The sequence below is a fragment of the Artibeus jamaicensis genome, unplaced genomic scaffold (genome assembly GCF_021234435.1).
Source record: "Artibeus jamaicensis isolate MK-2021 breed Jamaican fruit bat unplaced genomic scaffold, CSHL_Jam_final scaffold_369, whole genome shotgun sequence".
Lineage (NCBI taxonomy): Eukaryota > Metazoa > Chordata > Mammalia > Chiroptera > Phyllostomidae > Artibeus > Artibeus jamaicensis.
The window spans coordinates 14579829-14651917 of NW_026522042.1; the positions used below are offsets into that span (position 1 = coordinate 14579829).

The 72089-nt window shown below is 38.4% G+C and overlaps 1 long non-coding RNA gene across 2 annotated transcripts; it reads right to left on the reverse strand.

The window, feature by feature from the left end:
• Positions 1 to 14538: 14538 nt before the first annotated feature.
• On the reverse strand, positions 14539 to 41444 carry LOC119037000 (uncharacterized). 2 transcript variants are annotated; one of them, XR_005080131.2, is made up of 4 exons: positions 41298 to 41444; positions 40273 to 40343; positions 16419 to 16706; positions 14539 to 15470 (listed from the first exon to the last, which is right to left on the reverse strand). It is a non-coding gene; the product is annotated as an uncharacterized LOC119037000 (long non-coding RNA). The 2 variants fall into 2 exon arrangements; XR_005080132.2 differs by having other exon boundaries at positions 16419 to 16725.
• Between the last annotated feature and the right edge of the window lie 30645 nt (positions 41445 to 72089).

The window sequence follows — 72089 nt, forward strand, 5'->3', positions numbered from 1 at the left end:
GTAGCACCTGCCAGAATTCAGGCTAACAGCAAAAGCTTTTTAGGGTTGAAGAAAATAGCAACCCTTCATATGCTCTAAACATTACATAAGTCCAGTAGTACTCACAAAAGAAATGTATCAGAATCTTCAAGGGCCACAGTTGCATTTTTTTCCTTCTCTTTGGGGTAGCTAGCATTTCTATTACTTCACATATAGAAAGGGTTCAACAGATGTTTTTGGAATGTGTGCATATTAATTATATCGTTAACAGTCAATAGCAGATGATATTTTAAATGACCATTCCACTGGATTAGCTGCCACTCTTCACTCCTCCTTAAAGCAAACTGAATTTTTTCTCAAAGCACTCTGCCTGCTGAAGCAGATTGGTCTTTGGTCCACCTGCTCACATGCGATCCTTACCAAACGTTTGTTGGGCTACATCCTAAACCCCTTCATGTCATTTCAATGGGCTATGGTGGTCATGAAAATTAATTACATTGTATTAATAAAATATGACTATAAAATGCAAGAGAGATGATTTCTTTGAAAACCATGTCCAATGTCTTCGAAAAAGACTCAGTAGATGTGAGTTGATCAAAATTACTTTGGATGTCTCTTTCACATCCAAAGAGATGTAAAAAAGACATATGTGAAATAAATAGTAAAATCTAAATTTACTTTGAAGTCTGTACTTTATTGTGTTTTTATGTTCTTATTCTACTTTAAAGAAGACTAGAAATTATAGACTTCTATGATTTGTTATAGATGACTTGATTGACATAAGACAACAGGGAACCCCAATCACTAGTATTATACACACTAGAAATGGTCTTGGCCTTATGTCAAAATAGTAGCAAATATATACACTTATTCATTCTTAGATTAAATAGCTGGAAATATGCATCATTTTAAAAATCCTCGCTTTTGCCAATTTTATTTTTGAACAACCTATCAGTGGTCAGTTTCAGTGCTGTTTTTCTTGAGGGCTGCCTATATTAAGGAAGTCTGTGTTAGCAGTTCAACAGAGGCATGCACCTGCTTTAATAACTGCCCGAGCACACCGCTGGGTTTCGCCTGTACCATCCCGGCCTTGGATAGAGACATTAACTTTCATGTAAGGCCATTTCAATGCATGGGTACATCTTTCTTCAGATAATAAACCATTCCTATCAAAGAAAGGAAGCATTAGGAAGGCGTTTTGAGGATATCTCAGAGTATCATTAAGCAGCAGTAATTTGAACACATAGTCATCACCCAGGCTCATGCCATTGTTTGGTAATGTTATACATTGATGAACAGGTACATCTCATTGAACACTAGAATATTATTCATCTTGTTTCTGAGAAGCTTCAGAACCAGACATAAGTATTTTTGTGGGACTGAGTTGGCTTTTAAATGGAAGGTCGCTTGCCAAGAAAATGACTCCTTGGACTTGTAGGACTGACCTCTGCAGTATGACCTTATGGAAAGTTCTTCTCACAGGTGTGGCAGATAGACCCCAGGGTAGCACAGGTGGACATGCAATCCCCTCCCCTTCAGTGTGTGCAGGACCTGTGACTTGCTTCTGACCAAGAGAATATGGCAAAGATGAGGGGATATCATTCTTATAATTAGGTTCTCTTTCTCTCTTTCCCTTTCTCCTCCCCTCCATCCACACACACAAATAAATAGCTCTGGCTTGTTAGCATGCACTAGAGAGACTCCTTTGATGAGCTTCAAGAAACAAGGAACTGCCAATAGAAAAGGTCTGCCATAGACTGTGTCCTCCCCAAATCCGTATAGTGAGATCCAAATTCCCAAGGTGATTATATTAGGAGATGGGGCCTTTGGTAGGTGATCAGATGGCATTATGCCTTTCGAGAAGAGACCCCAGAGAAATACCTGGCCCCTCATACAATGTGAGGACCCAGGGGAAAGCCGATGGCCATCTGTGAAGCAGGAAGCAGGCTCTCACCAGACACGAAATCTGCTGGTGCTTTATCCTGGACTTCCCAGCCTCTCAAACTGTGGGAAATACATTTCTGTTGTTTTTAAGCAACTCAGGTTAAAGCATTTTTTTTATAGCATCCCGACCAGACTGAAAGGGGCCGTGCAGCAGGAAAATGTGGATGGTTTCTAAAAGCAGAAGGCCTCCAACCTATTCTTGAAAAGAACTGAATTTTGTCAAGAACCATATGAGCTTGGAAGAGACCCTGAGTTCTAGATGAGAGCGCAGCCTGGGGGACACATTGATTGCAGTCTTGTGAGACCCTAGGAAGAGGAATCTGCTCTGTGGGTGGGCGTCTGTGAGTCCTGCACAGACACCTGATGCACAGAATGTCTGAGGCACTGTCTGTTGTTTTAAGTGCCTGAGTTGGTGGTAATTTGTTACACAGCAATAGAAAAGTACCGTAACAGGATCAGTGAGCCTATTTGGGGGGTTTATTTCTTTTTCTTTTTATAGAGTGACCCAAGATGAATGGATGAAAATTATGTTAGTGTGTAAATTAAAAAAACTCCCCAGGTTCTATTTCCAAAATACCTATTAATGTTAATTTTTTATCCCAATTTATGTTTATCTATATTTCTCAATATAAAAATATTCTCAATGTCTTCTATTCTTTAGTTGTCTGGTGGGTTTATTTCCCTCTCATTTTTTCAACATTGATTTATATATATTTTATTTTTTAAGAATTAAAAAGGAAATCAAATACATTTTAGACATATAAAAAGGTATGTCATCATTTTAGACAAACGAAAAGGTATGGGATTCAGAGGAAAAACTTACTTGTAGATGTTTTAGAAAAACAGGATATATCAGTATCACAAGTGACCACATCCTGTTGGTTTTTTTGGAAATGCAATATATCCAGCATCCTACTCCTCACTTTACTTTCTCCTCCCTTATCTTTTGTTCCTTTCATTTTTCTCCTTGTTCAAAGTCTAGCACATTCCATTTCACCATCCAGCATTAGTTTGAAGATCCAGCCTGTATATGTGATATGGAAGGTATTTTCTTATAGAACAAGGTGAAAGTTCTTCTTGATGGCTCATACCAACATATGTGTTGGTCTTTTATTCATGAATTTGCAGAACCTTTGGAGATGACCACTTTTACTTAAGGATTCTATTGATTACAATGTAATAGTCAATCTGGTATCTGTCTGTACAATTTCCACTGATCTTGTGAAAATCTTCAGAGGGAATACATAGGTGACGTCTTGCTGCCCAGAGTGCTCTCCAAATATACAACCTGAGTTTGTGGCATTATTTTATGCTAGTACTCTTGCTCTGGAAAAACAATACAATACTGATTATTAATCAGATTCTGAATGAAGCCCATTCTTATGTATGTGGATTTGCCCACATGGCCTCCTTTAGTTAATGAGAATGTAAAAGATGGACTCTGGGTCTTGAGCTGAAAGGTTTTCAGTTTCTGGCTGCCTCAGAAAGAGCCAAAGAGAGCTCTTATGTCATTGCCATGCCAACGAAAAGTAAAATGTTTTTTACTTAATGATGAGAAATAATCCCCAACTCTACCCACCTGGAGGGAGTGAAAAATGGCTCATCCACTTTCAATCAAGTTTTTTGCATGCCAATAATGAAAGCAGATCTTTTAAACAACATCAGTAACAGGAAAGGGGGAGAGACGTTCTGGTTTCTGTGTTGAGAACCCAGGGAAAATTATCTCTTGGAACAAACAAAGAAAGTGAATGAAGAGATTTGAAGCAAGATACAGTGGAAGATTCTCCTCTCTGTGTAAATAAAGAGTGTGTGTCATAGAAAGGCACAATAATCAACTAATTAACCTGTAGTTACTGTTATTTATTTGGGAGAGCAATTTTGCCACCCCAAGAATTATGAAGAGATCAAAGAATAATATATATTAGCTCTTGAAAGGTTTAAAAGTTCACATCACCTAAGTGGTTGACAGATGGCGGTGTAGCTGGAGCTGAAGAACTGGCGTGCAGGAAGAGGCTGTCCGTCAAGCAGGTGTCATCTTCGCAAAAGCCTGGGACACATCTTTTTTGTTACTGAAGAGCATTGTCATGTTGGCAGTTTCAGGGACAGGCCTGAAATAAAAAACAGTCATGCAAGTAGAAGTATCTCATTCCCCAGATCTGCTTAATGCTTTTCCTCCTGGGGCTGAAGGCCTTCTAGGTGATTTCTGGTCATTAGAAGCAATTAAAAATTAGGAACAGAAAATTGATCTTTACCAGTCTCCAAATGCATCCACGTTAGGTGGCACATGGGTGTTAAACTTGTTAATAATTTAAAACTTGGCATGGACATGTTTCCTTGAAACTTAACAGTTTGGAGAAAAAAGAATATATCCAGGTTGCCCCAGAGGAGAAAACAAATTACCTTTTGCTTTTCTGACATCTTATTCTCCTTCGCTGCACCTGGCCAATCTCCACCTGGCAGTGCGCTCCATCACCCAGATGGAGAGGGAGCTCAGGGGGCCCCTCCCAACACTGGTGAGGTGCAGCCTCACCGCTGGTCTGATAGAATGTGCTCGATAGTGGAACAGTCTACATTATATGCATCTGTCTTTCAGGGACCAGTAAGCTGCATATATTCTTGTTTTGCACCATAAAGTAAAGAAATATTTTCCTGACTGTTTCCACATTAACTTACCCATAATATTATCAGTAGATTGCTTTTATCATTTTGTCTAGTCTCATGAATATTACTTTAAGTGCTGTAGCTTGCCTAATATAGCATTTAAGTAGGATTTTCTATCTGCTAATACATGTGGATCAGAAATAACACTTCTTTTAATGATATGGATGTTTATTTTACTTCCAAGACGTTTGGTGTCTTAAAATCAAGATAATATGAGAGGGGAAGTAATATGATGGATGCTGCTATGTGTGTATACCACATAAGAAATTAGTTGGCTTATTTATGTGCATAACATTTTTTGTGCTTGATTATTAAAGCTTATTTAGAACTGTTGACTCAAATTCATCAAGAGGAGGAATAGAGTATTTGAAACTGAAAATATCTCTATTTCTAGCTCTGCCTACTGACCAGATAGCTGAATAATGGAAAATCTGAAGTGATCCAGTTACCGTCCAGAAGTCTCTAGAGAATAACCATAAAAGTTTTTATTTGCATGACAGTCCCTGTGCCCTTTAAGAAGGAAGGATCACAAAGTAAGGAGTCTATTTCTATTTGAATAATTTCAATACATTAGCAGAGCTAATTTTCTGTAATGTCCCTAAGACTGTAAGCAGAAACTTTATACTCCCCAGTCTCCTGTGATCAAAAACTTCCAAATCAGACTTGCAAATCACCTTCTCATCACATCGCTGGAGCTGCCAGATAAGAAAGTCTTGTAAGAAAAAGGAACAACCAGAGTGCATTCATTAGTGTCATTGTACTCTAATTGAAGAAGTGACTTCTTAAGATGGAAAATCAGTAAACTCGTGACGGGGCTCCATACATGTAGCTCCTGGCTGAAAGGTGGAATAGTACTTAAACAGTTGAGGATACCTGTGACCGAAAATACTATATCACATGGAATCTACTCTTTGAAGTTCAAGGTGGCGATAGCACTTGAGTTATACTGTATTACTCATCGCTTTCAAAGTTATCAGAAAGAGCTTCCCCAAAGGGCATTTTCTTTTATTCAATGTACTGTCTTGCAGGTAACATCCTTGGTTGTGAAGACATGAGGAGTCAATAATATGTCTTTATGCACCTTAAATACACAGGCCAAATCCATACCCAAATCCATACCCAGCTCTGCAAAAACAGCTCTTCTGGCACCAGGCTTGTTCCTGTGCTGGCAGTTATATTCCCTGACCTCTGCAGGAGGATAGATGTGCTAATTCCGGAACCCCATAAAGATCAAAATAAGCAACACTTGCCTCAAGCTAGGGGTGCATTTTGGAGGGAATGAAGGCAGATCCTAAAGGCATTTATTTATCAGACGTGTAAACTGTTTTATTACATAGTTTAAAATTGGAAAGTTAGACCATTCTATTCTCTAATATTTATATATTTTTGAGCTCCAATTTTCTATCTGGGAAGTGGGATTATAATTTTTACTCCGCACTAGTGTCATAAGGATAGAACAGGATGACATATGCAAACACTTTGTAAACTACATGAAGTGCAGAATAAGTGGAAGTTATTTTTGTAAGAAATTCTTGTTCATATCTCCTGCTGCTTAGTAATGAAGTGAGTTATCTTGCTAGCTACTGAGCTCCCTATATCTGGGTAAATTAAAGCAGAAATTGTCAGAGACATAACAGAATGACAGATAGAGTGGAAGGGACGACTGGCAAGATGATTACACTCTATCTACCAACTATAGGCCTCTGTGACCTTTTGATTTAATTTCCAATCACATTTTAATGTAGACTGTTTGGAGGGAGTGGTGATGGGCCTCCCAAATATGCATATCAAGGAGTATCTATCAAAACTATGTTTTAAACATTGTACAAATGTGGTAAAGATATTTGACTTGTGTACAATTAAGAGATGATCTGTGACAGGTAACTCATTTCAGCTCACATTTAGGCAATACATCTGTGTCTTTTGGAATTTGTTATCATTCAGAGAGACCTAAGGACCTCAACAAATCAATCTGCAACCTTGAAGGCAAAATGAAGTCTATTACCTCATTTTACTGTGTTATTTTCTTCATAAAAAATGGATTCATTAAATACCCTAAAAAGACACAAGTGGATATTAAGTGTTTAGGCTAGAATAACTGCCGAAAGCACTGACCCTAATTTTCCCATTGGTTTAATAAACATTTCCTAGGGCTTGGATGTAAGGACAATTCAGTGTAAGGTCCCTTTGCCCAGTTTTTCTTCTATAATTGGTAATGTCCACTAGATAACGACCTGCTGGCCTAACCCAGCTTACTATGCAGAATAATCAAAGTAGGTGAGCGCCAGCCTTGAGGATAATTGTAGTCCCTTGTTCTCCATTTAATGTACTGTATGTGTGTCCCAGGGACTCCCTGCAAAATTGTGCTTGGGGGCTTTAAGACCCAAATCAAAATGATTCATAAAATGCATACGTTATAAATCTAGCTGTGGAAGATTGATGTTAAGGCCCCTTAAATGCTTGCTAAGTCCATTCACGAGCAGGGATGGTACAGTTATCTTCTTTTTAGTAGCCTGATGTTTTATTGCTCTTTAAAGAAATCATTAAAGATATTTGAAGTTGTCAGAATCAGAGAGCTCAAGTTTTGGAGGAGTTCCAGGAAAAAAAATGCCTTATACAGAAATACTCCCAAGATGATTTAAGATATAGCAAAAGTCTATCGAGTGAGGTAGACTAATTCGGGGCTTAAAAATCACAAATACAGTTACATGGGTTTAACTCATTCATTCATGTATATATTTACTATGTCTTAGAAGAGTCAAGGACAATTCTAGGTGCTGAGTTCTTAAGAAGGAATAAGCCACATATAGTACTTTCTTTCATGAAGCTTATGGTACAGTCTGTTCCTATCTTGTGCAAAAAGATGATGATATATTATCTCATGTCATTGGTAGCACATTCACATATTGCCACTTTGATGGTTATTAGCACCGTTAAAATGCACCTCCTAAAATGGAAAGTGGCATCTTGTTGGACAAATGTCACTAAAGTTAGGAGCAAACACTGGTAGTGAGAGAACTGCAAAATGATAATGTTGATCTACTGAGAGAATTTGAGGACTTCACACACACCCTCATATGCAGTAGGTCAGAGTTTTGCATAAAGGGACACCTTACAATGACTGTCAGTGTATGTGCTTACTCACAACAAACCACATTTCATCCCGACTCAGTAGAGCAATAGATTGTCAGAATAATGGGGAAGCCAGGCCTGAAGGAAAGCAGGGGGTGTTGGTGTTGGCACCTCTCCATTTTCACTTTCACATCCCGATCCCATCCTATTGCTGCCTGTCCCTTAAGGCTCCTTGGGAAAACCAAATGGATAATTGGTGGCTTTTAGGCTTGTCAGGAAAAGGTCTTTCCTCACTTATAAATTATATTGCTTAAATGCTTAAATCTCACTAGTAAACCACCATACAAATGACCAAATACTATTAGCATGTTGCATGAATGTATACTGTTGAGTTATTCTAATGAAAAGACATCAAGCTAGATTTTGAAGGAAAAGAAAACCGACATGCACTAGATAGTTCATTACTTTTGAGATTCCTGTACTTCACATCTTGAGATAAGAGCAACTATCAAGTTAAATGCTGATAAAAAAAAAAACAACGAAGTAGCATGTGATGGCTTTAAATGTTTTTTCCCAGGATAGTTGCTGATAAATTGCCAAATGAATCGCCCAGCCTTTGGCCTACTTTCTTGGGCACAGGAAGATAAATTTTATCATCCTTGTTGCTCAGGAGGGCTCCTTGCCATCAGTTAGAAACTTTTTCTATACCTGTTAAGAATTTGATTTCCAGCAAACACAACCCAGGAAAAGAAGCACATGTTAATTATTTTTTCCATTTCCCCTTTATGCTGCACCTCTTTACAAAGCAAACATGCCTCTTTGGTGAAAAGCTCCTTCCCATCGTTTGACAGTTCATCACCCATCTCTGAGTGCCTCTCTCCTTTTTGCTTTTAAGCTCAATGTTCAGACATTTATCTCCACAGAGGTGAACAGAAAGAACATCTTTAAATATGGCATCGATATGTCCTGACCCAGCTGAAAGCCCCTTAAGTCAGTTTTCCTCAATTCTGTTACTGCACATTAGCTCTGAACAAGATTATCTACCAGCCTGCCAGTCAAGATGTTCACGGGAAATGGAAAAAAGGGGAGCAAAAAGCCTTTTTTACTCATCTCTCTGCCACAGGACCACGGGGATGAAAATGTGTTATGACCTCACTTTATTCATATGGCCACAAATTGCAGCTACTGCTGTATATGCTGCAGGGAAAAAATTGATCAAAAACAAACACACACACCCCTTCTTCATAATATACCTGAATTTCCAAAAAGCTAGACATAAATGTAATCTTTATTTATCTGCATACGTAATTCATAGGGTATTTTTAATCAATTGTTTATATAAAGAAGAAATTTAGCAGTTGAGCTCCAAAGAAGTGACACTTCAGGTTGGATTGGTTTGGAGTTAATGAGATAATTAACACTATTTCAATGTGATTAATTTATAGCTGTATATTAAGTGCTCGATTAGTTTAAGAAATTTACGCTCCCCAAGTGCTGGCTGAAGAAGGTGAATGACTCAGCAGTGGTAAAGCTTGATCGAAATTGAAGTCTTCCAAGTCATCGGAGTCTGCTAGCGGCCTACCTTCACCTTCCCACACTGACCCGGGGGGTGACCTCTAGAGGAGCTAGATAGGCAAGTCTGGAAGATCAGGGGCTTTCTTGTGTAGTGACTGGACTGGGGAGCCACACAGTAGGCTCCACAGAGACTGAAAAAGAGCCTTTCCCAGTACGAGTGATGAGCCCCCTCTAAACACACAAAAAGGCAAGATGTTTAGCAGCTTTAGAGTTACAGGTTATGGGGATATAATATCATTGCTGTTTCTAAAGCTTTTTAGGTTGCTCTTCTATAACAACAACAACAACAACAAAAACCAATGCCCCTTTCACAATCATAGGACACTCCATCTTTCCTCAATGTATCTGACAATTCTGTTTTACTTTTTGCTGAGTAGAGCTTCTGACCAGGTAACTCTGCTCTTTCTTTATATTTTGTTTATTTTTAGCATTCAAATACTGTTTTAAGCTTTTCCAATGACCTCTCCCTCAAAAATGTACAAGTCTGACATTTTTTAGAATACAATCTCCTGGCAAACAAGGACATATTTTGAATTGAACTGTGTACAGTACCTGTAAGAAACTGGGAAAGGGATGGGAGTTTGCCATCTCTGCAAGCTTTCCCAGTTCCCTGTGCGCCTGACAGTTCCACGGATGCTGCCAGAAGGCAGGAGACTCTGGGGCCATAGATGATGGGCTTCATTAGTAAGAGCAATATTAGCACCTAGAATATTGGATTTTCTGGAACCTTCCCCAAGCCCCAGTTGCCACCAGGAAAAAATAAAAAGGGCCAGGTGACACCTGCACTAATAATAAGCTGCTCTACAGGAGAGGGACCCTAAGTTTATGGAGCCTAAGTCTTTTATAGTGGGCGTGAAGTATGCCTGCCTTTTGTTCCAGAAGGAGACATTGTTTTCATCTTCTAAGACTTTTATTTCACCAAAATTGTTGAAAAGATGATCTGGAATAGTGGCAGTAAGTGCTCTGCTCTCAAAATGTGCAAAGATGTCAGAGAGCTTGGGACAATTGTCTCTCAATAGTATCCACCAGAAAAATACCTCATGGAGGAATGGAATCCATTCTTTATAAAGAAGCAAAGATTGAGGCGAATTGATCTGTCTTAATGCGACCAAATGGGAAGATTTCATCTATACTCCTTGGCGCTCTTATCAGGTAAAACAAGGATAAATGAGTGGAAAGTAACAGAAGTCAGATATTAAATCATTTATTTTGAATTAATATATTATCATTCTGAAAATTCAATTAATATGGAAGTGAAAGTTTTCTCTCATCACACTTCCCTAGGGCTAACTACTGTTAATATTTTGATTAAAGCAAAGAGCTCCTAATGATTAAAGTCATCCAATGATGTAATCAATTTTTCTGGGAAGTATTTTCCTACCACAGACAAGCTGAACCAGAACTTGTCAAGGTTATTATAGTGGACACGACGCCCCCTCAGCCCCTTCCAACACAAACTCCACAACTCTGGTAAATTTAAGGTTTCCTGCCATTACTCAGTTTATGAATTACTTCCATTGTTATTTTAAGGAAAAGTTAATAGGAGTGTGGTGCATACCAGCATAGCTATATGCAACAATCATTATTTCTAGAAGTGCTGAACCATCTGGACAACAGAAAGATCTCCAGTGGAAAGATTTCAATATCCTATGCTCATTAACTCTCTTATGTCAGGGTAGAGACCACTTGGCTAATGGTAAAGGGAAATTATAACTCTTCCTTCGTTTGTTCTATCATGTAGAGGGAATACGACAATTCCACTTTCGTTAATGTTCCGCATTTGACAAAGATTGGTGGCTAGTGTCACAAAACAGAGGACATTACCATATTCTTTTCTCTGAAAGGAGATTGTATATTGATTCTTTTTATATGGCATTTTTCCCAGGAAGGAGAATGGAAGATTTTGAATATAAGCTGTGGTTGCTTATGAGTGTAAGGAATGCCAGATAAGTGAAATAGAAATGAATTTGTAAAATACCAGTTTTCCAAAATTAGTTAAAGCTACAGAGTTTTCTGGCAAAGTTAAAATGCTAGCTAATTACGAATTGCTGAATGTGAAAAGGGGACCCATCTTATTTTGAAAAATACTGTATTCCCCCAAGGCTTAGAATCACTGTGGACAGGTGAGGATGTAAGGGACGGTCTAGGCAGCTGACTAAGACTGCAGGTGAGTGGAGGAGGTGTCGACAGTGCTTGGAAATGAGTTTGATGCATGGAAACCACACAATTTGTGTTCGTTCAGTGTTGTTGGAGTGAGCGGCACCAGGGTAGTGGTTCTTCTGTCTGACTTCTGGGGCAGAGCAATGAATGCAACACAAGTAAAAGTGTTTCACGAACACTACGAAGATGGTCGAGGATCTGTCGAAAGTGATTCACGTTCTGGAAGGACTGCAACAAGCAGAACATCTGAGAATGTTGAACATGTGCAGGCTGCAATCAGCAAAGATCGGAGAACTGTGTGAGGTCCCAAGGTGTCTATTTTGAAGGGGACTGAGGTGTCATCATCTTATGTACAATGTTTCTTGTATCTTCCTCCATAAATGTCTCTATTTTTCATATTACATGGCTGAACACCTTCACACACACATAGACATAAACACACACATAGACACACATGTATGCACACTTATCACATACATGTATGTATGTATATTGATATGTAATTATATATGTATATACTCCATATACAGGGTCTGGCACAAATAATTTCCCTTTTCATTACAAAATCATAAGCATGTAATTCTGTAAAATAACAATATCATGCTGAAGCTCCCCATATGACAATTTAGGTGAAATGTTCAAATTGCTGTCCATTTTGTGTGAGACATTCACATACGCCACCAACCACACTCAACCCTTACTTCTGCTGGACCCTGTATATAATTTTACATTTCTCCCCACTATTTTTTTATATCCTGAAGCTAAAAAGCACTTGTCTCCAGTAGATGCACTTAGGATGCACCCATGAGCTCGTGTTAGCATGTCGTCTGGAAAGGCAGATGCAGACCCTGGGCACATGTAGCCCTCTAGGTCTGCCCTGGAGTTCCTTCAGCTCCCGGCCCCGCGCTGCCACACAAGTCGGTGTGTGTTTTCTTTGCTGCTTTCACAGTGGAGTTAAACTCGCACTGTGCTGACATTGGTGCCGGGTATCCTGGTGGTGAACTCTATATTCTTCAACTTTCCCATGATATAACCAAGGAAGCAAAACTTAAAAAAAATTAAATTAAGGCTTGATGATTTAACTGAAGTAATTTATTCAAAGGGGAGTGGTTTTGACAACACAAAAGTTAAATAGGATTTAGGGAAATTACATTTATCCTAAAAGTCCCATGTTCATCTGAATCTTTTTTTTTTTTTTTTTAGTGTAAATTCTGGTTAATATCCTGAAATCCCTATGAAATAGTGTTCAAGTTTAATTTGGAGCATGAATGTGCTAAGCTCAGCTTTTTAAAAGGTGTTATGGGTGATTTCTTCAAGTTTCTCTTATTCATGTGAAAAACAAAACAAAACATGTATATAGTCCTATTCAGAATGTGTGCACGTCATTTTCTATAACCCAGCTGAGACGGAGCACACCGGTCTGGGATGTTTACCTCTCAGCAGCTTGACACGCCAGTGCGGTGAGTCAAAGACAGCTGCTATAAAACTGCGCCCCGGCCTTTTTCAGCCGATTTTGGTCTCAGAAGGAATCGATCTGTCGACACAGAGCTAACGGCAGTGGTCCCGGTTGTCTCGGTTCCCTCACCATCCCCACAGAGGTTTGGCCAGCCTCTCTTTCCATCTCCCGGGCTGACGCTTTCATCCAGCTTCCTGTGTTTTACATTCGCACGGACACGTCCCATGATGTCAGAGATTTAGAGCCTGCAGTGTCTCGCCACGTGTGCCGACGGGTTAATAGCGTTCTGTAATATTTATTGAGCACCCATAATGTGCTAAGTGCTGTAATGCCGCCTGTGTGATGGGGTCCAGCTGTGAGCACAGTGCAGTGTGGCAAGCTGATAGACTGGGTTTTTTTCTAGCTTTAATTTCTCAGGTTGAGATGGGAATATTGACCCATTTTTCCCCTTCTCTGTGAGGAGCATTTAAACTTCATTCTATATTGTGTTCCCTGCATCCCTACTGATGATCTGAAAATAATATCGCTTGGTGCTTGAAGCTAGAAATCCTTATTTGTTCTGATATTATATAATTTATGTTTGCAATTTCAGGCAGGTACAAATTTCTCAGAGTGTATGGTGTTTCTTGTAAGAACACCGAACAAATTTGTTTCAGCTTCTTTAAAACTAAAACTTAACTAAAAAGACTACATTCAGCTCAATAATCACAGGCAGTAATGACACCTCTAGATAGGTAATGCGGGCATGTAATACCCTCATAGCTCTGATTTAACTTTATTTACAGATTAAAATTGAATTGCACTTGATTTATTGATATAATAGACAGAAAGTGATTATTAAGCAACCATCACTGATGGAGGAAAAACCAATCAAATTATGCTTCGAGGTTTGCTTTAACTTAACCTAACTCATCACCTTATACAACTCACTAAAGTCATACGCTCTCACTATAGTCAATGAGCCACAGCTCTCACTAAACTTGTATCTGCTCCTTGAAAGGCATCCAGGAGTTACACTAATTCACAACTGCAAATTATTATGAAAGGAAATGGCAATGCACTGGAGATTTAGCTTCTGCATTTCCTCACCATGCTTGCAGCCATGGTGATATTATTCTTTAACGTTTGTTGTCAGTCCATGAGGAATTCATGCTGTCCATGAAATGGGGTCAGCCTGTACTGGAAAGATGTGAGGAGTAGACACTGGTGTGCCTTCAATAGTGACAAGCTGGAGAAGGTGTCACCTTGAAGGGAGAACCAGGGTCAGTCTGTATTTCAGAAAGCAATGAAACGCCCTGACTAAAAGCAGGCACCAGTGTTCCCTTTGGTCTTAGACATTTGTAACACTCCTCCTTGGAAGCGAAAGGTATGGGTGAGGAGGAAGAGAATTCCATGGAACCGACCAGTAACCTCATACCAGAGGCAGAGCAGGGCACCCCAAGGGCTGTGGTCCAAACAGGAGTGGCCCAATGTGAATTTCGCTCCACTGTGATCGCTGAAAGCTGGAAAATAAAGTCTAAAAAAGCTCATTGCCATCCTGTTTGAGATGGTGGCTAGCGTCATAGGGAACCTACAACTGGAAGGATAGATATATTTTCAAAGCTATCTCTTACAGCTGACACTAGTTCCAAATAATACTGAATGTGAACTACAATTCAAAAGTAAAATTTAAAAAATTTAAAAAGCTATCTTTCTATAAAATTTTATATGACATTAAAAGATCTTTACAGATATTCTCATCTATGTTGCTATTTCCTGTGTTTTTGATGGAAAACATTACTACTGTCAGTAAGTACTGTTTTAATTATACCTGAGCCCCAAATAGGTTTGGAAAAAGGGCATAATTATCAGAAATCCAAGGCCATGTAATGGCACACTCAAGTTTTTTTATTACATTGTTCATTTTTACCTATGGTGTTATACATTGTTAAATCTCAAGACATTTATTTATGTTAGAAAATGGAACTCCTTTGAATTGTTCTCAACATCACATCCTCCAAATCTGGTAGACGTGCTCATTGACCTCAAAGAATCTCTCCTGCAGACTTAAGTGCCAAAGGAATGGAGACAAATAAAAGCAGTACTTGCTGTAATTATGTACAGGTATACATTCTTCTTACTGTGCCGTATAATATTGCTGATCTTATATGCTGATCTTGATTTTTTCTGAATGAATGTATTTTATACTCATATATAAACTTGATTCATCCTCTGCCATGTTATACATATTTACTTTCCATCTTATCCAAATACACAAAATTTAAAGAAAGGGCAAGAAATTACATGATTCAGATATTATTTTCAAGAACCTGTGAGTTGGAAGTGGGAAGTGCTGAGAAACACTAGTTTTGTTGCCAGCAGAAACCAGGCTCTTCCATGGGATTATGAAGAAAACACTTCAAGGACCCACTCATGGAAAGTTGTTGCTTGGAAATATGATTTATCCAGGTAGAAATCTATCCCTGGGTTACTGGGTTCCCATTTCCTTTTGTTCTGCTGCTATGAAAAAAGTCCAACCTTGTCTTCAGCACGACCAACACAAAGTCCTTTGGAGCCCACACAGCCTGCAGTCAGGCCCAGCGGTTGCTACACCCACGTGGTTATCTGCTCCTCGTGTGGGTTCCTGGTGGGCGGGGAGAAAGAGGGAGAGAGAAAGAGTGAGCGCTTCTTTTTTTCCTTTTAGGATTATATTAGCCTGGGTTTGGGATGGACCAGGTGCTTTTTCAAAATAGCCGATTAACTTCCCAAGCTTTCATGGGCTTTTGATGGGTTCGCTCCCTAGTTAGACTGATGGGCCTCCATGGTCAAGCGGCGCCCCCTGCGCCCCCCAATAATCTGGTACCGGGGGAGAAGGGAGGAGTGTTCATCCCCTTTGTGTAGCAGTGCTATGATCCCCTGGGGTGCCGACCTGTAGCTTCTCAGTGAAGCAAATAGCCTCATGCTCCCCAGTTTATTAAGCTCCATGTCTAACTCCCTTTGCTTCCTTTATTAATGATAACTAGTTAATTACCTACAGTAACAGTTTGGCTTATTTACAGCAGAATGGTATTCATACAGGGGGAGACATAACATTTTTCTTAATCAGCTTGGGCTGCTTAACAAAATATCAGATTAGGTTGCTGAAACATTTATTTCTTATCGTCCACAGTCTGGGAGATCCGCGATTACGGAGCCAGCACGGTTGAGTTCCTGGTGAGAATCCTTTTCCTGACTGGCAGATGGTCACCTTCCTCTGCATCCCCACATGGGGGGTGGGGAGAGTGAGCTCTGGTCACTTCCTCTTCTTATAAGGGCAAAACTCCCAACCAGGGGATCCCCTCCTCATGACCTCTTTAAACACGACTCCCAAAGGCCCCTCCAAATGCTATCACACTGGAGCTTGGGGTTCAACATTCAGTCCCTACCAAAATTTATTAGAGAAGAAAGTGCTGTTTTCAAAGTAAGCATCCTCATTAAAAACACGGGGCGTGTAGGTGGAGCGCGCGTCCACACCCAGCACGTGGCCGAGGCAGAGTTGTTCTCGTTCCTAACCCCTTCATCCTTTTCACCGCAGCGCACTTCCCGCTGTTACCTGCGGTTTGCTCCGGGAGGGACATTCCCTCCCATGATATCCTATAGGTTTCCTTCATTTTAATGCTCTTCCTGTCACCGCAGATCTCTTTACATTCTTTTTCCTGGAAAATTGGCTCCATCTAACATTTTAGTGTCTGTCCTTAACTGCCTTCCCAGCGATGTCTCATTGCACATTTCCTTACGGCCCCTCCAGGACCTGGAACCCTCCGTGTGTTGTCGTGGTTCTCACTGTGCCTCGGTCACTAATACCTGGAGCACAACACTTGGAGCATTTCATCTTGGGAATCTAGAAAACACAAGAAGGACTGCGGGGCATGAGATATTCATGCCTAATTTGCATTAAAATGGTATGGTTTTACTTTGAGACCCTATGCAACAATTTGTTTAGTTAGAGGTGGCTACATTCATAGCTTGCAGAACATTTCACTGAAACATCTTATGAACTCAGACAAATATTCTCATTCACAGTGAGAATGTGGTAGTTGGGTTATTTTAAGAGAGAGGTGAAGGGCTAGTTTCAATGCCATTATCCAGGCACACTTGCTAAGATTTTAGCTCGGGGGGAGAGGCTTTCACAGATTGCTCTGCCTCCAGGGGCCCAGGGAGCATTTGGAACAGGTCTTTAGTGGGATACACCATGCAGGCTTTGTAGGTGCACACAGCAAATACTCATATGAAAAAACACTTGCTTAATATATCCGGTGACTGGGTTGTGAGCACCAGCATAAAGCACCTCAGCCTTTTGTGAGAAACTAATTTCATTCCAGTACTGTTTTATTTGGCTCCTGATATAATTCATTCCTTGTGATAAGTCCTAGAGATAGAATGACGGCTATGAGGCAGTTCTTGCCCTCAAAGAGCTTGCTTATGGAAGATAGAGTACAGTGAGATAAGTATCAGCTAATTAATATGTGTGTGGGAATGGACATTTCTGCTGCACTGTGAAGGGCAGGTGAGCTGTGTCAGAGGGACAGGTGGGAGGAAAGGGCCTCCCTGAACAGTGGGGCATGATGACCAGCATGACCCCATGGCAGCATGAGACAGCATGAGATTTTAACGAACTATAGAAATGATCTCTGAAAGTATAGTCTTGAGAGAGCATGAGATTTCAGACTCACACGTCCAGGGTGCCAGGGGGAAGTCAGGGCTGGAAGTACCGACTGTGGAGTTGTTGGCTGTTTGGTAGTTGTTGAAACCAGGGGAAGTCTTCACTGAAGGAAAGAATTCAGAGAAAATGAGAAAACCCACCAATAACTACGGATAGTTGGAGAAAGAGAAGACAGTGAATGGGACTAACGAAGAGACGTCAGAGAAGTTTGGAGAAAAGCCAGAGTAGAGACGCTGAAGCCAGATGCTGAGTAGAGAGGCTTCCGAAAGCACTTGAAGCAAAAAGTGGTTGATACGTGTATTTTGTGGAAATAGAACTTAAACAGTATCTCAAAGCCTTGGCTCTCCAGCACAGGTTTTATTTATTTGTTATGGTTTTAAGATGTTCTAAAACGTCACTAAAAGTGTAGATGGTCTCGTAAGAGATTTTGTCCTGTGCGGAAATGCCGAGTGTCAAATCAGCTTTCCTCCAAAATGTTCAAGCCATGGAATAATTATAACTTTATAGGGATGTTGAGCTTTGAACTTCTTTCCTGTAGGCCTCCCGTTAACCTTGACCACATTGAGAAGTGTATGAATCAGTTTTGGCACCCTTCCTTCTTCCCCAGCCAGATTCTAGAAAAGTTGTTCAGTCTGCTGGCACTTAAAAGAGGAAGTGCTAATAACTCACAACCAAAGTGAAATTGCTCAGAAGGAATCTTCCAGTCCCGCTTTTGAGTTGGATGGGGGTTGTTGCCTACAGCTCAGGAATTGCAGGGAGCTGCCTTCTCACCATTAGGTGAGCCTTATTGCATGTCTGGAGGGGCCGGGTTCTGGCCCTGCTCTGTTCAATACCCTCACAGCAATTTGGATGGAGTCCCAGGGAGTATGCCAGTGGAGAGAAGCCCCGGAGGGCAGATGCTGGTTCTGGAAAAGGTAGCACTTACTCACGGTCACAGTTGTGCAAAAGTAGTTTGGACCTGTCAATACAGAGAGCTTTTTATTCCTGGAGGTGTGGAGTGCTATAAAATCCTGGATGTTGTATGAGCCCTGGCTGGTGTAGCTCAGTGGATTAAGTGTGGGCCTGTAAACCAAAGGGTCGCCAGTTTGATTTACAGTCAGGGCATGTGCTGGGGTTGTGAGCCTCTTCCTCCCTTTCTCCTTCTCTTCCCCCTCCCTAAAAATAAATAAACAAACAAACAAATAAATAAATAAACTTAAAAAAGAGAAAGAATAGCCATGAGATGAAAAGTACAGTATAGGAAATGGAGTGGCCAAAGAACTTACATTCATGATCCACGGCTGTGAACAATGATGCAGGGATGGACTTAGGGAATGGGGGCCTGTGGGGTGGAGGGGAGCAAGAGTGGGAAAAATTGCAAGCAAAAGGGAGAAAAATAGTATAATAAATAAAAAATAATTTAAAAAAAGAAAAAAATTTCTGAATGTTTTAGGGTCATTTTCTGCCCACGGTGGGGATTGAATTAGGTGACCAGTTCCTTTCTTTTCCAATTCTAACGTTTTCTATTCTAGTGTGGAAGCAAAGGGACCACATATTAACCTGACAAGCTCAGGGGAGGCCTGCGTGGTGACCTTCCAAATTCAAAGACTTAAAGTAACCACACAGGATAGTCTGAAATAAAACTGTTTCACTAAAAGCTGTTCATGGTGGGCGGTTTTGTCTCAAGGCAGTATTTTTCCCTAACAAAGGTCAATCTTCACCTAAGCTGAACCTGTGAGTGGTCTTTTTGCATCTAGGATATCACACCATAAACACGCCTTTGCAATAACAAAGTAACTTTCCTTTCTCCAGACCTCTCAATGCACAGTCACCCTCCAGCGCAGAGGCCACAAATCCCGATTGTTACTATTATCCTGTTAATTGTTGGCTGTTAGCTGTCCCGCACCCACTGGTGTAAAAATATGTGTCTATCATTAACTTTTTATCTAATCTTAGACTCGTCCCATTTTGCCTTCTCCCTCCACCCTAATTTGTTGTTACCAGTGGATTTCAGTAACCACCTTATGCCTCTTCTTTCAATTGTGATGTAGAAAAAAAGGTGCTAAACTGCCATTCTTGGGAGCATTTCTCAATCTGTTTGAGATTTTGCTTCTGGGCAATTGTCGTCTGTTGGGCTCAAATAAACTCAGAAAAATTCTCTACCGTTTTGAATGTTTCTGACGTTGATACTAAGGATATTCGCTACATCTGTGCAGCGTGGGTGTGCTCTCCTAATAAGAGTGGAATATGAAACTTGCTGTGAGGATGCCGTTCCCTTTGGCCTCTTCTCCCTAAATGAGCCTTACTCTACGGAGCAATGAAACCACAGGGCACACCCTTGGAGAGCTGTGGGAAAGACTCTCTGGCATATTCAGCCCTTCCTTCATTTATTGAGTATTATTTGTAGCAGATTGCATCTCTGTTGTTCAGTCTCTATCATTGAAGGGACAAAATCCTCGTTATTAAGCTCTGTAAAGCAGTAAATGTTAAGTGAATTATATATGCTGAGAGCTGCAACTGTGCCCTAGGAGGGATTCTTCTTAAGGTCAGGGACACATGCTCGTTTTATCTAACTGCCTCCCGGAATGTGCAACCAGGGCACTGCTACTATTACGGAGCATCAGATCATAACCTGCGTGCTCCCCATATGGCTTTGAACGGTCTGCATTAGGGCCACTAATTTGCTTCGCTCCACACCAATTAGTCAAACCAGCTAGGAATCTAAATACAGGCTTGCTCCTTTTGCTAAAAATCTCTACTTCCTGACAATCCTCATGCTTCTCACTCGATACGTTTAGGAAAATATGCTCATGCCAAGCTTCTGCAGAAGAACTTCATTTCAGAATTTCAGACATTCTGGGGTTCAGCAAATCAGAATTCAGTTCTTTCCTTTTCAGTTCTATATTGAGGAAACCAAATTAAGCTAAATAATCATGATTATTGTGACAGTTTATAATGACTAAATAGAGAATTTCACACTTGGCTGATTGTCAGGGTTGTCTCCGTCTCTTTCCTGACACGAATTTCCAACAGAAGAGAATCAGTGAGAGCCAAATAAATTGTAGAGGAACTTTATAGCCTAGCCTACTTCCATATTTCTTATGTAACTTCCAGGTGCACATAAAATAAATGGTCCAGTTAGTCTTTTATTCCTTTAATTTGCATGCTGTTTCTGGCAACCAATTGGTGTTGATGGTGGTGATAGGTATTCGAAAATTTGGTGATAAAACAACTCTCTTGAAAGGCAGAACAAAAGACTTAGGAGGTTTGGAGGTCAAGCATCCTCTAATGTCTTACATGATTGACAGTGATTTGTTCCTATCGTGGCTCTTCTCTGACCTATTAATGAAGGGCGAAATTCTAAAAAAACGTTTAATTAACACGCACATTTAGTATAACAAAGCTCTTGCCTTAAAGTGCAGGCTGCATGGAGAGACAGTTCATAAAATTTAAAAAAATGTATTTACCTCCCCCTGTAATTACTGTGGCTTTTTCTATTTGCATCCTTTATCTTATTAACATCACAGTAGGACGCTATGTCTGACTGGTACTGGGAGGCGTCTATCTGCCCAGTTCCTGGGGAGACTTTCAAAGAAATCCAGGGTTTCAAATACCATTTGCTCCTTCTTGTGAACTTTTGCAATGTTGCATCCTTTGAAAATAGTGGAAGATCATGTTGCAAAACAGAAATGTTTCAATTTTGCTTCTTTTAAAACCACTTGGGTTTCTCTACGATACACATAAGGATTGTATAGAAAAGTTCGTATTTATTGACACTATACAGATCTTCATGAAATAATGTTTTGTGTCAACCTGGACACCAGAACTTAGACACTGTCTATAATCTCAAAGTTTTCTCATAAAAACAATTTTTTAAAGTATGGAAATGACTTGGTTTTTCTCTTTGCTTATACAAAACTGTGACTCTCTTTATGTTGGCATATCATTGATGTATCTGTAAATTAAATGATTCTTTAGCTATTTGAATGGTATGACATTTTGAAAAGAAGTTGTTATTCTCAAAGAAGATTTGCTTTTTTTTACTTTGAAATATGGTCAGTGGAGTTATGAGATTTTCTCACTATGAAAACTGGCTTTCTAAATTCAACTTTGTGGCAGTATTTTGAAATTAGGGATTGAGACAGTCATACTGTAATTTAGATAAAAATCATACTGTTCAGTAAAAGGGGGGAACATGTTAAAATACTGCAATTTTATAGTTAAGTATGAAGTTTTCATTGCATTTAATTATTGTATTTTTTCTGCTTGCCAGTAAGGTTTAACCTTAGTTTTACTCACAGTTTAATTGGTTTGGGATGTTAACTTTGACAAGTGGGTTTCTGGTTACTAATACTTACATAAGGACTAACCAACATGAAATTCAAGCTTAGCGAGATAGTGCAATAAAATGACCAATTAAAAACTTCTTTCTCTTTTGCATTGTGGGACATATACTTTTGAAGGGCATAGGCAACTATTCCATATCATACCATGAAACATGATATGCACATTTTCATTTGTCCTCAGAATTAAAACTTTTCCAGAATCAAAGAACCAAATTACTGAGTTCACAAAAGCCCCTTTTCTTTACAAGGACTTTCAGTTTAACAATTTTCTATAGACCTCTGAGTGCATAGCACAGGCTGGTAGACAATATGAGTGGAGTAAAAGAGTCGTCCAGTTTCAAGACTCAAAGCAGCTTCTTCAGCATGAAAATGTTGCAGGTTCTGACAGGCACATGCAGGGCCTGAGAGCCATCAAAAGGTTAAGGGAGTTCTAATAAAGGATCATTGCGTTCTCTGCATGCTGATGCTTTCCTCGCCCCGTTTGGTAGTAGATTATCCCTTAATTTATCTTCTGCCCAAATAGCTTCCATAGCCTTTATTTTCTGATTATGTGTATTTGTTCCATTTGGCAGTCACTAAGGAGATGGAGAAACTACTAGGTCATGAGATCCAATATTGTCACCTGCAGTAGTTAATTGAAACTAACAGAATAGAATTGAGAATGTAGGCATTTCAAACTCATCAGCTGTAAAAAGGAGAGGGATGTGAAAATGACGAATACAGAGACAGCAGCTATGCAGCAAACTGTAGTAATTGTGACTTGAGCTCCCCTGGTTATGCAAAAGGAGTGGGAAGAAAGCACATGTAGGGTCAGGAGGGGCTCATCTCACAAAGCCTGGCAGGGGCACCTGCATTGCTGAATTCTTAGTTCATCCTTAATTAATTTTTCTCATATCACACCTTTTTTTAAAGCATCTGTGTAGGAGCTGTTAGGAAATACAGTTGAAAAATATAGAAAATGTTGCATTGTCACTGAAGATACCTTACATTTTGACATTTTTACTCACATAATAATATTTTTTGGTAATTAGATTGTAATTCAAAGGAAGGTTGAATTGCATTGCCATTGATATCTGCAAAGAATGCAGTCCTAGGTGATCAGTATATAGTGAGTAAATTAAAGTTCAAAATTTTAGAGTTTCTGGATAATTGTAATCTAATGAATTACCAGCATACAATGTTATAGGAAGCATTTGATTTGAATTGTCTTAATTTTGTTAAATTATACATTTAAAAAGTCACAAGTTATGATTTTAATACAATCTTGGAACAAAAGATACAAGTAGCAAATATTTAATATTAGAACTTTATTTCCCCTAAGGTACAACAAAACATGAGTGTAAAAGCTAATTTTGCATTAATTAAATTGGATTCTTGGAGTATTTTAGTTTACTTTTAGCTTGGTATACACTTATTGCTGTCACTATGCTTAATGCAGTTTTGTTATGGCATGAACTGTATAGTGAGCCTTGTCCTAGCTGCATGTTGGAGCTTTTATCTATTTATTTCTATGGTTTGGCACCTGTTCTTACAGCAGGGAGAATGTGTGGCAGTGCATGCTGGGAACAAAGGGAGTTCCGGCTTCGGGAGAGGGGATTATCAGGAACCAGAGAAAGAGGCCAAACACTTCAGTCCTTAGGGGAAGGGGTTGAGAATGGTAAAGCAAGTTATAACCAGGTCATGTAGATGCATTAGAGTTTCAAGTGAGGCATTAACACCTCAGGAATATTTGATGTGAAAAGAAGAGGGTATAGATTCTACGTTGGACCCCGCTGGAGTAAAGGTGGTTTATGTGTTAAAGAAGTAGATTCTTTTAGGAATTTTGTTTGAATAAAGCAATGACATAGCCTGAGAGACCCCTAAAGATAAAACAAAGACAAATATGGCTCCAAATAGCTGACTAAGATACAGAATGAGGCGTTGAAAAGAGTCCTAATGCTCAGAAGTTCCAAACAGGATATAGCCGTAGAGGGAATCTAGATGTCTTAGAATTATTTAGGAGGAAGGCAAAATTTGGTATCATTATGGTGGCTTCAATATGGTAGTATCTACATAGTAGCCTAAATTAATAGCTGGTTAAAAAATCCTTAGTATAACAAATTTGGTTCCTTCTTCTCCAACCCAATTAGATTATGCCTAATTTGGGTTGCTAGATTAAATACAAAGCACCAGTCAAATTTGAATTTCAGGTAAACAAAGAACTTTATTGCAGTATCAGTATGTCCTGAATATTGTATGGGATATACAATATTATGATTTCTGCAGAAAAATAATAGGATGAAAAATGTTCAAAATCTTTTGGATTTTAGAATATTTCCCAGATGCCTTTTATATAAAGGGAAGTTTAGCTATCATAAAGTAAATCAGTGAAATATTTGTTTTGAAATTAAAGGTTTTGTACATACAGGGTGGGGAAAAAGTAGGTTAAAGTTGTGAGTTGTGAGTACACTAAACGCAGAGTTTGTTCTTGTATTATGTATTGTATTATTTTCCATTGGAGGACTGTAAATGTATTTTGCCCCACCTAGAGAAACAAGGCTGAGGCTAGCATTATTTTATTTATCATCCTTCTCGTATACTTTTTGGATTACTTACTTATCCTTGCATTTAACTCTTTATTGGGATATTCTTACTGTTGACTTCAGTTTTCAAATTTGCCGAGGCAGACCTTCAAGTTTTTAAATTTTGTTCTGCTCTGGAATATTTCTTTCTATATCTTTTCCTATAATTCCTGAATTATTGACTCTTGTCGCTACTGCAGGGAAGTAAATGGTTTGCAGTTTGGTCTCTGTTTTCTCTTTTCTTCCTGCCTGGTGTCACCCTTCTCAGTGTTTTACTCAAGTTAGTTTTTCTCCTTCTGATCTTTGAATGGCTTTTTTCATATTGTTAAGTTAATGTATTTTTTAATTTTACATCTGCGTGGATTTGAAACTGCTGCTTCTATTTTTTAATGTTGTGAAATAAGTTAGTTTCAAGAAAAACCATCTTTTTTTCTGTTTATTTTCTTGTTTATTTTTTATTTTGCAAATGGTTTTCTGGTTACCATGATTCATCAGAAAAATACTTCATAGGCGATTTCTAAAAATCTTATTAAAATTAAAAAAAAATTATTTTTCAATTACAGTTGACATGCAATATTATATTAGTTTCAGGCTTATACCATAGTGATTAGAAATTTATATAACTTATGAAATGACCACCTCAATAAGACTGGTATCTATCAGGCACCATACACAATATTATTGATTATATTCTCTGTACTGTACTTTATATCCCTGTGACTGTTTCTAACTGGCAATTCCTACTTATTAATCTCTTTCACCTTTTTCACCCCTCCCCCAACCCTTCCTATCAGATGACCAGTTTGTTCTGTGTATCTGTAAGATTGTTTCCACTTTGCTTGTTTATTTTGTTTTTCAGATGCCACATAGAGTGAAATCATACAGTACTTCTCTTTCTCTGTCTGACTCATTTCTTTTAACACAATATCTTCTAGGACCATCCATGTTGTTGGAAATGGCAAGATTTCATTTTTTTTATAGCTGAATAATATTCCATTGCATACACAGATGATACCCCCTTGATCCATTTGTTTATCGATGAAGACTTAGGTTGCCTCCACATCTGGGCAATTGCAAACAATGCTGCCATGAACATAGGGATGCATATATCTTTTTAAACTAGTGTTTTAGATATTTTTGGATAACTATCAAGGAGGTTTAATCGATCATACTTACATAAGGATGCCTCTATAAAAATCTCTGAACTGCGGGGTTTGCAGAGCGTTCCTGTGCCAGGAGGTTGGTAGGCCCCATATTCTACTGGGATGGATGCTCCTGTGTTCAGGGCCCTTCTGCACTATGTGTTATGTATCTCTTCATCTGGCTGTTCATTTGTGTCCTTTAGTGACCTTTGTAATAAACTAGCAATCTAGGAGGTAAAAAATATTTTTGAAAGTGATGATATTAAATAGACTTAATTTACATTTTGGCTAAACACTTTGTATGTGAGTGCTGCTTTAGACAGTTCAAACAGTAATTTAAAGCAATTTAAATTTTACATCTATTGACCTGCATATTAAAGACATATGGAGGGGGAAGAATTAAAGTCTCTGTTCTCTACTGAAATGAAACCTGAAAAACAAAGATACTATTTGAAATTCTTTCTCAATACTTATTTCTACCATAAATCAATGACTAAAAGTTAAAAAAATAAAACTCGGTAAATGGTTACAAGCCATATATCCTTCATCAGATCATAGGTACATGAGAGAAAATTCTTATTTCAAGACTTAATTCTCTATGTTATTCTTATTTGTCATAGTCCTTCATAAACAGAACATATTGAATTAAATTCGTCATTATATTTCTATTGTGTTTGTACTTGCTGTTATTTCAATAAAGGCAAACTAGATAAATGCCTTCATTGTCATTGTTTTCACTTTCTTCATGGTTTCAATTCTGCTGGATTTTGTAAAATCTCCCCTTAGCTTCAGAAATTAAACTAATTACTTCGTGAGCTGGAATGGGCCTTTGACTGTCTTAGCATTTCCTCCAGTGAATCTGTGGCTTCCCATTCTCTACACTGATCTTTGACTCTACTGAAGTCACTGCATTATTTAGTTATTGGAACTCCATTCTCCAAATATCTCATGGCAGAAAGTAAAGAACTGCAACAATGATGCTCGAGTGTAAAACTTAAAAAGGGTTCTAGAGGGGAAAGCAGGTGCACCAGGTATCACGTGTCTTATTCTAATCCTCGCCCCTGTTTACTGTGAGTTCTCTCTCTCTCTCTGTGAATCGCATTTGAGTCCCATTGTTTATCCAAGAAGCTTCTTTTGCTCAGAATGCTAGTCGGCCCCCCTTTTCTGACTGTAACTGAATGACTTATTAGGATCCTGGTAATATCTCATGTTTCCATCAGCTTCTCACTTTGTCTTAAAGGTGTGTTGTCACATATCAACTAGCAGCTCTGCCATTGGTGATACCACATCAACGGCCTCAAAGAAGAATTTGTCTTTTGCTTGCTGCTCTCAGATTCTTTAAGATCTATATCTTATCTGCAATCTTTTGGGGAATTTAATTTTCGAAAACCTGGTAATGATTTATTACAATGTCTTCATTGATCTATTTATGGCGGTAACATCCATTTGGAAAGTGGGTTACACCGTAAAAAATAGAATAAGAGCAGCCATTCTGTGAACAAAAACAAAGGAATCTGACTCTCAGTACTTAACCATTTTGTGCTTCCCACACATGTCTAGCCATCTGGTCATGACCCTTTATAGATAGAAATGTGGTTACACAACCTGAAATCTCAAACATGGTTTCATAAGAAGTATAATGGGAAAAACATCTTCTTTCCAAAGCCAGTCTTCCTTTTCTTTAGAATCTGCCTTTTCTTAGTTACTTTGAATTACTTTTCCCACCTCATTTATTATATTTTTAATATTTGTAAATTAAGGGGGTTAACCATGATATTGTAGAAAGGCTAAACAACCAAATGTCACTGGCTGGAATGTTAGTTTCAGTTCTACAGCTAAATAAAATGGCTATGTGAAATTAAGCCGCATTTCTTCATCTCTCTGGTACCCAGTTTCCTTCACATGTAAAATAAAAATGGTTAAATTCTGATGCATCATCTGGAATCATTCTTGTTGGTGGACATAAAGACATTAGCTGAACTATCTGCTATTATTGAATTTTCCTCTCTCCTTTAGCACTTGCAAATTCATGTCAAATAAATTATAATAGTTGTTAGGTAGAACAAAGAAAATAATTTTGCTTACTGACCAGAACCCTTTAAAATAATTTCACTTCTAGTTTTAGAAGCATAATTTCTATTCTACCATGTTAAAGGAAATAAGCAACTATCAGTAAGACAACTATAATCATCTTAATTATATACATAGCATGGAACAAGCTAAAAAATACAAAAAATTAAATTATACTATCATGATGAGTTCAGACCAATAGAAGTATTGCAAGCTTCAAAAAGTGGCACATTTTATTTAACCGGACTTTCTAAGATGTTAATAAAATGTTAAAAATATATGAGTGTGGGCAAGTCAAGGAACATTTTGGCACTAAATTAGAATGAGTTTTCTGAAAGTCTTGAATCTCTTAGAGACTTCCGTGTTTCAGATATGGGAAGAATCATCACTTTCATTATTGAAGAATTCATCTCTTCCTCATGAAACATGGTATTGAAGAAGTATAGTGAGTTAATTTTTAGTCATTTTTCCCTCTCTTTGCTGGTGCTCAGATATATCAAAGAGAAGTTTTTTTTCTATTTCCATTGCTCAGCTTCCAATATTGTTCAGGGTATCAACTCTTTGTCCCATTTTCATAGTCTACAAGTTGATTCAGAGAAAAGACTGACTTTGTCATTTCCTTGTTCTTCTGAAACATCCGGTACAAATTACTTGTTTGGTTAAACACATCAGTATTTTCCAGGAATGTGAACAAAGGAAGATGAAAGCATGGGTTTAGCAATTTAAACAAAATGATGAAGTACTTCTTGTAGATGAAGTACTTCTACCTCTCCCTTGGGTAGAAGGTACTTGGAAGGACTTTTGGGTTCTTCCCTACCAGTTACGACTGTGTCTTGTTGGAAATCCCATGCCACCCAGACTCTGTGCTCACTGATAAGGAACACTCTCTTTTTAAAAAACCTCTGAAGGGTTAGGAATTAAAAACAAAAAACAACAACAGAAAACAAATAGCGATGTTCTGAATCCACAGAAGCTTGACTGATTCAGTTTCCATGGTGGTATAATAGAAGGCATTAACTTTCGTATTTAACAATTTGATATTTGTCATTTTATTGATTTACAGTACTTGTGTGAATGCTACATTATTTAACAGAGAGGTTTCTTAAGAATTTTGCTGATTTTTAACCTGATAGCTATTAATTTATGTTCTTTCACATATATTATATTAGTCCATTCATTAAAAAGTATAACACTAAATTGTATTAGATGAACTATGTTCAGAATCATTAGTCTCCTTGGCTAAAGTGGAAATATGATTACTTAGTTTTTTAATGAAATATGTTACGGTAAAAGGAAATCAAATGTTCAAAGTACTAAGTAAAGAATTGAGAATTCAAATCTCTCTTTCCAATGCTGACTCACTGTAAGGTGAGAGAAAAGTTTTTCCTGTTCTGTTGTAATTATAGTAACAAGGCACCTTGAAAACATAAGCCGTTAATTAATAAAGCTATAGTTAATTGTAGCTGCTTTATACCAGTGGCCTTCTGAAGAGTAATCAGATGTTAATGTAACCTCACATTATATGAAATAATGAAATAATATGCAGTGTTGTAATTGCCATCTCTTTGTAATTTATTTTTAATCCACCTTCTCTGTTTAGCTCTCTCTAGATCTAGAGCCAATCAAATGTCTTTTATCTCTTACAATAACTGTTTATTCAAATATTTTTACCCTGAGGAAAGATATAGCTTATTTTTGTCCCTACTTCGGTTTAATTTATGCCACTGTGTTTTATTGGCCACATTATTTTTTCTTCCTGTTTCCAAAAGTGAAATATCTCAATTGTGTTTTGAGTCTGTCTATACTTATTTATAAATTTTTTTCAGTGTGATAAGTATAATGTTTCCATTATAAGCCTTAACTGAATTCTATTTCCTGATTGAAATAGAGAAGATTTTTATAGGGATTTTGTAGCAATCACAATATTAAATATTAAATTATCACAGCTTTTAGGTCAGGAATTATATCAATTAACATTAAAACTAATTAAGAGACAGGGTTTGGGGAGGATAAATGGTGATGGAAAGGAGACTTGACTTGGGTTGTTGAGCAAACGATATAATATATAGATGATGTATTAGAGAACTGTATACCTGAAGCCTATATAATATCACTAATCAATGCCATCTTACTAAATTCAGTGAAAAAATTAATCAAGAGGTTGGAGATGTGCACAATTTGAGATGTCTATTTTTCTTTTCGCCAAAGATCTCACTGAAGTGACAGAAATTATATCCTTAGAAGAATGCAATTAATATTACACTGTGAAACAACACCTCATTGTGATGTATTTCATGCAGATAGAAAGCAGATGGAATTTGAGTGATGGAAAAATCAGAAAGAGAGAACCTTAGCCAAAGGGACCAAGGACAAGCCTAATTTTTCCCCAGAAGAGCCTGAGAAGCTCCAAGAACAGAGCTACCCAATGAAATTGGTGGCATGTACAAACAGGCCTGGCTAAGGACAGTTACCAGGGAAATCAACTAGCAACTGCTTTGGAAATAGCTGTTCCTCCTGCAGGTTCAAGAAGTCTCCCATTCTTGACTTTGCTGCTTTCTCTAAAGACATGGCACCTCCCAATCTTCCTAGCCCGAAGAGCTAGTGTGAGAGAAACAGGGTCAAGTGCCAGGTAACTTTGTAGCTTCCTCAGATGGCATACATGAACACATACCTCCACACACACACACACACACACACACACACACACACACACACACGCCAGTATACTGAAGCTTGCTGATTGTTGTTAGCTCTTGTACCAGCAGTTGTGGAAATTCTTTACCTGGTTGCTTGTTCATTGACCTCATTTCCTACCAGCAAGCCTGTTTTGGACACATGGTACCCACTTCCACAGAATATGCAATCAAGGCTTATTTAAAGAAGTTGCTGGGGGTGGGGCTGGAAAGAACTTACATAAATGCAGAGGAAACACTTGCCAATCATAATTAACATAACTGGTTAGAATTTCATCCATATACAAACATCATGAACACCAGGTTTTTAAGGAAAACAAATAGTATGAAGAGAAGAACAAAGATGAAAACTGAAACTAGTGATCTCAGTGGAAATAGAGATAATACTGAACACAAGGGTTTTTTAAAATGCTAACCATTCATTTCAAAGAGATTTCAGAAGATACCACTTCCAGGAAAAGAAAGGCAAACGCAGAATGGAAAAAATGCTTCTGGGAATTAAACAATATAAGTGCCAAGTACAAAATTTACTGCACAGGATGGAGAATGGAAAGAACGTGTCTGAAAGCAATGCTGGTTACATGGAAGACAAAGTTGACAATATCTCTGAGAACAAAGGGTAACATTTAGAGATGAAAAATAAGTTGAACATCTCTTAATATGAGCTCTGTAAGAAGAGAAAATAACTATAAAAGCTACAAGGAAGTTTCCCCAAATGGTAAAAAGTTCACATCTCAGGAGACCTTGAGGATCTACTCTATACTAAGAGGAGTTAATAAAAAGAAGAAAAGAAAGTGTAGAAATATCTTGTTTCAATTTCAAAATACTAAAAGAAAAATTCCTAAAAACTTCTGGGGACATGGAGATAATTCACTTACAACAGGAAAGAGCAATAATCTGGCAACTCTGGATCCTTGAAGGCAATGACACAATGACTTAAAAATTACAGCAAAGTTGACAGTCAATTTGTAATTCTCAATAATAATTCAAACTGTCTATAGAACATGATTCAAAATTTGCATTTTAACATGCATAAGCTCAGCATTATACACAGCATCCTGTATGAGAAAGTTACCCAGCAGGTCCTCAGGTTAAAAGCAAGAGAGCTGAACTGACGCAGAGGACAGGGTCAGAGGCCAGCATGACTGGAGGGACGGTTTATTTAAAGGACTTGGGGACTCTTGTTACTGTTGACAAAGCGGATTAAAGGTGTGAATGTTTTTAAAGCTACACATCAATGGATGTTCCAACCACCAGTGGAACTAAAAAGAGCTAATCCTACCCTTCCAGGTGATTCTAGGGATGGGAATTTTGAAAGATGTTTACTTTTCTCTCTTTCAGTATCTCTTGAAATGTATTTTACTATGTAAGTTGCCCTGGCTGGTGTGGCTCAGTAGATTGAGCACTGGACTGTGAACCAAAAAATAGCTGGTTCTATTCCCAGTCAGAGCACATGCCTGGAACTCAGCTGGGGTCATGTGAGAGGCAATCATACACTGATGTTTCTCTCCCTCTCTTTCTCCCTCCTTCCCCCTCTGTCTAAAAAGAAATAAATAGAAACTATCTTAAAAATGTATTTTACTTTTTAAGTATATGACTTTTATAATAATAATGATAAAACGAACTAGTTTTGACAAGAAAAAGTCCCATGTTCTTTGACATAATATCAAAGAAAGCACATAAAACGATTTTAAAATTTCTTTACAATTAAGAAAAAATTTTGTTTGAAACATTGAAAGGATCAATTCCCTTGCCCCAGGGAAACCGTCACTGTCCGGGCCGCGGGCTCCACTGTGTGTGATGCGCACAATGGCCCAGTGTTCCATTGTGCTCGGGAGCATCCCTTGCCTGGGCTGAAATGCTCTCAGCTGCAGTCACAAAAACTCGTAATCATTTTATCTTTGAATCCTCGTTTTGTAAGTGAAGTGTAATGCAATGCTAGAGCAGGAGCTGCGGGTTCTGGGCCTTGGAGCCTCAGAGCCTTGGCTCAGTCAGGTGGGGTCCCTCTTCTCTACCCCCTCGCCTCCCTGAAACCCCTTCTCTGCCTCCTGGGGTTTGCCAGTTGGTGCTTTGGATTCTGCTTGGTCTCCCCATCCCTCCTCACCATGGCTGCCACCTTCTGGGTTGTGTTGGTGGGAGATGCTAGCCTTCGGCCCCTGTCCTCTGCTTCGGGAGAGACTCGGGTATGGGGACAGAGAGAGCAGGGGTTAGGCAAATGCCTTCTGGTGACTCAGGGTGGGATAAAACTCTGATCCTCTTCACATGGTCTGGCTGTGCTATGGTGCATTTTGCAGACAACCTGTCGGGGTCCCGGCAATGGACTGAATGTTTATGCCTCTCAAAATTCATGTGTTGAAATCCTAATGTAATGCTATTTTGAGGTGGGGCCTTAGGGAGGTAATTAGGGCATGAGGATAGCAACCTCACAAATGAGATTAGTACCCATGGTAGAGGAAACCCAAGAGCCAGCTCTTTTTCTACCACTCAAGGAAGCAGAAGAAGAATAGCTCTCTGCAAACCAGGGAGAGGGCCCTCATGGAGAGCTCAACTATGCAGGCGCCCTGATCTCAGCCTTCCAGCCTCCAGAACTGGGAGAAATAAATATTTGCTTCTGAAGCCTCAAAGTCTATGGTAATTTGTTACGACGGCCTGAAATGAGACAGCACCTTTTCTGTGCCCTGTCCAGGCACAGAGCTCATTCCACACAGATACTGGGATGTGCGTCTCTGCTGGGGGGCACCTCTGCTGCAGGGTGGGGCCACAGACCGCGGGGAAGAAAGACTGAATTTTCTGTCTCCAACCAGATTTGCATTCTGCCCTAAAGTGCTGCAAATTCTGTAGCTACTCCTAGAAGTCAACTTTGGATGGGTGGGTGGGCTGGGATGAGAGTAAAAGACAAAAAACTATACTTGAACAACAATTAAACTAAAATGAAAACAAACAAACAACAACAATACAAAGTCCAAGATATCCTTGGGTACCATCCTGCTATTCCTACTGGGGTCACAATTTTGTCTCCTTGTTGCCAGAAGACACTCCATGTCAAGAAATCTTGTTGATCTTCATATGAGGGCCCCTGGCACAACCATAGGCACTTCCTGAGATTAATACTTTCTCTCATTCTCAGTAATATTTTCCTTTCTTAGAATAGTGACTAGTACTACTTTGGGGATTCAAAAAGTCACCTTCTTACTTTGTTGCCAGTTCCAATTTCAAGTCACCTAGTAGATTTCTTCCTACTCAGTTAATCTTTTTTGACACTTTATTTCCATGCCTTCCGCTACAGGCTGTTCTCATCTGCACTTTTCTATCTCCCAGTCCTGTTACTTTATTCTTGATACTCACAGAGTCTCTTCTTCCTTGTTCCTAACCCAGTGGCATGATTTAATTTATCTCCCACAATAACTAAAGCTGGTGGGATTTACATTGTTGCTAGTATTTATTTTTTACCAAGCCATTTTTCATTTTGGAAATGGTATTTTTCAACATGCATTATTTGTTCTTTGAGCTTATGTTGGGTGCTTTGTCTAAATCAAAATATAGGCACCTTGAAATATGGGAGTACATCTCTGCTTTTAATTAAGTCTGTTCCTGCAGATCTTCATTTAGCTTTCATTTGAAATAATTTCTTGGTACCTATAGTCTGTAAGGGTTACCAGGGTCTGGAAACTTGCACTTAAAACTCTCTCCTTAGAATTTTTTTAGGAGAGTTGTTTCTGTTTGAAATATAAGGAGAAATACATAAACTACAAATAATTTTCATCTACTTTATCTTTTATTTTGATGGTCAGTTGACTATTAGGCATATTTCTTATGAAATTAATATTAATGTTTTAAGTTTGCCATTAATATGTTTTTTTCCTTCCATACTTTCTTACCCATCTACTAGAATGGCCCAGATTGCTTCCTCTGGAAAACCGCAATAGCAAATAGGAATGATAGAAACAGGAATGAAGGTGAGGTAGGAGAGAAAAAGTGTATTAAAAATCTTTGGCAGGTAACTCTGGTCTGCTAAGACTGAGTTTGGAGAGCACTTTGACAAACTTAAAGTGTCTGGCTTTCATAGTCTTCAATAAATATTACTTCATGTCAGACAATAGTATAAATGGAATCTTGGTAAAGGCAGAAATGAAGAAATAAAAATATAATACCTACTTTATCTTCCACATGCAAGGCAGTATATTAAAGTTCTTACATATGTTATTTTCTCTTCACAATTTATCTGGGAGGTAGATATTATTATCCCATCTACACAAGATGGAACAGAGGCTCAAAAAAGTCAGTTCTCCGCATGTGGACAATTGAGGAGTTGGCAGAGTTCAGCCTTATACATAAACCCGTCTGATTTTGCGGTATTCTGCTCCACTACTCAGAGAATTCTATTCTGTCTTATTTATGTTTGCTTTGTTTTCCTTTGAAATTCAGCGGGCTAATATTTGAGCTTAATATCAGTGAGACGGCCTGCTGCCTGACGGGAAAATCCTCACCCTTTCTCTGGGAGCCGTTCTAACTTAAAGAGCTGCCAGTCTGGGAAGGGTCCTGTTGTCTCCTTCCCATTGAATTATCTCGCCTCTTACACTCCAGTTTATGGGTTCAGATTAACGCTAAAGAGCTAACGCTCTCCCTTGTTATTCATCACTTTGTTTCACTGCAGCCCGAGCTGGTTAATGTTTTACTGGGAAGATCCCCAGTGGCCAACGTCCCCTGTTCTGGCAGGTGAGAAACGTTGGCTTTATTTATCAATATATAACCAGCTGTGTGGGAGAGATCTTCTTCCTCCACCCCCCCTTTTTTCCTTCTTAGTTAGTTGATTTGGGAGGAATGTGAATAATGAGAAAGTAGACACAAACTTTGAGGTTTTGGTTCTTCAAAGGGAAGAGTCCTGGGGCCAACTTACACAATCCCGCCCCTCATAACCCCAATTTGTAAACTCCTAATTCAGAAGATCATGGATAAAAGCTAAGCCAAAATCAAGGTGAGAGAGAAAATTGTGCGCCATGTCCGCTGCGGGGACTGTTGTTCTTTGCAGTAGGACCACTGACCTCGTGAATTAATAAAGCACATGGCTCTGGGTGTGAGGTAGATTCAGAAGTAGCCGGATGAGAGCGTTGCTCACCTAACCCCGCCGGCCTGCACTGCACAGGCAGTTTTCAGAGCATGGCACTGCATGGCCTCCTCAGAAATTGCTTTTTTGGGCTGTTCTTTGAAACTTCTTGCAGTCTTCTCACACAGGACTTTTTGTTTCCACTCATCTTCTTCTAATTTTAAAATTTTATGCAAAACATTGATGCAATGTTTATCATCTAGCAAAATGTAATCCCATGAACAAAACACATCAAAAACAAGAAAATTATTGCGATAAAGTCCTTTGCAATTCTTTTGTATATTTAGACAGTGTGTGACATCTCTGTAGTAAAATCAGTATGATTTAGAGAATTTTAACTAAAGGAAATGATGGAAAGAAAACCATGTTCCAAATTCCAATTTATTCTTTTGGTCTTAGAATAATTAAAATGCTTCCTGGACAGTTTTACTTTTATCTCTGTGACTTCACTGGCCTTCTCCCCAAATCATGTTAGTGCTACTGTAACAAAATACAACGGACTGGGTGGCTGAAAAAAAATAAACATGTTTTTTTTACAGTTATGGAGGGTGGGAGTCAGCAGGGCTGGTTCTTCTGAGGCCTCCCTTCTTGGCGTGGAGATGGCCTTCTTTTCCCAGTGTCTTCACATGGCCCTTCCTTTGTGTTTGCCTGTGTCCTGGTCTCCTTTTCTCGTAAGGACACTAGTCATTGTACTGAGAACCACCCATACAACCTTATTCTACCTTAATTACCTCTTCCGTGGCCCTGTGTTCAAAGACAGTTGCATTCTGAGTTACTGCGGTGTTCCTGTTCATTTTACTTTTCTAAATTCTCAGCTGAGACCCCTCCATTCCCTCTGTCATATAAGGCAGAGTAACAGGAGAAAAATGAACAGAAGTTTAATAACATGTGTATCTCCTGTAGACATGGGGGATTTCCAGGAAAACTGAGTAACACCCTGAAATGACCCAAGCCTTACCTTATACACTGTCTGTTAAAGAACAGAAAGTCAATTGAGTAAATCTGAAGATCCAATGGACTCTGCTGGGTCATTTGTGAATCTGGGCAGCATCCTATCTAGCAGACAGAGAGGTGCTCTGAGAAGCTGTATAATAGGGAAGACTTTTATAGGCAGAAACGACAGGATAAGAGTTATTAGCAGAAACAAACAAAGGATTGTTTCAGGCAACGCTACTCCCCTGAGGGGAGGGCAAGGGTCTTATCAGTCAGGTTGCCTCAGTTTCCCTTGAAGGATGATGAGGGAGCGCATGACAGATAACTTCATTTGTACTGACCGGAAAATTCCAGACTGATTCCATCAAGGTTACATTTCCGGAGAAGGTTGAAAACGGCAGCTTGCTCAAGCATTAAATCTAGGTTTTGTGTCTTGAGCTTCAGCACAAGTGACTCTATTCTGGGCCTGTGGTTTTTTCTCTTTAACACATCCTCAGCTGAACACAAAAGAAAGATCCTGGGGGTGGTTCCCAGGGAAAGCACAATAAACAAGTAACAAGGGTACAGTTGTTACCCAGATTTAAGTCACTGTCTTTTCCCTCGGTGGGAATGAGGATTTAGTCAACCTTCTTTTCCTGGTGTGGGGAGGGATACACCCTCGCAGACCAGAGTTTCCCTTATAAATGTGAATTCCTCTTACCATAGGCTAATTTCCACCGGGTTTCCAGTGCTTCTCTGGTATCTGCTCTTTCTGAAAAACAATCAGCTCAGAAGAATCACTATGACCCAGGGGTCTAATCTGGGCTGGCAGGTACTGCTTTCCTTCAGGGAATTAGCGCTTCCACATACGAATTTCAGGGGGACTCTATTCAGCTCATAATACTGCCCCAAATCTAGTCACAAACCAGCAAGCGGAGTGACCCCTGGTGAACCAAGTCCGACCGGTCACGTCTCAGCTCCCAGTGTGTTCTTGTCCACCCCATCTGGTGCCTGACAGAGAGGGAGCACTCAATTCATCCTTTTTGAACAGATGCATGTTTTAAGTGTGCTTGTCAAACTTAACATGGGTGCAACACTTGTTTAATAAAATACAGCTCTGTCTGCTTTTTCCATATAACCATATAAATGTAATAACCATGCATTCCAAACCCTTAGTTTACACTGATGCAACTATATTCTGTATGTTTAATGCATCTTATTGAGAATTTCAAAGGTACAGAAAGGTCGAAGGTTAAAGAATTGGCAACTACGTCTATTAATCCTGTACCAGTTTTCCTACATATTATGGGCAACATGTTTCTTAAAACCACATGTAATTGATACAACATCCAATTTTGAACACTCATAAAAGGTAGAGCAGGCTTTTTATTTCATGTAATTTTCTTGATATCAGAGGAAATGTACATAAAGCTTTGTATTCATAAAGTATGACAGTGCTTTAACAGCAGCCTCGGTAATTAGTTGGGTGATTAAAGGACTATAAATTGTAATTTTAACTCAGAGAGACATCCTGTCTAACACCTTGGGAAGTCCACTTACCATTACTTCCTCTCTTTTCCCATCTATAAAATAGGTTTAAACCCAGATTCTCCATGAACTTCTCATGAACTAGGAAGAGATCGGTTCAGAAATGGCAGAGACTTTGCCCGGATATCTTTCAGGCACATTAACTTCATGAGGGTAGAAAGTCACTTTCTCTACCTGAGTTTTGAAAAATTTAAAATATTTAATGTGTTTTAAATGTTATTTTTATAGAATATTACATAAAACATCCCAAAGTAATATCCATGCAGTGTTATAAGTATATATCGTATGGGAAGCCAAACTCTAGCGAGTGTCTGCCACAGAGGTGAATGTATTTACCAGTGGCAACTTGGTTGCATCTTAAATTTTAAGGCTGATCATGGATATATTTAAACTAAGGTCATCATCCGCTTTCATTAAAGCTGTTACTACCTGCAGGTCCTGATTCCTCCGTCTGCCACCTGGCCCCCTTGCTACGGATCCCAATCTGGATTTGGAACTGAGCTCTATTATTATTTTTCCTTTCTCAAATCATATCCTCTTAAAAGTGCTGGCTTGTATTTCTTTTTCTTATTTTGTTGCCTCTTCTTCCTCTCTCTCTTTTTAATACGTACCTTGTTACTAACAAAACCATCAATCAAACCCTTTGTACATTTTTACAGTTCTGCATTTCTGGTATCCCAAAGGAATTTTATTCCTACAATATTTACTGCTGGGCTCCATTTATTCATCTTATTTTTTTGGGCAAAAAAAAAATCACATATCTTGCCTTTATATATCCAGTTTTCTACTGCACTCTTCCCTTGGGATCCTGAAAGAGCTGAAGTTTATAACACTGAAGTGATAGTGCATTTCAGATTGGTGTCACTTGGGTGCCCTCCTGGAGTGGCTCCCAGTCTGGGCATAGGAGGAGAAAGGCTATGGATAGCATCTTCTCAGAAGGTCATGTGTTAATGGAAAAAATTATCCGGACACTTTTTAACTTTTTGACACCTATTCTGCTATCAGTATAGATGTTAAGACTGTTGCAATAGGGGAGACAGGTGGAGCTCAATTCCAAATAAAAGAACAAGTGGGAATTTTGACCTACGGGGGTGTATGTGTGCAGTGGAGGTGGGGGGTAGTTGGTGGATGGAAAATTAAATAAATCAAAGGGTAGGGGCGATTCTCGTTTAACTGACCCAACTGAATTCTTGCTGAAGGCAGGCCAGGGTGATCAGATAGCAAAGGTGAGATGGGAGGGGACAAGAAATTTGATCAGCTATCAGGGGTGATCAGCTCTCTGGGATGGGAGGATTCTCCCTAAACTGGCTTAATAGGATTCTTGCTAAAACTGAGCCATGCTGGCCCAGCAAAGCTCAAGGTCAATGCTTAGCTATGAAGAGAGCTCACAGCAGCCTGACTGATGTTCGAATAAGGAGAACATCTTAGAAACTTAGATTTGGGTTGGGATGAGAGGGGTGGGAAAAGCGAGTCGTGTGTATTTCAGGACAGCTCTTCAGATGGCCCTGATACTGACTGTTTCCCAAATTGGGAAAATTGGCTTAACATGTCTGCCTTAAATCTCTGGAAAGCCCAGCTTGTTTCAACTCTGCAAATGTTCTCTACAGTGGTCTCAGCTCCAGTCACACACTGGAAACATCCAGAGAGCTTTTGAAAACACAGATGCTCTGGGACCCATGACCATTGCAGACTTGCTGTAGGTTTTGGGGAATGGGTTTCAGACAATGGTGTTTCTTAATTCTCCCCAGGTGACCTGGTGTGCAGCTGGGGTTGACCATCATGTCTCCAATATACTAAACTTAAGAAACATTAATGATCCATGTCCCTTTCCTGTCCCAGAAATTTAAATGATTTCTATAGTTAAACTTGGCAGATTCTTAACTTTGGCTTCTCTGAGCTAAACAACCACAGTTTTCTTGTATTTTCTTACAGGAAATATTTTTCACACTCATCTCTGGACCATGGGCATCTTCTTACACCTTTTTCAGTCTGGATACCCTATCTTAACACAGGTCTGACTTATTTCTTACACTGTAAAAACAAATATTTCCAAGTCCTTCATGACTTATCCAAATAAATGGGTTGCTGAAGTTCAAATTACTATTTCTAAGTCATCTTTGTATCGTTTTTGTTTTTTTTTCCCCAACAGGGTTGCGTGAGGAAGGAGTGGGTGGGGCAGGGGGCACAGTGTTCAGGAGATGAGGACCTGTGGAAATCTGCAGTTGTTTGTGTGTGAGGCAGAAACTTTGTCTGGTGAACCTGTGCTGTGCAAAATTCTGTCCTCTTCTCTGAAGGAGCCGTCCACCTGGCTGTGAGTCAGCAATGTGGCCCTTTGGTCATAAGAACAATGGTAAGAGCTATTCTTTCAGTCTTGCTGTGAAATACTTACCATCAGGGAGTCACCTTCTCAGAGAGTTTTAGGCTTTTCACAAGTCCTTTCCTTTTCCTTTATCCAGTAAACTGTTATGAAACAAATTATTAATAAATTACATTTCAGTAATACCTTTCTTTGGCCAGAGCTCCCAGGTGGCAGTACATAAAGAAATAAAAGCATAAATAAAAGCATTTCTTATCCCTCTTAACTCTGCTCATTGTCTGAGGCAATCATTGTTAATCCCTAGAATTTCACAAGTATTTTAAGTTCCACAAAATCCTTTAACCTTGGAGGATAGGAACCATTAGGATGAAATATTTGTAAGATTAGGAGTTTTAAACTTTAAAAACAACTAAGAAGTATATATATAAGCTCTGACTTTTTGGATATAGAAAGAGCCTTAGAAAAAAAATTGAAAAATTATGTAAATGTTATATTTGGGGGAAATTTTTAACAAATATTCAGCCGTATCTTAACCAAAAATATTACTAACTTGGTCTAAGTAACTAGTCACTTAAAATGTAGAGTGTTTTTAAAGACTAGATTAGAATCTTAGCCAAAAAATAGGATTAACTATATTTTTTGGGGGGGTAGCGTTTGAATAACTGATGAAAATGGCTAGGGTTTATGCCTGTAGCAATGATTTTTAAAATTTGTCTTAATTCCCCACGCAAAAAGCTGCAAAGGAAAACCAAAAACCAAATACACAGGATATAGCACAAAAGTAGTGTTTGTGTTAAGTTATCATGCCTACATGTGATTATTTCAAGGACAGATGCAAGTGGAATATGGAAGAATGATAAACTTCTCGTAGAGTGCAATTGAAACATTAAAATTCCATAACATAAAATATACTTTTCCTTCCTTAGTTCTCAGCATTCAAAATAAACTCCACTTTCTTTTTTGCTTACACACCAACAGCAGAGGCTGTCATGCCTGCCTTGCTTAGATAATAACCAGGAATCATTGTCTGAGGTCAGGTCCTCTGTACGGACTTTAGAATCAACTCATTACTGGAGATGACCCAAAGTTTAGCATACCTCTTGATTCTGCTTACTCTGGGAATTAGGCTGTAGCTCTGGTAACTGAGTCCTCTGAGGTCACTTGTTAAAGCTGATACCTTTTAAAAAATCAATAATCAGGACCACGGCTTGCCTGAAACCAGTTGATATGTGAGTCTGTTTGTTTTCAGAGAATCCTGGACAATGACGTGGTTTTTGAAGTCAGTGGGGCAATGATGAAGTAGTTAATCATTTGTTCTCTAGCTTTACACATGTCTGAACTTATCATTAATCATCAGTGTCTGTGGGTGTGCTAGCATTTTTTTTGGACTGGTGAGTTATAAAAAATATCTAACTGGTGCATAATGATTAACAGAAAGTGTATGGAGAAATATCTGTTCGGTCAGCTCATTGTTTTGTGCTTAACTTTTGCCAGTTATTACAGAAGAACATTTGAATGACTTCATGTCAATACAGTGACAAGCAGTTCAGTCCTTCAGAAATCCCAAAATGCTTTGAATCCATGCAATTTTCACTGTGGCATCTAATGATAATCTCCCTCTATTGTTCTTTGTGTGCATGTCTAGGTTCAGACTTGGAAGGGTATATCCCACTAAGTGAATATTTTATGGGTGGGTTATTTTGGGGTCCTGGTTAAGCCTCTTCCTAACTGCATATTTCCATACAGTTTAAAAACTATTGACATTCCATCTTTAAGCCCAACTGTACTCTTCAAATTTAGATTTATCTCAGCTATATTTCAGGGGAATTCTTAGGCCTGAAAAGGTGAATTCTCTCTATACTTTTGGTACCAAACACTAAACCTTCCAGGGTTTACTTTGGCTTCGAGGCCAGACACCACCCGCATTGCAGTCTCGGTAGGCAGAGATGCTCAATCAGTTCTTAGTTTGGTGAATCTTGAAGTGTATCTTTTTCTATAAGTTTATTATCATTACTTGATTGGAGTTTTCAAAGACAAATTATTTACTTCTTAGAATATAAGGCATATTAAGCCATGGCTTCTGACAGTCACTGTTAAGTCTCTGGTCAGATGTTCAGTTGTACCTCTAGCACTTGGCATTGGTCAATTAGTGGGGGGAATACATGAAGAACAGTCCATATTGGTCTGATCTGACCACCATAGGCAAGTGATAGTTGTGGGTGGGTTTGTGAGTATGATATATTCACTCTCTGTTGGTTATCCCTCTGTTGAATTGCAGTCTCCATAGTTACTAGAAATACATACAACATTCCTTTTTGGATAGAGAAATCAGGATGCAGGAGACTTGAACTTCAAGAGTTGAAACAGCACTATTTCAGGCATTTGGCCCATGATGCACATTTTTAAACTTTGCTAGTATGTAGGAGATACTCAATAAATATTTCTCATATGAATGATTGAACATGGGATTAATCTTTACAGGTGCAACCAACCTCGCAATTTATCATGCGCCTTTCATTTGTTGGTAAAACATTTCAGAGGTTTTTTCCTATGATACAGCCTGAAATTCAAACTCATTATCTTGTCAGGAAAGTTTCAAAATAATTTGCATCATATATATTTTCAACCTTGTATTGCATGGTGTCCTTACAAGAGAGACAATTTAAAAATCATCAATGCTAAGTCATATCATTGCATATAGGAACAATATACATATAGTACACTCTTTGTTTTATGTTAAATGATGCATTAGGTATCCCGAATAGTATCTCTTTTCAGGCTACAACAGTGTTGGTGAAAGCCATCTGGATGAAAATTTTTTTCATTGATCTTCCTATTCATTCATTTTTAGTCATATTAACCATGAAAACCATTACAAAGATGTAGTGACTATATCTGTGAATTGATTTTTTTTTAGTTCAAATTTATTTGTTGAAAACTGCTGGCTGAAATACATTTTAAATTTTTCCTTTGGATTTTTTCCCCACAAATTTTTAATTGTTTAAAAGAAAAGAAAGAGTAAAAATTAATGCAACATTAAAGAAAAATATTACTATGTTAAATGAATACACAGTTAGTAAAGCCAAATTGGATTATATTTATGAAATATAGATTTAAAATTGTTTGTACATACATATGTTGTTGTAAAATACATATGTATTTTATAGTGAATATTAAATGTGAACATTTCCTCTTATTTTTGTTAGAATATTTTAAAAAATAAAATAAAATTATGAGAATTCTGAAAACAATAGGAATTCATAATGTGTAAAATTGTTTTGCTTAAATTTTGTATATTTTCAGTATGGACAATTACTAAAACAATTAATGACAAAAGCTGAGAAAATATTTCTATACTAGATATCAATAAGACCTCTGCCTTAATTTTTGTAGCCGTATATTCTGATGCTTTTTAGCATCTCAATGTGCTTAGTTATCTTCCTCTTCAAAGGTAAAATAAAACCAGACCAAACCAAACTGAACCGAAAAAACTAACTCAGAATCAATTTTTCATCTAGTTCCTAATTTTTTTATTTTATCCACAGATGCAAAGCATTGAAAAGACTTGTCTACCAGAATGATGACATTTCATTACTTTCCACTCGCTGCTCAGTCCATTATGAGTAGTCTTTTCTCTCTTTGCTTCACCCATGTGGTTCTCTCTAAGACCAGCAGTGAAATCCTTATGTTTAAAACCTGCTTCCATGCACTTTGCCTCTCGGCAGCAACCGACACCCTTGCCACTGTCCTTGAAATACTCAAAGGTTTCACCTTTGGGGCTGTGTGGGTTTCACCTTTGGGGCTGCATGTACCTTTCCCATAAAGGTTCATTTCCCTGTACCCGGCCGTTAAGTGTTGAAATTCCTCAAGACTTCTATTTTCCATGTATTCTTCCAAGGGCATCTTCTTTATATCCATAGTTTAATTTATCATCTCTTTCCCAAGGATTTTGAAATTAATATTTTGGTCTCAGATTTTTTAATCTTTAATATTGCCCGTGCCTATTGTTCCTTCTTAAGTCTCTCTTTTTTAGGTGTTTAAAAGGTGTCTAAAGTTCTACATGTCTAAAACTGCACCCATAGCTTTCTGGCCCAAACTCCATGATCCTCTTGCGTTTTCTGCCACGGCGAAGCGCCAGACTTGTGAGCACAGCTCATTCAGCCTCCGTCTGCTCTCTGTTCCAGCTGCACTGGCCTGCCTGCCATTCTTCAAATAAAACAAGATAATTTCGATCAGAAGTCCTCATGATTGCTTTTTCTTCTGACTTCCTTTGGCTATGTCTTATTCTTTATTCCCTGTTCATCTCAAACATCCCCTCCTTAAAAGAAGTTTTTGCTTGAGCACCATATCTCAAGTGGCTCATCCATCTCCACCATTCTTTACGTTCTACTGTTTCTCTATTATGTGCTTGTAAATATCTATTATGATGTTATTTTTTATGTTTTACATTTCTCCAAACAAGAACCTAAGCTTCTCAAGGGAAACTGCCTTTTGTGTTGTTCCTGTCCAAAATAATGTATGCCACTTACTACAAGTCAATTTTACTTATTAGTCCCCAAATTCATTCATTTCTCTTTATCCCCATTGCCACTACCCTAGTCTGAGCTACCGTCAGCTCTTGCCCTCAGTAGCTTCATAACTACATCCATTTAGTTGCCTTTTAATCCACATATTTTCTGCCCTGCAACTAGGGTGTTGTTTTTACAGAAGTGAATCTTACAATGCTTTACACCTTAAAATGTTCAAGCACTTCTCATGATTCTCAAAATAATAATCAAAATCTTTAACATGGACTATAAGGTTGTGTGTGATCTTCATCTCTTACCACTTTCTCTCTTGCTGTTTTCCCACTTCCCCGGTGTTCTGAGAGTTTCTCGAATATACCATTTTCCTCCCATCTAAGAATCTTCCATATACTCCTTCCAAATCTTCCCTGCACCTTCAACTGTGTCTTCAACTGCACCCACTCCTGGCTTTAGATTTTAACTGATGAATTCTTACTTACTCTTCAAATTTCAGATCTAAGTTCAATATACCTGTATTTTGCTGCATATATTGTGCACTTTTTTGCTCACATTTTTTGGGGAAAAATAAGGATGCACATTATACATAGGTAGTACTAATTGCATATTTATATAAATGTTTTTAATTTTGATTTATTCTTATGTGTTAAAAGTGTAATTCTAGAAAGCAATCATGATATATGTATGCAAAAGAATTCCTTGGAATGTGATAATCTATTCTGTCTCTAAATATAAATAAAAAGATGAATTAAAAAATTAAAATGAAAGATTTTTGTCCTGAGAATTTGACCCAAAAATGTGAGTGTGCATTGTATATGGCAAAACACGGTACTGTGTGTCTGGCGCTGTGCTGTGTGCTGAGATGTGATGGCGCTTTGAAAATGCAAGACTCTACCCGCCTACCCTTTTAGTCTAGAACAGAAACCTGTTTACAAACTCACCTGGCTCCTGATACTAACCCTTTCTAACCCTCTTAACCTTTTCACGGTATGTAAATATGCATATTTACAAGTTAATGGGATTCACTTTTATCTCTCTCACTAAGCAGTAAGCTTCATGATTTGCAATATGTACTTGTGGAATAAATGAATTTATTATGTCCATTTAATAAACACTCCTTAAATACAAACTATGGTATATATTGAAACTCAAAAAACTTAACTTCAATGATTAATATGACAACATTTTGCATCTGTCAATGTAGCTACAATAAAGACAATTCCATGGTTACAATTTAAAGCATCCGTTATTAAACACTCAGCCCAAGTTTCTGTTCTGTAACATTTTTCTCTCTTCTATAATGTAAGTTTCATTTCTGTGCATTTCTCTATGGCTAATAGGAATCTTGCTTGGGCTCCTGTTTATATGCTTTGATGAAACTGCAACTTCAGTTAACTATAACTAAATAGTTAACTAAACTGATTGAATGGTCTCAGTGGTTTTTGCCACAAGCATTTAAGTTAATCTGTTGGCATGAGAAAACACAATCCTTTTTATTTGGCAGGATATTAACTCATTTCAGCCACGGAAGCGATAATTTTCTTAATGGTATCCTAGTGGCTGGCAAAATGCTGGTTTCCAGTCCCCTTCTCCTATAAATGGTACAATTTACACACTGAGATTCTGGCTAGATGTGTGTTGGTTTAAACCGATGCATGATGTAAAGCATCATGAGTTCAACTCAGCAAGGGTGGTTTGAATTCTACTCCGTGAAAACTCTCTTGTTAGCACTAGTCGGGGATGAAGTAAAAGGCACGAGAGGGTCAGAATGTTCAGGAAGGCTGCAGTCTCACAGGGTGCAGAAACTTACATGTATTCCCACGGCGCTTCATGCCGTCATTCAATAGTGTGATTTATTCTTGACTTCTTCCCAAAACGAATTCCTTGTTCCAAGTTCCCTCTCTGCAAAAAGTCCACTATCTGCGTGGTTACACCATTTCGAAATCTCGGACTTCTATCAGGCTAATCTCTTTTCTTTTAAACCGTGGGTCTGGCAGGTCATCATGTGGTTTCTCTTCCTCCTCGCTCTCTTTTTTTTTAATCCACCTCATTTGTATTCATGTGATTTATATTATCTTCTTTTTCTTACCTGTTGAAGACACGTTTCTACACTGTTTAGAGAGCTGGCCGATGGAATGTCATTCACATAGACAAAAATGTGAAAGACGCCCCATGGGCTGTGGAAGGCGGTGGCTCTGCTTTAGACGATCATTTAACCAACAGTGAAGTTGGTTTTCAAGAGTTTGATCCCTTCAAATAAAAAAGGAATTTACTATTTAATTTTAAGTTTGGGTATTTATAATGGTAGTAAGCTCCTTTCTACAGCGTACTGAAATCTACCCCTTTTTTTGCTTTTTCCTACTTTTTCCATTTAATAATCTAAATATTAGGAGAAACTAGTGCCCAACAAGACCCGAACCTCATCGGATATGTTATCTTTTCTCTAATTCTTTCACCCATGGTAGGGGTCTAGACCCCTTTCAAGGCCCCTTGAGCTGGGACGGAGCAGGAATGCACTTCCGCAGATTACAATCTAATAGTTTTTTTTTACTTCTGTTTTCTCATAACTGGATTTAGTTTTACCTGAGGGACTACTAAATTCAGTTGAATGTATATGAATGAGTGATATTATATAAAATATAGTATCTTTATAATACTTACTATATTTCTAACATTCTGGGCAGAAATGTCCATTAAGAGCCTAAACTCAACAGATTGTGCATGTCATAGGAATTCCTTAAAACAATTAGTTGACCAAAGTTCCCATTTTAGTTACCACCCAGGGTTAAAGAAATCAATATATTTGATAAATTTTCATAGACTCAAAATTGGAGAAGATATCTGAGCCTCAGATTTCACTTCACACTCAAGTGAAATCTGAAAAAAAACTTTATCTTTATCTTTAACATAAAACTTTATTAAAATTCCTAGGTGCAAAATATACTTAAAATGGCATATAGCAAGTATTCTGTGTCTTGGAAGTTAGGATGCTTTATGCAGGATAACTTCAAGAAAATTTATATGATATTTCTGCAACTATCTTTCTTGTTAACAGATTGCATATTTTCTAACAAAAGAGACATTAAAACATTCAAAAGCAAATTTTTGCTCCCATTATGCCCTCATGAGATAAGAATGATAGTGCCCAGTGCCTTTTCTTTTACAGTATGTGAACAAATATACAAATGATTCTTTAGAATATAAATTCTGAAAACTAGTTAAAATAGAGTGCATACTCTGTAAAAGCAGCCTGTCTGATGTACTGACCATCTGCCTTGTAATAGTGGCCATTAGCATGATTTCTGTAATCCAGAGGCAGAAGGAAGATGGCTACAGGATATATAGTTGAAGGAGAGGTGGCCTCCATCCTGTTCTCTGTCATTGCAATAGATGGTCATGCTACTTCACGGACGGGACATTGTAAGGGAAACAGAGTCTGCTTTATTTTCTCCCATGGGCCCTATAAGTCAGGGAACTCTTTAATAAACTTAGGTAGAGTGGCCCACGGAGCATCCCGTCAGGCTCTCTGTGAACGGACCACAAAGTTAATTTTGCCAGCCCCTCTGGGTGTGCTCTCGCCATAACCTCTCTGTACTTCTTTGTATCAGGTTTATCAGTGCTGTTTATCATAGTGCCCACACCTGAGGATGATATAAATTATTTGAATTCTTCCCTTAACAGTATAGTTTTTTTTTGTATTCGGACATCCCCAGGAATGTTCCAATTGCCATGGGAGGTGGGTGGGTTTCTGTCATCCTCTTATTGGAACTTGAGGCTGCATTTGATGCTTCATTGGCACCCTGCTCTTACATGCTCCTTATAATACACCTCTCTGCACCCTTTATGTGTTCCTATCTCTTTACTCATGTCTCAGATGCAGGTGTTTCACTTGGTGGTAAATCCTAATGACTTAATATCTGTTCTTCCCTTCTTATTTACCAATGGAATCCTGATTTTAATGGAGCCAACTATATACTACAGGTAAATGTATTCACATCTCCAGACTCCTTTGAGAGCACTTTTGGGCAATGAGATGGAATAAAAAAGTCTAAAGGGTTAGCGTCTGGGGAAACTATTGTTTTCTAGATGAAAAGGGACTCATGCCTTTTCTTTTTCCCCTTCTTGCCAGGGATGAAAAGAATGCACATCAGATGCCTGAAGGTAGACAAGCTAGCTTGTGACCTTGACAGTGAAACTCACTTGTGCTCAGGATAACACAGCTAGATGGATCCTGGGTTTTTTATTTCTTTTTCAATCTGCCTACCCCTGGATTTCTCATTGTGCCATAAAAATAAATCCTTCTTTGGTTAAGCCACTGTGACTTTTGTTTACTTTCAGCCCAAAGCAAGTCATGCCAGTCTCTGCCCTTGTATAGTGTTTTTAATTTTTTCCTCTTTTTATACTGTTTTTACTATCAGTTAATGCAATATCCTTTCCTTTTATGCAAACTCCTTCTGTGCAGATGTAGGTTTTTTTTTTATCCATGTGCCTTAACCACCTAACACATGTCTGGGAAAGAGCAAGAACACCATTCTCTGATTCTTTAGACATGAATAAAAAACAGAATTGGGAATCACAGAATTCATAGAAAGGTCAGCCGTTTTTGCGCTATTCGAACTTATAATTTTATTACACTTTTTTGGTAAAAAGTAAAATAATCTTTAGTGGGAACCCTAAAAAATAGTAATTTGATGCTCTGACAAAAGGTTTCTGAGAACCAGGAGTTGAAGAGAACCCAATAAAGATTGAGACTATCTAATTAATGTTCTAGAAAGGAGGGCGGAGACAGCATGGCTGCCATTCGGGGGTGGCTAGAGTAATCAGCATGCGTTAAGAACGAGAAGAGACTACGGGCCGAGAGTAGCCATCTTTCTGGATTTATTCCTTCATAGTTTTTTGCTTGTCCACTACTGCCACTGTCACTTTAGAAATGTATCTCTCTCCTGGACAGCTTCTGTCGTCTCCAACTTGGTCCCCTGAAGACTTATCTGCAACCATCAGTGTCCTATCTGAAATTAAAAGTTGGTCACGTCAGTCCATTGTCCAAAAGCCCTTCAAAGCCCTTTACTGCCAGAGTTACAAATCTAAGCATGGTGCACTGGTCCCCCAGTGGTCGGCTTTCTCCAGCCCTTCCCACCCCATGCCTCATACTTTGGTGCCTTGTCTGCCAGGAATATTTGCACTTTTCTGTGTGTCCTTTGTTCCACTTTGTCTCTACATTGTCACATAGATTTTCTTCATGTCCTGTGTTCCCGATCACTTACCTGGTTGCTTGGCATTCCCATTTCCCCTCTTCCCTGCAGCCCACCTCCCTCTTCTACAACCCATCCCCACACCATTGTTCATGTTCATGGTATCTGTCTCTGACCGTCTGGCTTATTTCACTTAGTATGATACTCTCCAGTTCCATCCACGCTGTGGCAAAAGGTAGGAGCTCCTTCTTTCTTTCTGTTGCATAGAATTCCACTGTGTAAATGTACCAGAGTTTTTTGATCCACTCATTTACTGATGGGCACTTAGGTTGTTTCTAGCACTTGGCTATTGTAAATAGTGCTGCTCTGAACATTGGGGTGCATAGGTTCTTTTGAATTGATGTTTCTGGGTTCTTAGGTTATATTCCCAGCAGCGGAATCACTGGGTTGAAAGGCAACTGTCTTTATTTTTGTTTTTAAAGACTAGGATCTCCTTAGTCTGTTACAGAAGTTTTAACCACTTAATAGCTATGGATCCTTGAATAAATTACTAAATGCTTTATTTTTCTTACTAGTAAAATTACGATGATAATAACACCAACCTCATGGGGGTTCCTGTGAGTCTGAAATGTAAAGTACTTAGAACACAGTAAATAAGTACATATGTGTTAGTACGTAATATACTAGTTATTATTATAACATAACTTTTCTAGCCCTTTTAAAATAAATCTGAATTTGGTATATCTGCACTGTGTGTCCTATAATATCATGAACATATTTTTACTTTTTGACTTATTGCAGTTATGGCACTGTGGAACCCGACTATGGCTTTGATTTTTAGTTCTACTACTTTCTAGGGATAAGGCCCTAGCCATGCCAATAAACTCTCTGCCCCTTATTGCCCTCAGCAGTAAAGTCAGGATAATGTAAAGTCTATTTCACGGGATTGTCGTGATAATTAATTGAGTTAGTATATGTTAGGCTCTTAGACAGTGTGGCATATAGTGAATGGCATAGGAATTTTTGCTGTGCTAATTACATATTTACAAATATGTTTTTAACCACTTGAAAGTGAGCTTTCTTCTTTTCCAGCTTGACCAAGATATAACTGACATAAAACACTGTAAGTATAAGGTGAACAACATAATGATTTGGTATATGCGCATACTGAGAAGCAGTTACCACAATAAGGTTAGTGAACATATCCATCACCTCACATAGCTACAGCGTTGTGTGGTGAGAACTTTTAAGATCTCTCTCAGCAGTCTTCAAATAGACAATACAGCATTGTTAACTGTGGTCACTGTGTTGCACATTACACCCTCAGAACTTATAATGGGACCTCTGTATCTTTTGACCACCTTTACCTTTCTCCCTCCCCCAGTACACATGGCCACCAACCCTGCCAACTACCAATTTTCTCTTTGTTTCTATGGGTCTGAAAGTTTTAGATTTCTCATATGTGTGGGAACTAACAGCATTTACCTTCTTCTCTCTGACTTCTATCACTTAGCATAATACCTTCAAAATCAGTCTGTCTTGCAAATGCCAGGATTTCCTTTGTTTGTTTTGTGGATAAATAATATTCCATTGTATATATGTATATAGAGCTTTATTCTATTCATTCATCTATTAAGGAATGTTTAGGTTGTTTCCACGTCTTGGCTATTGCAGATAACGCTGCAATGAACATGAACATATAGATATCTCTTTGAGAGAGTGATGTCATTTCCTTTGGCTATATAACCAGAAGTGGAATCGTTAAATTACATGGTAGTTCTGTTTTTAATTTGTTCTTTGATCCAATTGTGTGTGATCTAAATTCTATATGTTTATCACTTCCTCCAGCTTCCATTATTGATTTCTAATTTTATACCATTGTGGCCATAAAAGACACGTGATATAATTTCTATCTTCTTGACTATCCCTGGTGTACTGGAAAAGAAGTTCCCATTATCTTGTCGATGGATGGCTGCTAGCTGGTCTTCTTGTGAGGGGAATTGAAGTCAGGAAGCATCTGTGTTGCTCTCCCAATGATTGAAAATGAGTTTTCTGAAAGTGGAGGTTGTGCATTCATTTTATAAATTTCTAGTACTGAATGATGCATGAGTTATATAGTTGACATTCATTTAAATCTTTCTTGAATGAACAGAGGTTTTTTTTCACAAAGAAACACAATTAAAAGTAAAAAACTGATGAAGTTTTAATTTAGATATCCCTAAGTATACTGTTCAGGAAGAGTGAAACTGTTGGCATACAGCAGGTTTTACCCTGCCTCTGCTAGTGCTTCTTTAATCCTGTCCGATTTGATAAGGGCCATAATAAAACCTGGATAAAAGATTAAACTGCTGACACTTGAAATACCCAGTTATAAAATCTGATGTTTTCCCCATTTTCACTCCCATGGTTCCTGACTGTATTAAGCAAGTTTGTTTCAGGGCGACTTAGGTCATGGAGATCTTATTCTGGATGACAGATTATACTGAGCCTATGCTCTGTATGTTTCCATCTCACTGCTCTGTAATGGATGAAGACTTTGTTGAGTTTCATTCTATTTTATCATTGGGTTACCGTGCAATTTGGGTCAGATGAGTTCCTCTTAGAGTGGCACACTCACGGCAGGAGCTTGGTCCTCTGGGAACAGTCTCCTCCACCAAGCTTGAAGATTTTATGTAAGAGTGTAACCTGATCTAGTGTGTATTTTGGAAAGGTCAATCTGGAGTTCATAGGAAGAAAGACTGAGGTGGGCTAAGAGTCACAGTGGGAGACCAGTTAGAAGGCTGGTGCCAGGAACCAAGGCAGAAACAATCATGGCGCAGAGAAAAAGGTAGAGATTTGCGAAATGGTAAGGATTTATAACAGGCAATGCTTGTTATTGACTAGAGATGATGGAGGGTGTTAGAATGGCTCCTATGTATCTGTACTCTATCACTGGGTACCTAGTGGGACTGTTAATCAGTGTAGAGAGAAGAGGAGAATCAAGTTTTATTTGGGAAAGGTAATCACTTCTGATGGATGTGCCTGGCAGGCAGTTGTTATAAGGTCTGGCAGTCAGGAGAGGCCAAGGCTGGAGATAAAGTTTCAGGTGTCATTACTGTGTGGGCATTAGTAGAAACCATGGCTGGATATGGCGCCATAGGCAACGTATATAAACAGAGACAATAAACAAGAGAATGAACTCTGTCTTGCCACAATGACCAACTGATTTACTTTTTAGGAGATAAGGAAATGGAGTACAAGAGATCTTGCAACATTTCAGAAACCTCACGGAAAGTTCATTCTTAAGGTCATGGAAAAAGCCTAGTATCTTTTCTCAGAGGTCTTAAAAACAAGTTACTGATTCATATTTATATATATGATTCAATAAAAAGGTATATGTGCAAAACATAAAACACAAACCCAAACAAGCTAACCACCAGGAAAACAAAACCCTGCGGTACATTCTTCCTTGTAAATAACCTCCCTCCCTTTCAATCAGAGAAGGCTACTGGGCATTCCTATACCCTAAACTTATAGTTTTTTTCAAAGTGAAAAATACTTTTTATGTCACCACCTAATACACACACACATAGGCACACCACGGACACAAAAGTTCTGTAAAGCAATACTTAATCTTACTTCTTGTGATGTATTCTTGATATTTTTCATTCCATTCCATTTATTTAGTTTAATAATGCTCCTTTCTTTCTGATCCACTGCAAAATAAATAGACTCTGATTCAACAACCTACAAAATTGATCTTGCAAACTACTAGGATGTCACAATCCACATTTTGAAAAATTCTGCTTTAAAATCCTATTGAACCCCAAGTAGATTAAAGATGAATTCTACTAGTAATACCTTTATTGGAAGCAGGCTAGTGTAAAAGAGTTTCTAGAAGACTAGTTAGGGCCCTTGTGAATCTTCTCACCGGAATCTTGCTGAGGGGTGCCAAAGCAGTTAGTTCAGAACTTGTTCATTTCCGATTCAGCCAGCGATGTGACCACCGCCTGTTTCACGCATGCACCGTGCTCCTTGTTGGGGATGAAGCTTCCACACAGTGCGAATCCCGAGTTTGTGTTAGAAACTTGCATAATTTGGGGATCCACTGTAAGAATAAAAATGTAAAATGGCAAATATAAAATTAGATGTCAAATTGATTATTTATTTATTTATGATGGAAAAAAAATCACGATATATTCTTCCACTCTGGGGTCCCTTTTGTCTAAAATCCCTTTTGGCAATTTAGCAAAAGTGTCTATGCAGTAATGCTTACTGACAGCAGCCTCATTCCCCTCTCACCTAGAACATTCCACCTTTGCAACTTGCCCACTCAGAGAGGCCTCTCTAAACAAATGGACCACAACCTGACATTTCATTAGCTTCAAAGTCAATCGACCTCTGTTTGCCTCTGTGTAAACAGCATCAGCCACTTACGTCCTCTGGGCAAGGGAAAGGAGTAGTCAAACAATACATTATTCAGTTATTCTGTGGGATGGGGAGATGCAGAGAACGAGGAGAGTAGAGGGTAGGAAGTCAGACCTGGTCTGCAGCACAGGGAAGACCACCCTGAGCAAAGCCAGGTAGAGACGTAGGAGGTCGCGATCAGGCACTGCAATCGCAGGCCAGGTCCGCGGGCTGCTGCTTTGCAAACTGCTTGAACCAGACAGTGACCGGACACATCCAGAAACTTGGAGTTAGTGTCCAGACATTTTTAAAACAATTTGAGTAGTAATTTAAAATCCATTAAATCTAGTAATAGGTTGAACTGTGCATTGTGCATGCCCTTTACATTTTTCATTTTGTTTTCCCAGAAATTCATTTTTCTTACATTTAGAACAGCACGCATACCCACAGACTCGGGAGGAAACCTGGTTCTTCCCCGCGGGTGGACTGCGATACCCTGCCAGAGACCCTCCTTACACTGGGACCCCATGTCCCTGCGCCTTCTGTCCGCAGTACTTCAATAGAATTAAAGTGGAAATAAAATACCATTTACAGTAAAGGCTAGACATTAAGAAGTATTAATTACAATTAATTTAAAATAGAAAACTTTATAGTAAATAAGAAACAATAATGATATTAAAGATAGGATGTGAGAGTTAAAAAAATTCAAAGTAGGACATGCAGAATCAGGATGTGGTAACTTTTAAAAAACAGAACCAATAAAAGGATAAATCCTTCCATGGCATGAACTAATACAAAAAGAATGCAAATGACAACGAAATATGCATCTAGGCGTTGAAAACCGGTGGACATCGTTACTCCCAACACCAGACTGTCCTCTGGTTGAGCATTCTGGGGGTCTGTCTGCCCCAGACCCCACACTGCTTTCCAGTCTGGGCGGGAGAAGGCGCTGCGGTCTTCCGACAGCACCGCATATGCATTTCCCTGTCTCCAGGGTTCACTGCAGCAGCGGCTCTGTGGGATTATCCCGCTTCCCCAGGTAAAGAGCACCTGTTAGAAATACATGGGCACCATATTTCAAAATCTGGAGCAAATTTAACTTTTTGACATGTATGGACTAAGAAAGAGTTTGCTTCTAAACATTTAATTTCATTTCACAGTAATCAGTAAAAACGTGTTTGTGTATTAATGAAAGAGTAATGCATTTTACCTTAAACATTAGCTTTTCACTTGCTTTTCTTTTGTGTGTAAAATTGTATCCTCTTTTAAAAAAATTTTTTTAAATTTAATTATTTTTCAAGTACAGTTTTCTTTTACTCCCATCCTAGCCCACCCCCCACCCCCTGTGCTCCCCACCTCCCTCCCATTTCCACCCCTCTTAGTTGTTGTCCATGTGCCCTTTATACTAGTTCCTGTAAATCCTTCCCCTTTTTCCCCTGTAATTCCCTCCCCTCTCCCCTCTGGTCACTGTCCCCCTGTTCTCTATTTCAGTGTCATTGTTTTTATTTTGCTTGCTTGTTTGTTTTGTTGTTTAGCTTCCTGTTAAAGGTGAGCTATGGTATTTGTCTTTCAATCCCTGGCTTATTTCACTCAGCACAATGCTTTCCAGTTCCATCCATGCTGTTCCAAAGGGTAGGAGCTCCTTCTTTCTTTCTGCTGCGTAGATTTCCATCATGTATATGTACCATATTTTTTTGATTCATTCATTACGGACGGGCACCTAGGTTGCTTCCAACTCTTGGCTATTGTAAATTGTGCTGCTATGAACATTAGGGTGCATAGGTTCTTTTGGATTGGTGTTTTAGGGTTCTTAGGATATAATCCCAGCAGTGGAATTGCTGGGTCAAAAGGCAGGTCCATTTTTAGTTTTCTGAGAAAATTCCATACTGTTTTCCATAATGGTGTACCAATCTGCAATCCCACCAACAGTGAACTAGGGACCCCATTTCCCCACAACCTCTCCAACATTTGTTGTTGGTTGCTTTGTTTATGATAGCCATTCTGACCAGTGTAAAGTGGTATCTCATTGTGGTTTTAATTTGCATCTTTCTGATAGCTAGCAATATTGAGCATCTTTTCATGTGTCTCTGGATCCTCTGTATGTCCTCCTTGGAGAAGTGTCTGTTCAAGTTCTTTTCCCATTTTTTAATTGGGTTGGGTGTCTTAGAGTGGAGTCGTATAAGTTCTTTGTATATTTTGGAGATTAAACCTTTGTCTGAGGTATCATTGGCAAATATGTTTTCCCATACAGTTGGTTGTCTTTTTATCTTAATCCTGTTTTCTTTAGCCACACAGAAGCTTTTTATTTTGATGAGATCCCATTTGTTTATTCTTTCCTTTATATTCTTTGCTCTAGGGGACATATCAGTAAGAATGTTGCTGCATGAAATATCTGAGATTTTCTTGCCAATGTTTTCCTCTAGGACTTTAATGATGTCACGGCTTATAGTTAAGTCTTTTATCCATCTTGAATTTATTTTGGTGTATGGTGTAAGTTGGTGCTCAAGGTTCATTTTTTTACACGTCCCAACACTATTTGTTGAAGAGGTTATTTTTACTCCATTTCATGTTACTGCCCCCTTTGTCGAATATTAATTGACTGTAGAGAGTTGGGTTTATTCCTGGTCTCTCTGTTCTGTTCCATTGGTCTATGTGCCTGTTTTTATGCCAGTACCAGGCTGTTTTGATCACAGTGGCCTTGTAATACAGTTTGATATCAGGTATTGTGATCCCCCCTACTTTGTTCTTCTTTCTCAAAATTGCAGCTACTATTCAGGGTCGTTTATGGTTCCATATAAATTTTTGAAGTGTTCTATGTCTGTGAAATATGCCATTGGTACTTTAATAGGTATTGCATTGAATCTGTAAATTGCTTTGAGTAGTATGGACATTCTGATGATGTTAATTCTTCCCATCCATGAACATGGTATATGTTTCCATTTGTTTGTGTCTTCCTTGATTTCTTTCTTCAGTGTTGTATAGTTTTCTGCATACAGAAAACTGCATACAGGTCTTTTACCTTTTTGGTTAGGTTTATTCCCAGATATTTTATTTTTGTTTTTGCTGTATCAAATGGGATTTTTTTCTTGATTTCTGCTTCTTCTTTTTCATTGTTAGTATACAAAAATGGCTTTGATTTCTGGATAATGACTTTGTAACATATGGTTTTGCCAAATTTATTTATTAGTTTGAGCAGTTTTTGAGAAGAGTCTATAGGATTTTCCATGTGCACTATCAGGTCATCTGCAAACCATGACAGTTTTGTTTCCTCCTTTCTGATTTGGATGCCTTTTATTTCCTTTTCTTGTCTGATGGCTGTGGCTAAAACTTCCAGTACTATATTGAATAGAAGTGGTGAAAGTGGACAACCTTGTCTTGTTCCTGATTTTAGTAGAAAAGATTTTAGTTTTTGCCCACTGAGTATGATGTTGGCTGTAGGTCTCTCATATACAACCTTTATTATATTGAGGAATGCTCCCTCTACTCCCACTTTGCTGAGTGTTTTTATCATAAATGGGTGTTGTACCTTATCAAAAGCTTTTTCTGTCTCTATTGATATGATCATGTGATTTTTGTCTTTGCTTTTGTTTATGTGATATATTACATTTACTGATTTGCGAATATTGAACCATCCTTGCATCCCTGGGACGCATTCCACTTGGTCATGGTGTATGATCCCACTTGGCCAATATTTTGTTGAGGATTTTAGCATCTATGTTCATTAGTGATATTGGTCTGAAGTTTTTTTCTTTGTTGTGTCTCTATCTGGTTTTGGAATTAGGATGATACTGGCTTCATAAAAAGAGTTTGGAAGTTTTCCATCCTTTTGGATGTTTTGGAATAGTCTGTGAAGAATAGGGGTTAGCTCTTCCTTAAATGCTTTGTTGAATTCTCCTGTGAACCCATCTGGTCCAGGGCTTTTGTGTGATGGGAATTTTTTGATTACTGCTTCAATTTCATCTGCTGTTATTGTTCTGTTCAGGTTTTCTGCTTTTTCTTCATTGAGTTTTGGAAGATTATATTTTTCTAGAAATTTGTCCATTTCCCCTAGGTTTTCAAACTTCTTGGCATACAGTTCTTCATAGTAATTTCTTACAATCCCTTCTATTTCTGTGGTATCAATTGTAATCTCTCCTCTTTCATTTCTGACTGTGTTTATTTGTGTCCTCTCTCTTCTTTTCTTGATGAGCCTACTTAAAGGCTTGTCTATTTTGTTTATCTTTTCAAAAAACCAGCTCCTGGATTCATTGATCCTAAGAATTGTACTTTTAGTCTCTATGTCATTTAGTTCTGCTCTGATCTTAGTTATTTCCTTCCTTCTACTTTCTCTGGGCTGTCTTTGTTGTTGTTCCTCAAGTTCTTGCAGGCGTAGGGTTAGGTTGTTTGTTTGAAATGTTTCTGTCTTCTTTAGGTAGGCCTGTATTGCTATGAACTTCCCTCTCAGGATGGCCTTTGCTGTGTCCTATAAGTTTTGGGTTGTTGTGAGTTCATTTTCATTTGTTTCCAGAAACTTTTTAATTTTTTCCCTAATTTAATTCTTTGCCCATTTGTTGTTTAATAGCATGCCATTCAATCTCCATGATTTTGAGTGTTCAGGGTTTTTTCCTTAGGGGTTGGTTTCCAGTTTCAGTCCCTTGTGGTCGGAGAAAATGGTATGATTTCAATGTTCTTGAATTTGTTGAGGCTTGTTTTGTGTCCTATCATGTGGTCTGTCTGAAAATGTTCCATGTGCATTTGAAAAGAATGTGTATTTAGCTTCTTTGGGATGAAGGGCTCTCTATATATATCAGTTAAGTCCATTTCATCTAGGGCATTGTTTAATGCCGCAATATCTTTGTTGATATTTTGTTTGGAAGATCTGTCCATTTTTGACAGTGGGGTATTAAAATCCCCTACTATAATTGTGTTGCTGTCAATATCTTTCTTGAAATCCTCTAAGATTTTCTTTATATATTTGGGTGCTCCTATGTTGGGTGTATATATATTTACAATGTTAATGCCTTCTTGGTGGATTCTTCCCTTGAGTATTATGAAGTGACTGACCTTCTGGGTCTCTCTTTATGGCCCTTTTTTTAAAGTCCATTTTGTCTGATATGAGTATTGCTACCCCGGCTTTCTTTTCTTGTCGTTTGCTTGGAAAATTTGTTTCCAGCCCTTCACTTTTAGTCTGTGTAGGTCTTTTGTCCCAAGGTGGGTATCTTGTAGGCAGCATATGTGTGGGTCATGCTTTCTTATCCACTCAGCTATTCTATGTCTTTTGATTGGAGCATTTAATCCACTTATGTTTAATGTTATTATTGATAGGTATTTATTCATTGCCATCTTTGCACTTATGTTCCTCTTTGTCTCTCTTTCCCTTCCTTAAAGCAGTCCTTTTAGCATCTCTTGCAGAGCTGATTTGGTGGAAGTGTATTCTTTTAGACTTCTTTTGTCTTGGAACCTTTTTATTTGGCCTTCTATCTTGATTGAGAGTCTTGCTCGGTAAAGTATCCTTGGTTGCAGGCCTGTGAATTTTATTACTTGAAATATTTCTTGACATTGTCTTCTTGCTTGGAGCATTTCCATTGAGAAGTCAGTGCTAACCTCATTGGCACTCCCTTGTATGTTACTTACTTTTTCTCCCTTGCTGCCTTTAAGATTCTCTCTTTATCTTGGAATTTTACCATTTTAATGATGATATGTCTTGAAGTGGGCCTCCTTGGGTTCCTCTTGATTGGGACTCTGTGATTCCTGGATTTGTGTGACTTTTTTCTCTCTTCGAATTAGGGAAGTTTTCCCTCATTATTGTTTCAAATAGGTTTTCTATCCCCTGTTCTTCTCCTTCTGGTATCCCTATTATTCGGATATTATTATGTTTCCTATTGTCTTGCTTTTATTTTAATCCCTCTTCATTCTTTCTGACCCTCTTTTCCTTTTCTTGCTCTTTCTGGGAGTTTTTTCCTACTTTGTCCTCCAAGTCACTGATCCTATCTTTTGTTTCATCAATCCTGCTTTTGATTCCTTCAAATGTGTTCTTCAATTCAGAAATTGTATTCTTCATTTCCTCTTGGCCCTTGCTGATAGTTTCTATTTCCTTTTTCATGTTCATATAGTTTGCAGTGAGTTCATTATAGCTCCCCTGTAGTTTCTGGTAGCTCATTGTGAGCTCTTTGAACTTCCTGATAACCAGTTCTTTGAATTCAATATCTGATAGTTGACTTGCCTCTATTTCATCTAACATTCTTTCTGAGGCTTCCTCCTTTCCTTTCATTTGGGGATTGTTTCTTTGTCTTCCCATTGTTTGTGAGACTCTTCTTGTTAGCCTCAGCTTCTTAAATTGATCTGTTCTGTGACTCCCTCGGTTTATGGTGTGAACTTCTGTGGTGGAATGCCTGTGAAAGTCAGTGGAACTTTATCCTCTTTATTTTGCCTAATTTCAGAACAAAATTTAAGTAAATTTATATGATTCCTTTTGCCAATAAATAATGAAAATTTGGTCATCTTAAGAGAGCATTTATTAATGCAGTAAAAGTAAACTACTTTTTATAAGTTGTTTATTATAAAAATATTCAAAGTATGAGTTCTTTCAATTGAGCTAAACTGGCAGAATGTCTAATGCGTTTATCTCTATAAGCTCCTAATTCTTGCAGGGTGTATGTCATTATTTTAAAAATAATTCACAACTCTGTCATTTTTTTCTTGACAGATTTAGAACATTGTATATTGTATTAGGTGCATTTTGAAGTGTTCCCATATTTACAAATTAGCAGGAATGGATGACTTTTCCATTGTAGCTTTCTTTAGCCTTTATGTCATAATTGCTTAATTTGGACAAAGTAATGTCATGTCACACTGGTAATTTAGCAAAGACAAATCACATTTCTGTTAGGTTATTTTCCCCTCATATGGTTAGAATTATGCACTCTTAAGGCGCTGGTGAAATTTATAAATGGGATCTACTTTGAACTGAATTTTAAGGGAAAAAAATCTTAACTGAGATTAATGCAGAAGAGATTGTTTACTTGCATTTTTATTTTTTGTTATTATTGTTTATGTAAGTCACTTAAGTTTCAGAAAATTGGGACAATTTTAGAGAAACCTCCTGTACCTAAATTAGAACACGTGGACTCTAAATAATGTATTAAGTCAGTGGAAACACACCTGTCAACAGGAAAGGACACACACGTTGTCCAGAAAGGGGGCTTGGTCCCTGTCAGATGAACTTTTTTTTTCTTTCACGAGTTCATGTTGTACCACAACAAAGAAATGTAAATGGCTCTTGGACAAATGGATGGTGATGCTGTTTTCATAAATCATGCTTCCATGGATGCTGTCTGATTAGGGTGACAACTGCAGATCATTTTGTTGGTTAGCGCACTGTATAACCATTCTCCTAACAGCATCAGAGAGGGAATGAGTAAATGCACGGCACTGGAAATATTTGGAACATTGATTAGAAGTCATCAACCCCCCTGAAATGTTTAAACATTTGCTAGAAATTCAGTCATTTCTTAGACCTACTTGGATACTGCAATAAACTGGTCAAGCCCATTTCCCGGACTCCTGCAGGAATTTTATGTAAGCCACAGCAACACAGGCTTATGTGCTTTGATTTCAGTGCATTATTTATTCTTCTGAAGACACAGTTCAAAGGGAAAAGTATGCATTGCAGACACTGTGGATCTAATTACAGAAATACACAGATGCCATGAAAAATTCACCTTCAGGCCCAGGATATAAGTTCAGGATTTGAAACTCAGGAGTCTGTTGAGGGGAGACTCATTGTTCTGTAGCAAACATACATACATGGCAAGTTCTGAGAATGATGCCACCTACTGGTGCTTTCCTCCCAATTTGGTAATAAAGTTCCTCTGGGCCCAATGGTGCAAAACAGACTGAAATTCATCCTTATTTTAGTTGACTTCTTAGGGCTAGTTACCAAATTACATATGTATAATAAAATAAACACAATTATCTAACAAATTACAAGTGCAGTTTAATTGCTCATAAGGAAGTTATGAGGCGGAGAGTAAATTTTGGGAGGAAAAAAGTATATTTTGGATAATATATGTCAATATTCAAGTGGTGTTACTAGATCCCACTTATAAAAATCCATTGTAAAATGTAGATAAGAAGTCATCCATTTACTCTCTTTAAAGCAGTCTTTCCCCCGCAGACATGGATGTGAAAATTTAGCTTTTCTTTAGCCCAAGTAAATTATTACATAGAAAAGAAGACAAGAAATATCAGGGTGAGGGAAAGCTTCTCAGTAGAGGCTAGGAGCCGCTCCATGCTGAATTTTATGTGCTGCTTCTGATGTAATCTTCTTCTTTTTCATTAATAAAGGGTATGAAGGAAGTAACACAAACATAGTAACTGTTCACATAGCCCCTTTCACAAGACGTTCTTGGGGGCCTGCATTTTCTGAGCCTCTTATCTGATAGCGGAGTAGAACTGATGCAGATGGTGGAGAAACAAATTCTTTGGAAGTGGATGCAATGAGCAATATGGTGTAATCTTGGACACAATGTTTCCATTGTGTTGGATGCATTCATTCATTTGCAGATGCATTCATTTGCAAATTACTCACAGCTCATATCTCTTTTCAAACTAAGAATATGTCATTCCAGGAAGGCCAGCACATCCATGACCTACGAGATTCCTTAAAAGGCTGACCTCCTTCTGCTTCTCTCTGTCCTCTCCTATTTCCTTTGAGAGGCTGGAAGAGCCTCTGTGAAGAGTGCATGGGCCCATTCGAATTATAAAGTTAGTTCCCCAGCTACTCAGGCCTGCACATTTTTCCTACAGATACTTCATTGCACATCTATTCAAAGATAAATGTAAATTAGTGAAATTAACCATATGTTGTCATAGCAATCATGGGAAATAGAAAGAATTATGCTGGCTAACTTTATTCTGCTGTAATGGATGTGCAATAAGTAGAGGGAAGACATACTTAAGTGGATACCGAGTTTATTTAGTGGGGGAAGGTATCGTCCACATTCACATACTAGGTCCAAGTTATCTATAATGCTGGGAGAATAAAAAGGGTAGAGAGTAATGAGGTTAGTAAACAAAGTAACACCACAAAAGGAAATCTTAGTAAGATAGAATAAAATTCTCCAATGACCCAGAATCAGTGTTTGGTGGTTACCAGTTCACAAAGTTTCAGTTTAGATTGTTCAAGATGAATCTGTTGCCTGCTATGTCCTAATGCTCGATTCTGAGTTTTAGAGATGAATGAAATAGCCTCCATCTGCACGGAGCCCACAGTTGACAAAGGCTTCTGAGCAGAGGGAAGTCTGGTTGTGCAGGAAAGCCATCCTTGACAATGAAATCCCTGAGCTGAAACTTGGAGAACGATGAGGTAGCAACTCATGCCTGCAGGGAAAAGAGCAAAGACTTGTCCATACAGGAGACTCAGAGAAAGAAAGTGTGGGGGATGAACAAGTAGTTTCACTGTGGCTGTACGATCTCCATGCCAGCACTCAAGCTTCTTTGCTGCACTCTTCAAACTCATTGAAGACTCACCTGTACATTAATTTGAGTGTATCATGACTTGACTTAGATCTTTTTATACTTTGATGGTATTTGAGATATTATTATTAATGATAGGAATAATTCAAATAATTTTTTTCCTTTCCCACCTGCTGTTTGATTTTTGGCACCCACACTGAGAACAGTATTAAAACAGATCAATGGAAACAGTTTGTGAGGAAGTGTGAAAACTAATGTTGATTGCTAGGAGCTACCACCATTGGCACAAAATAAAAATCTCCATTTTCTCTTTTTTTGACATTAGAGAGTGTATTGTACCTCAGAATATAACATGTAATAATTCTCATGCAATTCTGTGGGAGAATATGGAAATGTCAGGGAGGAAGCGAGATGGAGAAGTAATTGTTTGCAAAAGTCATTAGTGGCTCAGTTATTGTCACTTTGAGAGGAAGTGTCTAGTTTCTTGCTTCTTGACTCTGTCATAACTTTTGGATCATCAACATCGAATTGAAATTTTAAAAATATTGCTGCTAATGCTGCAGTATTTTTATCTTCCTTTCTCTATCTAACAATAATGGTAGATAGAAATGGCAAACATCTATTATGTAGCTGGCATTAACATGCATTTAAAATCTTCATCGTGTCCCTTCCACATAGGCAGGTGCATTTTATTCTAGTCTTATAGCTGAGAGTAAAATAATTCACTTGAAAAGTCACATTTCCTGTAATGTGGTGAGTGTCCCAGAGGTGGCTCTTCTGGCTCCCAAACCTATGCTTTGCCCACTGTTTTCAACCACCTGTGCACAATGCTTTCTTCACACACACACACACACACACACACACACACACACACAAATAAAGTACTTGCACATTACATATTATAACCTTGCTGCTATCTCAAGTTTTCTTCCTTATGGAAGGAAACATCTCCACTGAGTAAAGAGGAACTAAACATCCTCCATTACTCTAACTAGAGAAGCTCATCTTTATAAGTTGATAACTTGATAGCCTCTCATATGATGAAAAGAACATAAACATCATTATTATTTACTTTATTTTTTAAATTTAATTGTCGTTCAAGTACAGTTTTCTGTTTTTTACTCCCATCTCAGCCCACCCCCCAGTGATTCCCACCTCCCTCCCATTTCTCCCCCCCTTAGTTGTTGTCCATGTGTCCTTTACACTAGTTCCTGTAAATCCTTCCCCTTTTTCCCCTGAAATTCCCTCCCCTCTCCCCTCTGGTCCCTGTCAGCCTGTTCTACATTTCAGTGTCTTCGGTTATATTTTGCTTGCTTATTTGTTTTGTTGTTCAGGTTCTTGTTAAAGGTGAGATCATATGGTATTTGTCTTTCACTGCCTGGCTTATTTCACTTAGCATAATGCTCTCCAGTTCCATCTACGCTGTTGCAAAGGGTAGGAGCTCCTTCTTTCTTTCTGCTGCATGGAATTCCATTGTGTAAATGTACCATAGTTTTTGGATCCATTTATTTACTGATGGACACCTAGGTTGCTTCCATCTCTTTATTTTTTAAAGTAAGCTTTTAATCATTTGGAAAAGTTTTAGATTTACATTAAAATTGTGACAATAGTGCTGAGGACTCCTGTAGTTTTCATCTAGCTTCCTACAATGTTAATATCGCTCACAGTACATTTGTGAAAACTAAGCCAAATGAACACCATTGCTATTGATAACATCACTACAGACTTTGCTTGGACTTTACTAGTTTGCCCACAAATGCCTTTCTTTCTGTTCAGGGTCCAGTCCGACATCCACACTGAGTTTAGTGTTCATGTCACCTTAGTCTCCTCTGATCCGCAAGTAGTTTCTGAGGTATGTGTTTGTTTGTTCATTCCTGACTTTGGCCACTTGGAAGAGAACTTGTTAAGTGTTTGGTAGAATGTTCCTCAATTTGATTCATAGGATATATTTGTCGCAAGTGGCTCAGGGTTATGGGTTATTGTGAAGAACACCAAGATGTGAAGTCACTTTTCTCATTACATATTAATCAGGGGTGCAAGATATTATTGGGGTGGAAAACTATCTTTCCTCTACTTATCTTAGATTATTATCTTGGCCTCTGTAACAAAATATAGGTTAAGATTAACAAGAAAAAGGCATGCAAATTTATTTAATGTGCATTTTACATGGCACGAAAGTCTTTATAAGGGAATTTAGATCTGAAGAAGTGGTTGAGCCTGAGTGTTTGTAAGCCAGGTTTGAAGAAGAGTGGAAAGCTGTAGACAAATGTGAAAGGACAAATGGAGTATGAATGAAATGTGGCAAATTAGGGGAACTTAGTGGGGCCTGTTCATTTATGTTCCTCTTGGCATCCTTCTGTTTTCAGTGCTAAGGATGCTCTGTTTTCTCTGACTATAGAGAGGGTACCTTTCACATAGAGGTTTTATGCTTAATTCAGGGGAAGATCAAAGGATCCTTCCTGCACCTGTCATTTCTCAAATTCCTTCAGCTTAAATTATCCAGCATGTGTGCTAAGGTTGCATATTTTGGGGTAGGGTGCCTGAATCCTATCAACACCAATGTGACCTACCTCTAGTAATATTAACCAAACCACCATGACTTGGTTAAAATTGTGCTTGCCAGGTTTCTTCACTGAAAAGCTACTGTTTGTTGTAGGTTGACTCATGTCTTCAGAAAAAGATACGTTGAAGTCTAGTGCCTAGTACCTGTAAATGGGCCTTTACCTGGAAAGAGGGTCTTTGCAGATTTAATCAAGATAAGGTCATTAGTGTGGGCCCTAATTCGTTATGACAAAGAGTACTCACAAGAAGAGGAAAAACAACATGTGAAACGTAAGACACAGAGACACACAAGGAGAATTTCGTGTGAAACACAAATCGCTCCAGATCACCACCCAAGGACAGGCCAGAAGTGAATCTTCTTGCACGTCAAAGAGCGTGCCTGGCAACTCCTCAATTTCCAACCTTCGACTCTCCGCGGGTTATTCAGTGCATGGCATTTTGTTATTACAGTCCTAGGAAACTCATAAGCTATTCATTTCCCATCCTGTAGCATTCATAAGCAAGTCACTAAATCCAGGTCATACTTGAAAGTATTGAATTGCTTCTACGTAGACATTTTGAAAGCCCTGGACAGAGCTTGCCACTATCTCTGTATTCTAGTTAATCTTTGGCTGATGATATGGGCAGTGGAAAGACTGGACGACAGCCACTGACCACTGTGCTGCATTTAAGCTTATCAAAGAATTCTCTTGAAGGGCAAAAATGAAAGTCCACTCATTTGCATTCCCTCCAATAACACTATTCTATTCTAATGCAGAGAGTCATAATAGGTTTTTGAAACCTTTGCTCAACACAGCATTGAATGAATGGATGCTATAAGAATGCAGTTCTTAATTCAGGTCTCTTCTGTGAAATTCTCCAAAAAACATTTTTATTTAACACTAATTTGATGGGAACTAGCTGGACAATGTGGTTAAACCACTTGAACCATTTATACGAGTTGAAACTATAGTTCCAATTCTTTTCTGTAACAGAAGGAAAGAAGGAATATCAGATTAAATCTATTTATGTGTAAAACTTCCAGAGTAAGTTGTGGTTTCAACTGTATTTCCCCAATGTAAACCGCAGTTTCAATTGTGTTTGAGGAAGCTAATGCATTTTATTTTTTCTTCTCAGTTCTTTCTTTCTTGTTTTCTTTTATTTACAAGAGAGGTCACTTTCTGGGGAACTAAGTGTATAGATATTTGCCTCAAGTATACATTAAGTCTGGGCATAAGACAGAAGAAGAAGCATATAAAAGTTTATTTTTTGCTACCCTGTTTGCAGTAATAACACCTATTTTCTGAGACTTGAGCTTTTCATTAGATTTACCTTAAAATTTAATTATGTAAAACCAGTGCATTAGAGCTGGTGGAATCATTGCAGTTTGAAACATGACCCCTAAAGATTTGCACACCCAGGGGAGCTGGGAGGTAGCATTACCAATTACCAAAATATGCTTAATGCTGGTCCATTTTTCTTCCCACATGATGCAGCATTTATTGGAAACAATCCCAACCCATATGTATGCCCTAAAGTGTCCATTTAGCTTAGCAAAAAAGAAGTGTTTCCTGCTACATTATACAATATTGGCCATCAATTACTTTTAAAGTGTGTGCTGCTGGGGGTTTTAAGTAAGCATGCAGATAGAAATGACAATATCCCACACTTTTGTCATATATTAAAAACATTAGAAGATAAATTCTGATACACAGACAGTATGTATGAACTGGGCTTTCTACATTAAAAATATATATTCACACACACATATATATGTATATATATGTGTGTGTGTATTGTGTGTATATATATGATTAACAGTTTTTATTTTAGATATAGTATATAATGACCTTATTGTTTCTATATTAGTCTACAAGTTTAATCATTTTTATGAGTACATCTCTTTGACCATTCCTCATCAAATTAATCTCCTAATCATGGCAGTGAAGTTATTTAGAGACAGGCTCAGAGAAGGAGCAGTCTGGGGAGTGGGGTGGAGAGACTGTGATGATCATACTCTAAGTCTAAGACACCAGATGAGGAGATATTTCATTTTCTGTAATTTCTTATTATTGTTCAATTATTGCATTCTCAGGAAGCTTACTGAAGTCAACAAGTGTAATATCAGCTATGTTTGCTAAGTGTACATCCAGTTTGTGATGCAATAATTATTGGCAATCATTGATTACTACATGCATCTTCAACCATCAGTCATATAAGCCAGAGCTGGGACCAAAGGGAGAACACATGTGAGAATCAAGCAATCTGATGTAGAGGCTGCATCCTGAATCTTTATGAAAAGCTGCCCTCCATGTGTCTTTTTACATTTGGCTCCAACGAGATGAATTGTGCAGGGAAAATTCTGAGGCCTGAGTGCTGGGTGTCACACAGACACATTGATAGTTTGGCACCAAGGAGAAGATGAATTTTCATTTTCCTAATTTCTTTAAGTAAAAAATGATGTTATATTTTGATGAAAGGAAAGAAACCGTCTAACAGAATTGAGCTCTCCCTTCCCACCGAGACCCCCTATGTGTATATTTATGAAAAGCCTTGTTTTACAATGTGTTTTTCTTCAGCAGTTTTAGCAGTTGGTCCCATTTATTTAAGATTGTCATTCAAAGGAATAAAGCTCCAGACTCTTCCAGGTATCCTGCCATACTCCTGCCGAGTCACATGTTATAGAAGTCTGGCTACAGCAGGTTTGCACAGATTATTTGAAATCATAACATGTAAATATACAGCATGTAGGAGTCATGGAGAAATAAGAAAAGTAAAGCAAGAGATATTCTTCCTTCAAATTGCCCTAAATTAAGTTCCAAATATTTTCAAATATTTGTAGTTTTCTAGGTAAGAAATTGTGTTACCTGTCTGGAATGATAATTTCCAGAATGCTGCTTTTGAACGTGCCAGGTACTTGCATAGATTAAAATGGAATTTATTAGTTACATATAAATATTTTCGAATATGGTTTCTTATATATTAAAGAGAGGCCAAATTACTCAGTTTTCTCTTTGGGTCATTTTATTAAGAATTCAGCTCAGTAAAGACTTGGAGGCATCTACTTTAAATCCCTTGCTTTTCTGGTTCCAGTCCTCTACCAACTAGAGAGGCTTCAGCCAATCAAACTATAGTGTTTAAAAACCATCAATCCTTTTGCTTTATTGTATAATATTTATCAATTCTCTAGTGTTCTAGTAATAAATTATCCTAAAACTCAGAAGGCTAAAATAACAACAGTAGGAGAGCTCATCTTAGCTTCATGGTGTCTGGGCCTCAGCTGGAAAGATTCAAAGGATGGAGTTTGGAGTCATCACTAGGCATCACTCACAGGTCTGGCAGTTGACGGTGCACTCGTGGTTGGGACCTCAGCTGACTGTCAGCTGGCACTTACACGTGCTTCTCCATGTGGGGCACGTTTGGACTTCCACACCGGGTCAACTGGGCTCTAAAAACAGGTATTTCAGGTGGATCTGATGGAAGCTGCGTCATGTTTTACGACCTAACCCCAGAGGTCACAACGTTTTCATGCCTCTGTAATTACTAGGAGAGGAAATATCAACCCCGCCTTTTGATGGAAAGAGTCTCCAAGTCACACTGGGATGGCAGCCACTTTTGTTTTTTACTTTTATTTTTTTATGTTCACCTGAGGACATACTTATTAATTTTGAAGAGAGAGGTGGAGAGAGAGAGAGAGAGAGAAAGAGAGAGAAATACTGGTGTAAGAGAGAACATTAATCGGTTGCCTCTCATATGTGCCTGGACTGGAGACCAAACCCACAATCTAGTCACGTGCCCCAACCAGGAATCAAACTTGCAGCCTTTTGGTTTATGGGATGATGCTCCGCAATGGCCACGGCATGGCGGCCGCTTTTGGAGAGTGCATTCTGCCCCATTTTCGTTCCTCTCCTTATCTGCAGTGACTGTTTTAGATCTGCGCCTCAGCATCTTTTTCTGGGACTTTAAGGCCAGTGGTCTCCTACCTGGTCTCCCTGTGTCCACACTAATGCTCTTCAAAGCCATGCTTCACCGAGCTGGAAAGGTGACCTAGCTAAAACGGGAATTTGTCCATAATGCTACAGCTCCAAAATTTTCAAGACTCCTTACAGAAGAAAGGCCCTCACCTGGCACAGTTACTCTTCACAATCTGTTCGTCAAACTGTCCAAGCCACTTACATGGCACTTTTCAACAAAAATAAGTTTCTTGCAGTTTTCTCTTACCCCTCCCTCATCACAGATATACACACTCTTCCCAGGCCTCTTCTGGGGTGGCGCCCTCCATTGTATTCTTCACCAGCTACATCTTCCTCTAGCTAAGGCAATCCAGTTCTGTACAAATAGGATCAGGCATTACCTCCTCCACCCAGTTTGCAACCTGGCTTCAAATTTTCTTCTAAACTGTAATCCTCACTTCTATCTACTTTGCCTCATTTTCCCTGTTTATTAAAAAGAAATATAGTCACCAACTCATATGGCTGTTACAAAAATCAAGTGAATTTAAGACATGTAAATTTCTTATAGCAATACCCAGCATATGGGAAATGTTCAAATGATATTAAGTAGTATTTATTGTGATTATTAGCCACCAGAAACATAGGTAAACTAGAATAATTCTGGAAAATATTTTGCTCAATGTCTTTGCGTATGTTTTTTCTTTGCATGAAATTCTCTACTTTCATTTCTATCTAGATGCAAGCCACCTGTTCCCAAATTCTATTTTAAATTCCACAAGTTCTGAAAAAAGTCATCCTCAGTGGACAGAATACTTGTGCTCTCCTCCCTTCAGATTCATATCTAGAGCGTGATGGTGTTAAGAGGTGAAGCCTTTGCCAGGTGCCTAGCTCGTGAGGGTAGAGCCCTCATTAATGAGATTCATGCTCTTATGAAAGAGACCCTAGAGGGCTAGTTTCCCTTTGCACCACGTGAGGACTCAGGGGAATGGTGGCTATCTGTGAACCAGGAAACAGATTCTCACCAGACACTGAGCTTTCCTGTGCTATCAACTTGGACTTGGCCAGCCTCCAGAACTGTGGGAAACAAGCATTGGTTGTTTATAAGCTATGAAATTCATGATATTTTTGTTATGATAGCCTGAATGGACTAAGAAAGCATTGTTCTTCTCCAAACTTTAAAACCTTCATAACTTTGTTCATATACCCTGTTGAAATCTGTGTACTCTATTTTTATATTAATTTGTTTAAATGTGACCTTATTTATGGAATCATTGAAAATAAGGGTTACATATATTTTTATAACTTTAATTTCTAACATCCTACCTTGCTCGGAGTAAGCTGACATTCACTGCCTTAAACTAGACTTAAAGACAAAAGAATTACTTTATCAGAGATTTTGATGTTATTAAACCAAGATAAATGGGTGTCGAATTTGAAGTTTAGATTTTCGGCCAAGGAGAACATTAAAGGAGTAGTTGGATCATGGTGTTTGGGCTGGGTCTTGTGGGAAAATGTTGGTGGGATTTGGTGAGCATTCTGTATTCCAGAGAAAAGGAGAAAGCATACAAGTTGTTGGGTGGATGCGCCAATGTGAACGAATACATTCGGTGGGGAAGACACAGGGGTGCAGGTTGGGGGGGTAGAGTTTGGTTGGGATGCACTGTGGGTGTAATGGGAGGAATAGGAAAAGAGGAGCTGGCGACAAAGTCTTGAAATACTCTGCTTTTTTCTGTTGGTGATGTAAAGCCATTAAAGTCTAGATGTGATCAAGCTGAGTTAAGGCAAATTGCATGGGGGAGAAAACCACTGAGGTGAACTGATTAGTAAAGGCGTCTGAT